We start from the raw sequence: 72,089 nt of genomic DNA on the forward strand, positions 1-72,089 counted from the left end.
GAGTTAGTCTTCAAGATTGTAAACTCTCTTGATGTAAACTCTTCAAGCTTGTGTACTCCTTTTTGCCTACGTAAATGACAGAGTGAGCTCAACTTCACTACTTAACAAACACTTAATGTAGCTTCTATTTGTGAACTAATTGAAACAATATAATTAAAAGACTACTAAGAAAGCATAATTCCCTTTCATCAAGTAAACCCTAATGCCTAAAGAAACCTACATCATACAAATAGAAAACCTATATACAATTATATAACCAATTAGAAGGGGGAAAATAAACATCCTCACAGATTCATCAAATAAACCCTAACAACCAAAATATACAAACAAATATACAATAAAGAGGAATTAATCGATTAAAATGAAATTTAAAGATCGTTCCTTGATTAGATCCACCTAACGATAGCAACACCGATATGATTCATCTACGTGTTGAGAATTAGCTATGTAGTTTGTCAAAAATTACTAAGTAGGGCAATTTATGTGTGGTACCTGGCTGGAGTGCGACATCTCGTTTTGTTGGCATGTTGTTGGGTCTTCTGCTGTGATCGTTGTGCTTGTGGGTGTCGCTTTCAATATTACGTCCATGACAAAATCTTTGGCGTGGTTTTTGAAAAGGGAACCGAAATGTGCTTTGTTCCTTCTAATGCCCTTATTTGTGTTGGTATATCTTTACGTTTGCGGGATGGATTTGTGATATTAGTGAGCTAGGCTCCCTGGTCTTCACAACACGCTATGAATATAAATCGGAAAAAGCAAATATGACGGAAGATAAGTAATCCAAAACAATAATAAGATCAAAATACGTTACCATAAAGAAGATGAAACAGGAAATTTAGATTTGAAATTCAAGTGTAACTTCGCATACAACCCACAAAAAAGGAAACAAAAAAATGGATTATAAGTATTTGTATAAATACAGTGACTTACATGTTCAAGTTTTAACAGTGTTCAAGTTTTAATGCTTAGTGTAAAATGTTTATAACTATAACAAAATATGTAACAATCAATCACAATAAAACAGGTAGCATCATGTGAACATTATTAAAGAAAACATTGCAATAACACTGATATATGTATAAAAATGAACCAAATAGACATCTGAAAACGCAGTGAAGCAGAATCAAACGTGTATGTAGGTAAAATGCCCAATACAAAACCACATTGACACTTCAAATTATGAATTTATTTAGACTAAAGCTGATAATAAAAGATTCTTAGCTGAAGCTATCCAAAACACATATCTAAAAAATATTTATAAACAGATATAAACCAAATAAGTCAGTTGATTGGTGAATCAAATATCAAAATTCAGGAAAAGCTTGTAATCTTATGTAGATTCACACATATACTAATGAGGCACTTAAGTTTCAGAAACACAAAAGAAATCCAAACAGCAGTATCACCATCAACATATTTAACGGGTAAACCAAACATCATTATAATGTCACCTAAATTCCATATTGAAATTCCATAAGCTAATATTTTAAAGCTAAGCACACTGACTAATCATCACTCAAATTCCACATTGAAATTTCATTGATTGTAATACATGTAATTCAGTTCCTAAATTTATATCATTTATATCATAGTTACCTTTATATCAGTCTCTGTATTTTTCAGATACAATCAAAACCCTAAAAAAAGATATGTTAAAATACAACCTCATAAACCAATCACATCTTTAAATTTTTATTCTCCTCCAAAGTGAAACACACACTGATGATGACAAAAAACAGAGATAGAAACAACCAAAGCAAAAATCAACAATAAAAAGAAAAGAACAAACCCAGAAACAAAGCTTAAGCGACAAAAACAGATTGACGGTGACGATGATACTATAAGCATGTGACGGTGAGATTTAGACAAAAAGTTGGTTGTGATATCACCAAAAGTAATGCCTGCATATAATGTGATGACCCGGAAATTTCTGACCAAATTTAAACTTAATCTTTAACGTTTCCGACACGATAAGCAAAGTCTGTAAAGTTGAATCTCAAAATTTTTGAACTATTCAATTACCTTTCGATTGTTCTCAACGATTCGCGAACAATTATATGTAAATAGATACATATATATACCATAAATTGAAAACATAACAAAGTGTTGAGTATATGATACTGTGCATTAAACTTATTAGTTTGATTATCTGATTGATATATTTAGATACAGAGTTAAAAGATTATGCCAAACGATTAAATTAAAAGATAATTATTGAATTCCTTAAGGATTATGATATTATTACGGGTCTCTGTTGTAAGGTCCACGTTGATTTGAGAAATCATTCATTCTTAACGGTATTCGGAATAAATGGTAAAGTGTTTGTTTAAATAACGTAATTTGGACACATACAATAATAAGGAATATCAACTGTTGGAATTAGATATATGAATAACTTGCGATATATATTTTAAAACGTGTTTATTAATATTGAAAATATATATTTAACAATACGATAAAATATAATATTAACTTGGTCATAAAAACGAATTGTTATTATATATATTAACAAATAGCGAGATGATGATTTATAGAAGTAAATGATCAAAATACTCGAAAGTTTAAGATATACTTTGAGTGGTATAGTTTAGGGATAATTTAAGGCTATATTTTGACAAAGGTACGTGACACGAAATGTAAAATAGAAGTTTTCTCAGCGTACGAAAGGACATTTGAAAAACCGGAACCGGGACATAAGTCGAGTGATGACGTACGACTTATCGGAACAAAAATTACAAGTCAACTATGCATGTGAATTTAATATAATATATAATTAATTATATAAATTAAATATATTATATATATTATATAAAATTATGTCGACAAACAAAAAGTTAAAAGTTTGTGAGCTGGATCAGAGGGTCATGCGATCGCATGACCTTGAAGCACAAATCCCATGCGATCGCATGGGGTACTTTTTCAGAAAAGGTTCTATAAATTGCACGATTTTTGGCTCAGAATCTATCTCTCTTTCTCTAGTATTATTACTCCGTAATATTTATTTAATTTATTTTATTATTATTATTATTATTATTATTATTATTATTATTATTATTATTATTATTATTTATATTATTAAGATTAATATTATTATTAATCTTATTATTATTAGTATTATTAATTATGTATTATACATAAAATACGACGACGAGGTCATGAGTGGGTTATTTTCAAAATGGTTTTCAAGCGGGATAGAGCTAAAAAAATTATGGGTTATTGCCAAGGAGGTTATGGGTAATGTTCGGGGGTATATTTGTGTAACAACCCTCACTTTTCGACTTCTAAATTACTGAATTAACCATAGGGTTATATGTCTGACTATATGTATTAAGGGTTGTTATATATAATTAAATATTGACCGAATAGTAATTTTTAGTCAACAATGTACGCTTAAATAAATAATATATTATTAATTTATATAATTTGACATAATTTAACTAAGTATATAAACTTTGTATCACTTTTATTATTTAGTTAATGTATTATATATTTAACTATATAATAAATCCAATTATATATAAATGTAATAATATTTACAAACTTACTAAAACTATAGTTTAATAATTAAAATCATAATTATTATTAAAAATACAAAATACCGAATTATTTATTATTTTTATGCAAAATTTGTATTTATTAATTAAATAAAAAAATAAAATAAAATATTATTGACAAATATTCTTGGAAAAGTATTAAATCAATTTATTTATTTATATAAAAAAAATCCTTAAAATAAATGAAAAAATAAATAAATAAATAAATAAATAAATAAATTACTTTTTAATTAAAAATTGTAATAGAAAAACTACTTTTATTATTTTATTTTGTGCATTATCCCATGACCTAATATTTAATACTTTTTAATTTTAAAATCCCATTAAGAATTAAAATATTTCTTTTTCTTTTAATTATTTTATTCTTTTTACCTAATTTTTTCAAGTATAAATACCCCTCATTTCTCATTCAAATTCACACCAAAATTTCTCTCATTCTCTCTTTGAAGAATTACTACTAGTAAGTATTCTTTTCTTACTTTTTATTTTTTTTATTTTTTACTTTTTACTTTTTACTTTTTACTTTTTACTTCGGTTATTATTTTTACCGAAATATGTAAATAATGTTATAAATTATATGCAATTAAAAATAAAATAAATAACATGTATACACTATTACTATTACTATTACTATTACTATTACTAGCACCTATAAACTACTACTTATATTGTAACATAAAAACATTTTGGGATATGTATTAGAGATGTATAGATCTTCGAACTTTCTTGACGAATGGTTTCTATGAGATTCTAGGCAGAGGGTTTGAATTTCCAATTTAAAGGGTCCTATGGCTCAAGCCCCTAGATCTAAATTAGTCATTCGAAGGGAAATGGGTGATTGGAAGCTTATCTAATACGGCAAGTATCCTAAAATGGAAAACACTGATAAAAGTAGAAACTCTCTAGTCATAGAAACTTAGTAAAATAAGAAACTTTCTAAAAATGGAAACTTTATAAAAATAGTAACTTACTAGGAATAGAAACTTAGTAAAACAAACTATACTTAAACACATACTTAAACTTAAACATGGGCAAAACACTTAACTACTCTTAAATGTCAATAGGTTGACATTCCTGCTCACTCGTTCAACTCTTTATTCCGAGGAATAACTCTCTCTCTACTTACTAAGGTGAATTCATAGCCCCTCTTTATTGCTAGCAAACTTACTTACTTTACTTGGGGTGAGACACATGCTGTTTTTACTTTTTACAATTTAGACACAAGTACCAAACTGTTAAACTATGCTATACCCGGCTATGTCCGACTAAGTCCCTACAGTGATATTTTTAATTGCTGCTGCATGCTTAATTATTGGGGGTAGGCCTATCGGGAGTAACGTCCCCGATACATTTGACTAAGTCTTTGTATTACTTGATAATGAAATTAAACCGACAAGGACAGACACAACTTGTCATGGGGCAAACTTGAACGTTTAGTCTAAATATAACGCTTTGGCATAACTTTTTGATCCTGCAGGAGATCAACTTTACAAACTAAATCTTGTGGTCTAAAACAACGACAAACTTTTTGTTAAACCTATGAACTTCACTCAACCTTTTTGGTTGACACTTTAGCATGTTTTGTCTCAGGTACTGTTTGATTCAAGCTCTTATACTTACTGCTTATGTGATGCTACTTGGACATAGGATCAAGAGATATCGCATTTATTACTTCTGCATGTGAACATTTATGATATTGTTATTCCTGTCATTGTAACGATATTTCATTTTCCGCTGCGTACTCATTAAAGTTAAATTCATCATTTAGTATTGTTCTCATTTATTATAATATGTTGGTATGTTTTGATATTAGTGACGTTCCTTCCAGACCCTATTGGGAGGACGTTACAGATTAGTATCAGAGCATAACCAGGCTGTTATAGAGAACCAGGATTGCATTTTTATGTGTGCCTTACTTGTTAGCTAGGGTGCCTTAGCAATCTAGGAAACTATAACCTTTCCTGCCTTAGAATTAAAGCACTTAGGATTGCCCCATAATCTTAACGATTATGCTTTAATAAACTTGACTTAAAGATTCTAATTAAAATATCCTTCCTAATGTTAGGATGTCTAATTATCATCAAACGACCAAAATGAATCTTTTCAAGCTAACCGAAAAAGATACTGAAAGGTCTTCCACAGAAAGACCAGTCCAAAGTCCACCTTATGGCTTTGGTGGTCCTCCCTCACCAAATTATAGCCCAAATACTACTCTAAAGTTACATGGGTCTACTGAATACTATCCAACCCCGAGGAATAAAGACAAGAGGAAATGTCTTGAAGAAACTGGGCCGTCAAAGAAAAGATCCCGATCTCCTTTCTACGATGAAGTTGATGCCAAGTACGAGCTCATGAATCTACGAAAAACTACCGATGACCTAATTCGCCATATTGCAAGGATCGATTTTCAAATGAAGGAAAAAGACCTAGCGATCAAGAAGCTCATGGAGGAAAATGCTGAACTAAAGAAAGAGATAAAGTTGGTGAAGTATGAGGAAGAACGTAACACCCGTTGGGGAAAGCAATCACTTGCTCATCTCAAGGAGAATGTTGATTTCTGGTTGGGTATGGAAAGAAATCGAGTCAATAAGTAGCTTACTCTAAAGGGGTACGATAACAACGCAGTCAACAGCCACGTTACCAACCTCTACGATAACCTCAAGTATCTTTATGAGAAGCAAAAGGCGAGGAACGAGAAAGTTGATGAGTTTATGTAAGAAAGTGGGACACGTTGCTAAGACGTGTAAAACTCCTCCAAAGGATAAGGCGATTGTTCTAGCCAAAGCTCCTCCTACATGCTATACTTGTGGGTAAAAGGGACACATTAGTCCAAATTGCCCTAAGAAGAAAGATACGCCCGCTACTGGAGCCAATACCATTGCTGCAAAGGGTCGTGCATTTGTTATTACTGATGCTGAAGCTCGAGATGAAGATGAGGTTATCACGGGTACGTATCTTGTCAATAATTTTTACGCAACTATTTTATTCGATGCTGGTGCAGACAGAAGTTATGTGTCTAGTGAATTTTGCACTTTATTCACTGAAAAGCCTCAACCCTTAGAAACTAAACGATTAGTAGAAGTAGCCAATGGAATGATCATGAAAGTCGATAAGATCTATAAAAACTGCAACCTAATCTTATCCAATAAAGAATTTAAGATAGACCTTTTGCCGGTCGAACTCATAAGTTTTGACGTCGTAGTTGGAATGGATTGGTTACATCCATTGAGAGCTGCCATCATGTGTTACGATAAAACCGTTCATGTTCCATTGGGAAATGGAGAGACTCTTATCATCCAAGGTGAAAAGAGTGGTTCCAATCTCAACATTATTTCCTTTATTAAAACCCGCAAACACCTTATGAAAGGTTATCCAGCTATTATAGCCCACGTTAAAATGATCGAATCGAAAGAAAAGTGTATTGAAGATGTACCAGTGGTTAAAGACTTTCCCGATGTGTTTCCCGAAGATCTTCCTGGTCTTCCACCTCCTCGACAAGTTGAATTTCAAATTGATTTAGCTCCCGGTGCTGCTCCTATTGCTAAAGCACCATACCGTTTAGCACCTTCCGAAATGAAGGAACTTTCCAACCAACTCCAAGAACTATTGGATAAAGGTTTCATTCGTCCAAGCTCATCCCCATGGGGAGCTCCTATTCTATTTGTTAAAAAGAAGGACTGTACGTTAAGGATGTGCATTGATTACCGCAAACTTAACAAGCTTATTATCAAGAACCGTTATCCGTTGCCACGTATTGATGATCTATTCGACCAACTTCAAGGGTCAAGTGTTTATTCAAAGATTGATTTGAGGTCCGGATATCACCAACTTAGAGTCAAGGAATCTGATATTCCTAAGACTGCTTTTCGCACTCGTTATGGGCACTATGAATTCTGTGTCACGCTTTTTGGTTTGACCAATGCTCCTGCCGTTTTCATGGATCTCATGAACCGTGTCTGCAAACCTTATCTCGATAAATTCGTCATTGTTTTCATTGATGACATTTTGATCTACTGCAAGAGTGAGAAGGAACATGAGCAACATCTGCGCGTGATTCTTGAACTCTTATGAAAGGAACAACTCTACGCTAAGTTTTCTAAGTGCGAGTTTTGGCTCAAAACGGTACAATTCCTCGGACACGTTGTTGATAGTAATAGAATACATGTCGATCCAGGTAAGATTACCGCTATCCAGAACTGGGAGATACCAAAGACTGCGAAGCATATTCGTCAATTTTTGGGACTTGCCGGTTATTATCGGAGATTCATAAAGGATTTTTCCCTTCTTGCCAAACCTCTTACGAAGCTAACTCAAAAAGGGAAGAAGTTTGAGTGGTCCGAAGAACAGGAATCTGCTTTCAAGATTCTGAAAGAGAAGTTGACCACATCCCCGATTCTATCTTTACCTGAAGGTACTGAAGATTTTGTTGTTTACTGCGATGCCTCAAAGCAAGGCTTTGGTTGTGTTTTAATGCAATGTGAAAAGGTTATTGCCTACGCATCTAGACAGTTGAAGAAACACGAGGAGAACTATACCACACACGACCTTGAGTTAGGTGCCGTGGTATTTGCATTAAAGATATGGAGACATTATCTATATGGTACCCAGTTTACGGTGTACACTGACCATAAAAGTCTTCGACACATCTTTGATCAAAAACAGCTGAATATGAGGCAAAGCCAATGGATCGAGTTATTGAACGATTATGACTGTAAGATGGAATATCATCCTGGCAAGGCAAACGTAGTTGCTGATGCCCTTAGTCGAAAAGACAATGTTAAACGTGTTCATGCCTTAAACCTGAAAATCAAATCAAATCTTATATAACGAATCTGCGAAGCTCAACTGGAAGCTATTAAACCAACACTTATCGAAGGTGAAGGACCTATCAGTTTCGAGAACCAACTCTAAGTGAAAGCTAATGGTACACGGTACTTTGGCAACAGAATTTGGGTTCCTCGCTTCGGTAATCTCCGTGAACTAGTCTTGGATGAAGCGCATAAGACTAGGTATTCTATTCATCCGGGTTCCAGTAAGATGTACCACGATGTGAAGGAATTCTACTGGTGGCCTAATATGAAAGCCGGCATTGCTACTTATGTTAGTAAGTGTCTCACTTGTTTGAAAGTCAAGGCTGAACATCAAAAGCCTTCTGGTCTGTTGACACAACCTGATATTCCGCAGTGGAAGTGGGAATGTATCGCTATGGACTTTATTACAAAATTGCTTAAGACTTCTAGTGGCAATGATACTATATGGGTCATAGTAGATCGTCTTACTAAATCTGCTCATTTCTTACCGATCAAGGAGACCGACAAGATGGAGAGATTGTCACAACTGTATATCAAAGAAATTGTCTCTCGTCATGGTGTTCCTATATCAATCATATCCGATCACGACAGTTGTAACATCCCGCGTTTTTCCGTTAAATTTATTTTTTTTACACTACCTTTTTTTTTAATAATACCTTTCGTGATTTAAATTCGTGGTTTCCATTGACTAACGTTCATAATATTCCCGTTATTTAATTATAACATCACTCGTTTACTCGAGCGTTTTTAAAATATTCGTTTGGTTAATTCCCGCACCCGCTTTGAAACTTGAGGGACCAAAGTTGGCTAGTGGGTAAACTAGTTGACTAGGTCAACTAGTCAACCCACCACTACCACCACACATTCAATCCCACCTCTCTTTCTCTTTTTCTCTCTACTTCCATTATTGGAACTCAAACACCAAATTCACAAATTCATCATCCAAATTCGATCTAGGAAGCTTACAACAAAACAAATTACATATTTGGAATCCTCTCTTCATCCTCTACAATTTGATACCAATTTCATCAAGTTTGGGTAACATTTCTAAAACTCTAGATTTTCTCTAAATTCGTGTTTTTATACTTGAAATGGTGTTAGTTAGTGTCTATGGCTCGTGTGTAACATGAATATATATTTTGTTTGCTCGATTTGTTGTTTTGAGTAACTAGTTTGAACATTTGAAATGGGTTTGCTTAATCTTGCATTTTGGAAGATTAAATGTTGTTTGATTGTTAAAGTTCATGTTTTAATTGTGTTACTAGTATCACTAGCTTCGTTTTGATGCGTAGGTTGATTAAGAAAACTTCAAACACATGATTATTGATTTTTGTGAATTTTAGTTAGGGTTTGATAGACTTTGAAATGAACTTTTGATGCGTTGAATGCTTGTTAATGTTGTTAGTAAGTGTTTAGATGCAATGTATGCTTAATTACCTTCGAAACGGCATATCGTATGTGTAAATTGGATTCCCGAATCATAAAATACGTTTTACGAACTTGAAACTTTGAAAATAAACCTTTCTTGATCAATTGACGAGTTTTCGGTTATTGTAAATGATGTTTTTGCTTGATGAAAAGTGGTTAGTTGTATCCCTTGTCAAAATACCTTTCCAACGATATAAGATACTTGTTTTGGATGTTTACGGTTTAGGATTTATGGGTATTTGAAGTTGGATTCGTGCTTGAGTGTGAAAACTGCCAGAATTTCTCTGCACAGGTAATGGCGCGGCGCGCCATACACCCGCGCGGCGCGCCAAAGTGGGCTGTCCAATTTTGTCAATTTTCGAATAATGTTTGCTATGCTACGCACCCCCGATTCACATGAGACTTGTTCTAACATGCTTATACATGAATAAAAAACCTCAGAAAAATAGTTCGGGACCGAACCCGAACGTGTTGACTTTTTCGTTGACTTTGACCGACCAAAGTTTGACTTTTTGTCAAACTTAACCAAATGATTATGCAATCTTTCTAACATGATTCTTTACTTGTATCTTGCATGAAACTTGATAATTTGATTTCACATGCTATATTTAATCGAGTCGTAACGAGCCATAGGACTAATTGAACACATTTCACCCGACCTTGTGTCGTAACCGGTTAATTGACACAACTTACTTTTTTAGGTCAAGGCTAAGCAACTTTCATGCATACGTTACTTTGTGAAGTACTTTTATACTCGTGCACTCGAGGTGAGATCATAGTCCCACCTTTTCAACAACTTTTATTCTTTTAAATCGTGGGCTGAGAAACATATACATTACATACTTATATACATTTCACATGTATATATACTTTTCATACTTTTATACTTTGAACACAAATACGAATACAAAGATACAGACGAGTTAGAACAAAAGTCCTCAATCCAATTATCATTAGTTCAACTTGCAGGGTGTAAGTGTAAGCGAGTGATTATGTTGTGTGGCCATACGGGTTTAACGAACCCTCATTCAGACGGTTCGCTACCGTTAGTGGATGAAATATAATTTCAACGTGCATAGTGTATGTTCTAACACTATATTCAAAATTCAGAGGGAAGATTCAGTTAAGCTTTGGTAATTGGGTGCTCGCAATACAAACTACATTCTTCGGAATAAATACGATTTGGATAATCATCTATACAAACTATTGTGGTTCAAAATATACTTTTACAAATACATTTATGATCTCACCAACGTTTTTCGTTGACAGTTTTCTACATGTTTTTCTCAGGTTCATACTTGGCTACTTGATACATGCTTCCGCACTCTTTGATTACTTGATTGGAGTCAACCATGCATGCATACGCTAGGGATAGCACTTTTGGATTCAAACTTTTGTTTACATACTTACGCTATTTATAGCAACTGTGTTTTTAAACTAATTATGTCGCAAGTTATTTCATTTATACTTTATGACTTTTGTAAACTTAGACTTGTTGTCGAACGGTTTTGTAAACTAAACTTGCAAGTCTTGTACCTTTCAAATGAATGCGACATAATTTTGGTCAAACGAGTCTCATATAGGGACTACGACCACGCAACGGGACCTAAGTTAACGGCGCCGTCAATAACGGTTTTGGTCGGGTCGCTACAAGTGGTATCAGAGCGTTGGTTGTAGGGAACTAGGATATGCATTAGTGTGTCTGACAGAGTCGTTAGGACGCATTAGTGAATCTAGACTACAACCGGATAGTTAGCCATTGCATTCTGACATACATTTGCTATAGATAGCACTTACTTGAATACTTGTGCATTATACTTGAATCATTCTTAGGCAAACTTTTTAATGGTACCCAACCTTCATCATACGAACTCGTATTCCGCCCCTTTTTGGTAATACACGTGAATTCAAGGTTTATACGCGTACGGATGACCACGACTTCGTTAGTCGCTCTAGTTCGGGAATTCTGACTCCTTGGTTGTTATCCACCCCGTCTCAGCTTACTATACACAAGTGTTGTAAAGTTACCACCACCACTCTAGATGAGTATCGTCATCACTATTTATCACTACGGTTGCGTACTACTCGTTATCATGACTCGTTACTCTTTTCGTACCTAAATACATTATTGTCTGACTCGAACCGCATTGACGTGAACAATCATTTATACACTTCCCTCGGGGAACGCTTCCTTAGAGTTGCAGAAATTCTTTCGATTTAATACGAGTCACGTTTGAGACGTCGTTACACTTTGTTCATTCTAGATCTTCACAGTTACACGAACTTGAATCTATGGAGTGATGTGGGAATGGAGGTATGAGTTAGCGTAATATAACTACACTCGATCAACGTAGTTATATTACGGTAAGACATACCAAAGTTCTAGTGACACGTGATGGTGGTTAGACTCGATCAACCTAAACACCACCATGTGCCATGTACATGACTTCATCTATTCATGTTTGGACATCTGAAAACTCCGAGAATATTGATAACAACCATACCGGGGACACACCTTCGATTTTTGTCGAACTATACTTATGCTTCCGAATGAATTACCGATTCTTTCAACTTCAAACATATGTTACACTTGTATACTATCTCGTTTTCTTATGATTTTATCGACAAACTACAATATGCTTGTTATGCTCACATCGAGGCGGAAACTTCTCTCGCCTTACACTCGTAATTCTGGTTCAGGAAATCTTTTATTTTAAATTCTCAATGGAGAGAGACTCTTCACGTTATGCTAGTATTCGCCTCGAGGGTGAATAGTCTCGACGAACGTATTTGGAAACCGATAAATCTTCCGCGACGCAAATTTTCTTGAGAAACTTGTCCTAACAAACTTGTTCAAATATACCTTACAGAATGTACTTTGTTTCGGATCGAGATCCTCGTTTCATTTCTAGACTTCGGAGTGCCTCACAAAAAGCCTCGGGACCACGTTTAGACATGAGTACCGCGTACCATCCAAAACCCGACGGACCGAACAAACATACGATTCAAACCTTGGAAACCGTAATACGAATTTGTGTTACCAACTTCAAACCACTTGAGAAAAGTCTTGCCTTTAACCAGAATCTCTTACCACGATAGTTATCATTCGATTCTTAACGTCACACCTTTTGAAACCACATGTGACCGGAAACGTCATTCTCTTTTGTCGAACAAAGTAAACGATGATCAATTCACCGGGGTCGAGTTTATTCATGAGCAACTGAGAAAATTTATTCATATTCAAGAAAGACCCAACACGACTCGTAGTCGCCCAGAGAGCTTGCCAATGTTAGACGTAAACCTTTCGAGTTCCATGTGGGAAACCGCGTCACGTTAGAAGTCGCACCTTGAGGAGGTGTAAACCGTTTCGGGAAACATAGGAATGCTAAACCCGCGATATACTAATCCTTTTTGAAACCATGGAGCGTATTGTACCCGTTGCTTGTCATCTAGATTTTCTGACTCATTTGAGTCTCCGTTCATCCTACATAGAACCTGAAGACGTAACTTTCTATTCCCTTCGATGAGCTTGCTATCGATGGTACACTCCACTTCCTAGGAGAACCGGTTGAAATTATGAATCGTGAAACCAAACTTCAATCCAACGTAAAAATCCCGACCGTCGAAGTTCGTTGAAATGCCCAAGGACGTACCTTCACTTATCCGTAGAATTTACAACGCAAGATCTCGAGGAAGATTCAACGACTACTACTTCCAACTAAATTTCGGGACGAAATTTTTTTTAAGGTGTAGGTAATGTAACATCCCGCGTTTTTCCGTTAAATTTATTTTTTTTTACACTACCTTTTTTTTTTAATAATACCTTTCGTGATTTAAATTCGTGGTTTCCATTGACTAACGTTCATAATATTCCCGTTATTTAATTATAACATCACTCGTTTACTCGAGCGTTTTTAAAATATTCGTTTGGTTAATTCCCGCACCCGCTTTGAAACTTGAGGGACCAAAGTTGGCTAGTGGGCAAACTAGTTGACTAGGTCAACTAGTCAACCCACCACTACCACCACACATTCAATCCCACCTCTCTTTCTCTTTTTCTCTCTACTTCCATTATTGGAACTCAAACACCAAATTCACAAATTCATCATCCAAATTCGATCTAGGAAGCTTACAACAAAACAAATTACATATTTGGAATCCTCTCTTCATCCTCTACAATTTGATACCAATTTCATCAAGTTTGGGTAACATTTCTAAAACTCTAGATTTTCTCTAAATTCGTGTTTTTATACTTGAAATGGTGTTAGTTAGTGTCTATGGCTCGTGTGTAACATGAATATATATTTTGTTTGCTCGATTTGTTGTTTTGAGTAACTAGTTTGAACATTTGAAATGGGTTTGCTTAATCTTGCATTTTGGAAGATTAAATGTTGTTTGATTGTTAAAGTTCATATTTTAATTGTGTTACTAGTATCACTAGCTTCGTTTTGATGCGTAGGTTGATTAAGAAAACTTCAAACACATGATTATTGATTTTTGTGAATTTTAGTTAGGGTTTGATAGACTTTGAAATGAACTTTTGATGCGTTGAATGCTTGTTAATGCTGTTAGTAAGTGTTTAGATGCAATGTATGCTTAATTACCTTCGAAACGGCATATCGTATGTGTAAATTGGATTCCCGAATCATAAAATACGTTTTACGAACTTGAAACTTTGAAAATAAACCTTTCTTGATCAATTGACGAGTTTTCGGTTATTGTAAATGATGTTTTTGCTTGATGAAAAGTGGTTAGTTGTATCCCTTGTCAAAATACCTTTCCAACGATATAAGATACTTGTTTTGGATGTTTACGGTTTAGGATTTATGGGTATTTGAAGTTGGATTCATGCTTGAGTGTGAAAACTGCCAGAATTTCTCTGCACAGGTAATGGCGCGGCGCGCCATACACCCGCGCGGCGCGCCAAAGTGGGCTGTCCAATTTTGTCAATTTTCGAATAATGTTTGCTATGCTACGCACCCCCGATTCACATGAGACTTGTTCTAACATGCTTATACATGAATAAAAAACCTCAGAAAAATAGTTCGGGACCGAACCCGAACGTGTTGACTTTTTCGTTGACTTTGACCGACCAAAGTTTGACTTTTTGTCAAACTTAACCAAATGATTATGCAATCTTTCTAACATGATTCTTTACTTGTATCTTGCATGAAACTTGATAATTTGATTTCACATGCTATATTTAATCGAGTCGTAACGAGCCATAGGACTAATTGAACACATTTCACCAGACCTTGTGTCGTAACCGGTTAATTGACACAACTTACTTGTTTAGGTCAAGGCTAAGCAACTTTCATGCATACGTTACTTTGTGAAGTACTTTTATACTCGTGCACTCGAGGTGAGATCATAGTCCCACCTTTTCAACAACTTTTATTCTTTTAAATCGTGGGCTGAGAAACATATACATTACATACTTATATACATTTCACATGTATATATACTTTTCATACTTTTATACTTTGAACACAAATACGAATACAAAGATACAGACGAGTTAGAACAAAAGTCCACAATCCAATTATCATTAGTTCCACTTGCAGGGTGTAAGTGTAAGCGAGTGATTATGTTGTGTGGCCATACGGGTTTAACGAACCCTCATTCAGACGGTTCGCTACCGTTAGTGGATGAAATATAATTTCAACGTGCATAGTGTATGTTCTAACACTATATTCAAAATTCAGAGGGAAGATTCAGTTAAGCTTTGGTAATTGGGTGCTCGCAATACAAACTACATTCTTCGGAATAAATACGATTTGGATAATCATCTATACAAACTATTGTGGTTCAAAATATACTTTTACAAATACATTTATGATCTCACCAACGTTTTTCGTTGACAGTTTTCTACATGTTTTTCTCAGGTTCATACTTGGCTACTTGATACATGCTTCCGCACTCTTTGATTACTTGATTGGAGTCAACCATGCATGCATACGCTAGGGATAGCACTTTTGGATTCAAACTTTTGTTTACATACTTACGCTATTTATAGCAACTGTGTTTTTAAACTAATTATGTCGCAAGTTATTTCATTTATACTTTATGACTTTTGTAAACTTAGACTTGTTGTCGAACGGTTTTGTAAACTAAACTTGCAAGTATTGTACCTTTCAAATGAATGCGACATAATTTTGGTCAAACGAGTCTCATATAGGGACTACGACCACGCAACGGGACCTAAGTTAACGGCGCCGTCAATAACGGTTTTGGTCGGGTCGCTACAACAGTATATTCACTTCCAGATTCTGGAAATCCTTACAAACTGCTCTTGGAACTCAACTCGACATGAGCACTGCTTATCATCCGCAAACCGATGGTCAAAGTGAACGAACCATTCAAACATTGGAAGATATGCTTCGCGCTTGTGTTATCGACTTCGGCAAAGGCTGGGATAGACATTTGCCTTTGGTTGAATTCTCTTACAATAATAGTTACCACTCAAGTATTAAGGCTGCACCTTTTGAGGCCTTATACGGACAAAAATGTAGATCCCCACTGTGCTGGGATGAATTAGAGGACAGACAGTTAACTGGTCCTGAAATCATACACGAGACAACCTAAAAGATAGTTCAGATTAAGAAACGAATAGAAACTGCCCGTAGCCGACAGAAGAGCTATGTTAATAAAGGTCGGAAAGATTTGGAATTCCAAGTTGGTGACAAAGTCATGTTGAAAGTATCCCCTTGGAAAGGCGTCATTCATTTTGGTAAACGAAGCAAACTAAGTCCGCGTTTTGTTGGACCCTTCAAGATTACTGAAAGGATCGGACCCGTGGCTTATCGATTAGAATTACCTGCTGAACTTAGCAGCGTACACAACGTATTTCATGTCTCGAATCTTAAAAAGTGTCTCACTGATGACACTCTCGTTATTCCTTTGGATGACATTCGCATTGATGATAAAATGCACTTCATAGAGGAACCCGTAGAAGTCATGGACCGATCTGCTAAACGCTTAAAACAAAGCACCATACCTATTGTTAAGATCCGTTGGAATTCACGACGTGGCCCCGAGTATACCTGGGAACGTGAAGACCAAATGAAACAGAAATATCCCCATCTCTTCTCAACCGCAGATGCATCCGAGAAGTCTACCTAAAACTTTGGGACAAAGTTGTTATTAACGGGGAGGTACTGTAACAACCCTCACTTTTCGACTTCTAAATTACTGAATTAACCCTAGGGTTATATGTCTGACTATATGTATTAAGGGTTGTTATATACAATTAAATATTGACCGAATAGTAATTTTTAGTCAACAATGTACGCTTAAATAAATAATATATTATTAATTTATATAATTTGACATAATTTAACTAAGTATATAAACTTTGTATCACTTTTATTATTTAGTTAATGTATTATATATTTAACTATATAATAAATCCAATTATATATAAATGTAATAATATTTACAAACTTACTAAAACTATAGTTTAATAATTAAAATCATAATTATTATTAAAAATACAAAATACCGAATTATTTATTATTTTTATGCAAAATTTGTATTTATTAATTAAATAAAAAAATAAAATAAAATATTATTGAAAAATATTCTTGGAAAAGCATTAAATCAATTTGTTTATTTATATAAAAAAAATCCTTAAAATAAATGAAAAAATAAATAAATAAATAAATTACTTTTTAATTAAAAATTGTAATGGAAAAACTACTTTTATTATTTTATTTTGTGCATTATCCCATGACCTAACATTTAATACTTTTTAATTTTAAAATCCCATTAAGAATTAAAATATTTCTTTTTCTTTTAATTATTTTATTCTTTTTACCTAATTTTTTCAAGTATAAATACCCCTCATTTCTCATTCAAACTCACACCAAAATTTCTCTCATTCTCTCTTTGAAGAATTACTACTAGTAAGTATTCTTTTCTTACTTTTTATTTTTTTTTACTTTTTACTTTTTACTTTTTTTACTTTTTACTTTTTACTTTTTACTTCAGTTATTATTTTTACCGAAACATGTAAATAATGTTATAAATTATATGCAATTAAAAATAAAATATATAACATGTATACACTATTACTATTACTATTACTATTACTATTACTATTACTAGCACCTATAACCTACTACTTATATTGTAACATAAAAACATTTTGAGATATGTATTAGAGATGTATAGATCTTCGAACTTTCTTGACGAATGGTTTCTATGAGATTCTAGGCAGAGGGTTTGGATTTCCAATTTAAAGGGTCCTATGGCTCAAGCCCCTAGATCTAAATTAGCCATTCGAAGGGAAAGGGGTGATTGGAAGCTTATCTAATATGGCAAGTATCCTAAAATGGAAAACACTGATAAAAGTAGAAACTCTCTAGTCATAGAAACTTAGTAAAATAAGAAACTTTCTAAAAATGGAAACTTTATAAAAATAGTAACTTACTAGGAATAGAAACTTAGTAAAACAAACTATACTTAAACACATACTTAAACTTAAACATGGGCAAAACACTTAACTACTCTTAAATGTCAATAGGTTGACATTCCTGCTCACTCGTTCAACTCTTTATTCCGAGGAATAACTCTCTCTCTACTTACTAAGGTGAATTCATAGCCCCTCTTTATTGCTAGCAAACTTACTTACTTTACTTGGGGTGAGACACATGCTGTTTTTACTTTTTACAATTTAGACACAAGTACCAAACTGTTAAACTATGCTATACCTGGCTATGTCCGACTAAGTCCCTACAGTGATATTTTTAATTGCTGCTGCATGCTTAATTATTGGGGGTAGGCCTATCGGGAGTAACGTCCCCGATACATTTGACTAAGTCTTTGTATTACTTGATAATGAAATTAAACCGACAAGGACAGACACAACTTGTCATGGGGCAAACTTGAACGTTTAGTCTAAATATCACGCTTTGGCATAACTTTTTGATCCTGCGGGAGATCAACTTTACAAACTAAATCTTGTGGTCTAAAACAACGACAAACTTTTTGTTAAACCTATGAACTTCACTCAACCTTTTTGGTTGACACTTTAGCATGTTTTGTCTCAGGTACTGTTTGATTCAAGCTCTTATACTTACTGCTTATGTGATGCTACTTGGACATAGGATCAAGAGATATCGCATTTATTACTTCTGCATGTGAACATTTACGATATTGTTATTCCTGTCATTGTAACGATATTTCATTTTCCGCTGCGTACTCATTAAAGTTAAATTCATCATTTAGTATTGTTCTCGTTTATTATAATATGTTGGTATGTTTTGATATTAGTGACGTTCCTTCCAGACCCTATTGGGAGGACGTTACAATTTGTGAATCAAACCTAGTGTTTATCATCTCCGTTACGTCTACGTACTTTCCTACAATATTGAATCTCAATACTGATACGTAAGCACTCATATCTTATCTTTTATATATTAATTATGTATCCATGTCTAGTGCTCGAGTATATACATTTATATATGCTTGTATGCTAAATTTCGTCGTTAAACAGTTTATAATGAATCACTAATTAAATACATATATTACTAGTAAAAGGTATATGATATACATGTTTTTGGAAAGCTGGGGAAAAATCAATAACTTTTCATTTAGATATCGAATAGTTTCGATGAACGGATTAAAAGATATGATCAACTGAATTATGATTGACGTTAATTGAAATTGCTTTTGAATCTGCAATTAAGATTTAAACAACTTGTTTACGAGATTGATAAAGTGAACTTTTAAATATTACCAACCGAGTAAATGAATCCTTATATAAGGCACGTCTCGTTTTGTTGAACTATTGTCAAAATTGACTTTTTGAAACGACTTTGGATAACTATTATATGTCGATCTCGAGCATTAGGATTGTGATACACTATGACCTGACCTAGCTTGATAGACATTTATTGACCAACATATGTTCTCTAGGTTGAGATCTACCGGTATTTGGTAATCCGAGGTTCGATCACATTTTGGTGAACTACTTTATATGCTGCTAAGGTGAGTTTCATTTGCTCCCTTTTTAATTGCTTTTACAATATATATTTTTGGCCTGAGAATACATGCACTTTATTTTAAACACAATGGATACAAGTACATACTAAATTCTACACTGAGTTTGAACCGAAAATCCCTTAGCTTTGGTAACTAGTAACTGCCAGTTATAAGAACTGGTGGGCGCGAGTAGTAGTATATGGATCCATAGGGCTTGACATCCCCGTCTGTTCCAGGTTTAGAAACCCTAGCCTGAACTATAAAACAGACGTATGCTATTTGAGGTTAGTACATGTAGTGACCCGTCCAAATCCATCTGGACGAACACTTCATTCATTGATTTCATCGCGAGATTTTGACATCTATGTGATACGTTTTGTAACATTGCATTCGTTTGAAAAGGTATTTCATAAATGAATATATAAATTCCAGGTTTTTAACATTTGATAATTCCTACGTATAGACAATCACCATTTAAATGGTTTACAATAATACATCTGTTGACAATACAGTCAAAATAAGGTACATGGTAATGGTTTGGTGAATGCAAGTTTCTTGTATATAGCATGTATAACTCCCAGCACATAACTTGTATCACGTATAAGCAAACAGCGGAAGACTTCTAGAAACCTGAGAATAAACATGCTAACAAGTGTCAATACAAAGGTTGGTGAGTTCATAGTTTTAATATTACACATAATCCGTATATCAATGTGGATTACAAAAGTTCAGTTGTTTTATCCAAAACGTTTATCAGGTTTGTGAGTTAATGTTTCACATCATCTGTATATAAAAGTAAACCATAATGTTCCAGTTGTTTCATCCGAAACGTTTATTAATAGGTTTTACATAAAAGGTGGACCACAAGATTTCAGTTGTTTCATCCAGAAACGTTTATCAATCAGTTCTACAAAGTTGAGCACCCTGATAACCAAGCCTTAACGTTTATAATAAGTACCCCTCGTTTAACATGCAATCAATATGTACAATACACGCAATCCAACATGTACTAACTTCAAATAGCATACGTCTGTTTTATAGTTCAGGCTAGAGTTTCTTTCTATACCTGGAACAGACAGGGATGTCAAGCCCTATGGATCCATATACTACTACTCACGTCCACCAGTTCTTATAACTGGCAGTTACTAGTTACCAAAGCTAAGGGATTTTCGGTTCAAACTCGGTGTAGAATTTAGTATGTACTTGTATCCATTGCGTTTAAAATAAAGTGCATGTATTCTCAGCCCAAAAATGTAATGGGTAAAAAGGGAGCAAATGAACTCATGCATATAAATCTAGTATTTTCAGTATTTATAAACAGTCGCATGTATTCTCAGCCCAAAAATATATTGAGTAAAAGGGATCATATGAAACTCACTGTTTAATATTGATATACAATATTGTAGGAAAGCACGTAGACGCATCGGAGATGATAAACACGAGGTTTGCTTCACAAAAATATCCCCGAACATTACCCATAACCTCCTTGGTAATAACCCATATTTTCCTTAGCTCTAGCTCGCTTGGAAACTCGTTTTGAAAATTACTTGGACAGCACTTCGTCTTAATATTTTATGTACATTATTATTTTTGTATTGCAAAAATAATAACACTAATAATAAAAATAATAAGATTAATAATAATCTTATTAATAATAATAATAATAATAATAATAATAATAATAATAATAATAATAATAATAATAATAATAATAATAATAATAAATATTATACGGAGTAATATATATTTGAGTATGTGTGTGTGATTTTTCATTCGAGCAAAACACCTGAATTTATAGTACCTGGCCTGGAATTCCCCTCCATGCGATCGCATGATTTTGTAGAAGGATTCCCATGCGATCGCATGGGCTCCTTTTCCAGCTCACAAAACTTTTGTATTTTTGTTTGTCGACATAATAAATAAATATATAATATATATAATTTAAATAATTAATTATATATTATATTAAATTCACATGCATAGTTGATTTGTAATTTTAGTTCCGATAAGTCGTACGTCATCACTCGACTTATGTCCCGGTTCTGGTTTTTCGAACGTATTTTCGTACGTTTAGAAAACTTGCATTTTACGTTTCGTGACACGTACCTTTGTCAAAATATAGACTTAAACTATCCATAAACTATGTCACTCAAAGTGTATCTTATACGTTTGAGTGCTTTGGTCATTTACTTCTATAAATCATCGTCTCACTATTTGTTAAAATACATTTTTAAAATAGTGTTTTACTGTAGCAAAGTTACTGTAGCAAATAGTGATTTTCGAAAACACTGTAGCATTTTGGTTACTGTAGAAATTTGAAAATACTTTAGCAAATTAGTGTTTTACTGGTTCATCTTAAACGTTTTAGTTAACTTATCTAAATATCAATTGAATCAATAATCGAATGTTATTATCATTTACTAAATAACTTGAGATCATATATATTCAAATAGATATATAAACCAATAAGTTTAATGTACGGTATCATTTTCATAACACTTTGTTACGTTTTCAAGTTATAGCATATGTATCTATTTACATATAATTGTTCGCGAATCATTGAGAACAACCGAAGGGTATTTGAATAGTTCAAAATTTTGAGATTCAACTTCATAGGCTTTGCTTATTGTGTCGAAATCATTAATCATTTAAGATTAAGTTTAAATTTAGTCAATATTTTTCGGGTCATCACAGTACACGTTAGTTTGTGTGTATTGTACATGTTGGTTGCATGTATGTTAAAACAGGGGTACTTATTAAAACGTTAAAGTTTAGTTACCAGGGTGCTCAATCTTGTAGAATCTTTTGATAAACGTTTCTGGATGAAACAACTGAAATCTTGTGATCCACTTTTATATACAGATTATACGAAACACTAAAACTATGAACTCACCAACCTTTGTGTTGACACTTGTTAGCATGTTTATTCAAAGGTTTCCTAGAAGTCTTCCGCTGTTTGCTTATATGATAGACAAGCTATGTGCATGGAGTCTTACATGGCATATTTTTCAAGAAAACGTTGCATTCACCAAATCATCACCATGTATCTTATTTTGACTGCATTGTCAACAGAAGTACTATTGTAAACTATTATTTACGGTGATTGTCTATATGTAGAAATCATCAGATGTCGAAAACCTTTGATTTAAATATTCATATATGGTTTGCCTTTTCAAAAGAATGCAATGTTTGTAAAACGTATCATATAGAGGTCAAATACCTCGCAATGAAATCGATGAATGACGTGTTCGTCCATATGGATTTGGAGCGATCGTCACAGTTGGTATCAGAGCATTAGTCCTAGTGAACCAGGTCTTGCATGAGTGTGTCTAACTGATAGTTGTTTAGATGCATTAGTGACTCTGGACTTCGACCGTGTCTGCATGTCAAAAGTTTTGCTTATCATTTCTTGTCGAAAATTACATGCTTGTCATTCTTAAATCTAGATACGTTTTCCTGCATTTATTACATAAATAGTGTATAGACAAAAATTCATATCTTAGCGTATCTGTTACTGTAAACTTTTCCTGACATCTTCCGAAATTTTTTCCGTGATTTATGGAATTTGGTATTATATATACATATGTAAATTATGTATTGAAGAATAGCAAACTAAATTCTATAATCTAATTCATATCAAAAATCATCTCCCTAATTATACAAGATGGATCACGTATCTAGTTTAAATTCCTTAAACTCCGACAGCTATTCCGATATGGATATTCACCTGAATTCCGAAGACAGTGTAACCGGAATGGATCAACCAATTAGCCATCATCTATTCTGGATGAATTGGGGATGGGTTCGTAGTCTACTTAATTATTGGATACAAGAAGAAGGTGATCCATTCCATCCACCACATTGCCCTCTTGGCGAAGAACCTGAAGCACTTACCGGCGAACCTGTTCGTAATACCATTTTCTCTCTCATCTCCAAAATATCTCGTCATGATCATATACTCTCTCAAATTCTGGATCTTATTCATCCGCTCGTTCGAACCACCAATCATCCCGGTGTAGTAGAAGAAGTCAACGAGCTTCGCGCTCGGGTAGTGGCTTTGGAGAATACGGTGCAAAGGTTACAAGCACCAGCAGCATCACCGGCATCAACAGTACCATCGACAACAACACCAACAGTACCATTACCACCACCAACAGCATCCGCATCGCAAACCTCAACTTCACAATCTGTTCCACGAGCATCAACGTCATACGCACCGTAGTTTCCAAGAAATACCAGCAACAATAACCGATGAAGTATTAACTCATTTCCCCTGAAGAAATTTTATGTATATTTAATATATATATGAATTTTGAAATCAAAATAAATCTTTTCGTACTAAGCTATTACGTGTGAATCTTAACTGGTAGGTACTACTCAGTTAGTTCATATTACTAATATGCAATAATGTACATTCTTTCTTAACAACTTAACCATTGTTAACTACAATCTCTGTTTCAACCCAATGAATTCCATTTCATAATAAACCAAGTGTATTAATCAATTACATAATTGATTTTACATTTTCATTTTCGATGTACTCGAAACTTTTCAGAAAACATCATCTGTGCCTTGTAAGGTTCACAAAGATTCCACAAGCATCAACATCCTTCACCGAGAAATAAGAATAAATAATGAAGTATCGATTACATTAGCGAAATACTCCGCAAAGATTATGTAATCTTTAATGTTTTAGAGATTAATCATTTCTAAGTCAAGCCGAAAATCAAATGAGCTTAATATGATATTAACTCATTAAATCTGTATTAGATCTGAAGAAAATATACATACATATATTTTCATAATTTTCATAAAGACGGTAATAAATATTCTTTTGTACAAAGTGTTAATTGTGAAATCTTTAACGGGTAGGTACTACTCGAGAAATATTTAAGTTCACAATTAATATGTTACACTGTACATTCTTCAACTTTGATTCAAAAATTATTAACAATACTCACAACGATATTGTAGTGACCCGAACTTTTCCATATTTATATATATATTAAATGAAATTGTTATTTACATGATTAAGTGTTTCTAACATGTTAAGTAATCAAACTTGTTAAGACTTGATTAATTGAAATAGGTTTCATATAGACAATTGACCACCCAAGTTGACCGGTAATTCACGAACGTTAAAACTTGTAAAAACTATACGATGACATATATATGGTTATATATATATAGTTAATATGATTTTATTATAAGTATGTATCTCATTAGGTATTTTAACAATGAGTTATATACATAAAAATGAGACTATTAATTTAAGAAACTCGAAAACGATATATATAACGATTATCGTTATAACAACGTCTTACTAGGTACATATGAATCATATTAAGATATTGATACACTTGGTTAATTATGTTAAATAATAAAGTAAATATATTATTAAGTGTATTAATAATGAAATACATATGTAAAAATAAGACTACTAACTTAATGATTTCGAAACGAGACATATATGTAACGATTATCGTTGTAATGACATTTAACTGTATATATATCATACTAAGATATATTATATATCATAATATCATGATAATATAACAATTTAACATCTCATTTGTTATAATAAACAATGAGTTAACAACATTCAACAAGATCGTTAACCTAAAGGTTTCAAAACAACATTTACATGTAACGACTAACGATGACTTAACGACTCAGTTAAAATGTATATACATGTAGTGTTTTTATATGTATTCATACACTTTTGAAAGACTTCAAGACACTTATCAAAATACTTCTACTTAACAAAAATGCTTACAATTACATCCTCGTTCAGTTTCATCAACAATTCTACTCGTATGCACCCGTATTCGTACTCGTACAATACACAGCTTTTAGATGTATGTTCTATTGGTATATAAACTCCAATGATCAGCTCTTAGCAGCCCATGTGAGTCATCTAACACATGTGGGAACCATTATTTGGCAACTAGCATGAAATATCTCATAAAATTACAAAAATATGAGTAATCATTCATGACTTATTTACTTGAAAACAAAATTACATATCCTTTATATCTAATCCATACACCAACGACCAAAAACACCTACAAACACTTTCATTCTTCAATTTTCTTCATCTAATTAATCTCTCTCAAGTTCTATCTTCAAGTTCTAAGTGTTCTTCATAAATTCCAAAAGTTCTAGTTTCATAAAATCAAGAATACTTCCAAGATTGCAAGTTTACTTCCAAGTTTTCTAAATCCATTCCAAGTAATCATCCAAGATCAAGAAACCTTTGTTACTTACAGTAGGTTATCTTTCTAATACAAGGTAATAATCATATTCAAACTTTAATTCAATTTCTATAACTATAACAATCTTATTTCGAGTGGAAATCTTACTTGAAATTGTTTTCGTGTCATGATTCTGCTTCAAGAACTTTCAAGCCATCCAAGGATCCTTTAAAGCTAGATCTATTTTTCTCATTTCCAGTAGGTTTATCCAAGGAACTTGAGGTAGTAATTATGTTCATAACATCATTCGATTCATACATATAAAGCTATCTTATTTGAAGGTTTAAACTTGTAATCACTAGAACATAGTTTAGTTAATTCTAAACTTGTTCGCAAATAAAAGTTAATCCTTTTAACTTGACTTTTAAAATCAACTAAACATATGTTCTATATCTATATGATATGTAAACTTAATGATTTAAAACCTGAAAACATGAAAAACACCGTAAAACCGGATTTACGCCGTCGTAGTAACACCGCGGGCTGTTTTGGGTTAGTTAATTAAAAACTATGATAAACTTTGATTTAAAAGTTGTTATTCTGGGAAAATGATTTTTATTATGAACATGAAACTATATCCAAAAATTACGGTTAAACTCAAAGTGGAAGTATGTTTTCTAAAATGGTCATCTAGACGTCGTTCTTTCGACTGAAATGACTACCTTTACAAAAATAACTTGTAACTTATTTTTCTGACTATAAACCTATACTTTTTCTATTTATATTCATAAAATAGAGTTCAATATGAAACCATAGCAATTTGATTCACTCAAAACGGATTTAAAATGAAGAAGTTATGCGTAAAACAAGATTGGATAATTTTTCTCATTTTAGCTACGTGAAAATTGGTAACAAATCTATTCCAACCATAACTTAATCAACTTGTATTGTATATTATGTAATCTTGAGATACCATAGACACGTATACAATGTTTCGACCTATCATGTCGACACATCTATATATATTTCAGAACAATCATAGACACTCTATATGTGAATGTTGGAGTTAGCTATACAGGGCTGAGGTTGATTCCAATATATATATATATAGTTTGAGTTGTGATTAATACTGAGATACGTATACACTGGGTCGTGGATTGATTCAAGATAATATTTATCGATTTATTTCTGTACATCTAACTGTGGACAACTAGTTGTAGGTTACCAACGAGGACAGCTGACTTAATAAACTTAAAACATCAAAATATATTAAAAGTGTTGTAAATATATTTTGAACATACTTTGATATATATGTATATATTGTTATAGGTTCGTGAATCAACTAGTGGCCAAGTCTTACTTCCCGACGAAGTAAAAATCTGTGAAAGTGAGTTATAGTCCCACTTTTAAAATCTAATATTTTTGGGATGAGAATACATGCAGGTTTTATAAATGATTTACGAAATAGACACAAGTACGTGAAACTACATTCTATGGTTGAATTATCGAAATCGAATATGCCCATTTTTATTAAGTCTGGTAATCTAAGAATTAGGGAATAGACACCCTAATTGACGCGAATCCTAAAGATAGATCTATTGGGCCTAACAAACCCCATCCAAAGTACCGGATGCTTTAGTACTTCGAAATTTATATCATATCCGAAGGGTGTCCCGGAATGATGGGGATATTTTTATATATGCATCTTGTTAATGTCGGTTACCAGGTGTTCACCATATGAATGATTTTTATCTCTATGTATGGGATGTGTATTGAAATATGAAATCTTGTGGTCTATTGTTACGATTTGATATATATAGGTTAAACCTATAACTCACCAACATTTTTGTTGACGTTTAAAGCATGTTTATTCTCAGGTGAATACTAAGAGCTTCCGCTGTTGCATACTAAAATAAGGACAAGAATTGGAGTCCATGTTTGTATGATATTGTGTAAAAACTGCATTCAAGAAACTGATTTCGATGTAACATATTTGTATTGTAAACTATTATGTAATGGTCGTGTGTAAACAGGATATTTTAGATTATCATTATTTGATAATCTACGTAAAGCTTTTTAAACCTTTATTTATGAAATAAAGGTTATGGTTTGTTTTAAAAATGAATGCAGTCTTTAAAAAACGTCTCATATAGAGGTTAAAACCTCGCAACGAAATCAATTAATATGGAACATTTTTAATCAATAAGAACGGGACATTTCAGTTGGTATCAGAGCGTTGGTCTTAGAGAACCAGAAAATTTGCATTAGTGTATCTTATCGAGTTTGTTAGGATGCATTAGTGAGTCTGGACTTCGACCGTGTTTTCTTTAAAAATGATTGCTTAACATTTTTGTTGGAAACTATAAATTATTAACATGTATATATTATGTGATATATTAATCTCTTAACATGTTTGATATTGTGTGATAGATGTCTACCTCTAGCACAAATCCCATTGACTCACCTAATAATAACGAAGAGTCGAATATATATTGGACTGATTCACAAGTTCCCGAAGAAGAACCGGAAGAAGAATCAGAACCGAAAGAAGAATCAGAACCGGAAGAGGAGGAACCGGAGGAAGAAATAGAACCGGTGGGGAAAATAATAAAACGGCTAAGTAAAAGAAAATCCTCAACCAACCGACCAAGGTTAATTATGGTCAATGGTGTTTTCGCCAAGGAAGCAAAATATTGGGAGGATTACCAATTCTCCGATGAATCGGATTCCGACGAGAATTCCGATGATGTTATAGAAATTACCCCAACAGAATTTAAAAAGACAAAAGAAAATAATAAGGGAAAGGGCATAAAAATAGAGAAATCTAATTCCAACCCCGATGAACTTTATATGTATCGTCAACCCCCGAAGCCCTTAAGTTGTAACAATGACCCGGGAACCTCTAAACCACCAGGTTTTTCTAAACCGTTGTGGAAAACGACAGCTCGTATTAGGGGAACATCATATATCCCTAGAAACTTGGCAAAACGAACCCAAACCGAAGAGGAAGAAACGAGCGAGTCGGAATAAGATAGTTGTATTCGTGTGGTGTAATATAGTGTGCTTATGCTTTATGATATATGTAAAAATTGCTTGTATTAATAAGTAATTTTTTTTATGAATCTAACTCTTGTCTATTTTACAGTATAAAAACACAAAATGGATAGACAACCCAATATTTTAAGAGACCTACCCGGAGACATGATTGATGAAATCTTGTCTAGAGTCGGTCAGAATTCTTCGGCACAACTATTTACGGCGAAATCAGTTTGTAAGACATTCAAAGAACGTTCCAAGAATGTCTTGGTTTATAAGAGACTTTCGTTTGAAAGATGGGGGATATCACATTAGGAATTCTATAAGTTACGATGTGTTTACTTTGACGCATATATTGCGGGGAACCCAAATGCTATTTTACGCAACGGGTTAAGAAATTATTTTGACTCAATGTATCCGAATATAGGACTTCATAATTTAGAAAAAGCGGCTAACATGCAACATAAAGAAGCATGCTATGCTTAAGGGTTAGTAATGTTCGCTTCTCACCAAAGTGAGAAAAAGAACATCGGGCTACAACTATTAAACAAAACGTTCCCACAAGTGACGAAGTCGGTAATTGGGGTAATAAATGAGGTTTTTAGGTTATTACGAGACTGTTGGTCATTACGTAACCTTCGTCCCTTTGACGACGTTACAACACGCTGTCTTATCAACGGCCATAACGGTTATGTTCCACAAGACCATGGAAGGGGAAGTAGTCCTAGTAAAACCAGAATGCATGACTTGTTTCTGGACGTATGAATTACGTGTCTTTATTGCGTTTGCTGAACGACTTGTGTACTAGCTAGAATTATCTTCACAACTATCTTGTATCAAAGTTATTGTGTGCTATATTTCATGCTTTATGTAAAATAAGCGGTATTGTAAGTTTGTAAAATATTGTATAAAAGTTTGAACGCGAAATATTATTATAATCAGTTTTTCATATAGAATTGTAGTAGTTGAATTGTATATTAGCTACTAAGTATGAACTTAACGGGTAGGTACTACCCGAATTTAAACTTATAAAACGCTAATATGAAGAAAAAGCTTTTATAAATGAGTTCATGTTATGCTACGAAATACTATTAACTACTCTTAATATTCTGTATGATTAACTTGTTCCATTTGACTATTTTGAAGGAAATGGCACCGACTACTCGACACACCATGAATATGAATGAAGAGGAATTCCGTACTTTTCTAGCTTCAAACATAGCCGCAGTACAGGCTGCGCTACATACCAACAATAACCTTGGATCTAGCAGTACAGGAAATCGTGTAGGATGCACCTACAAAGAATTCACTGCCTGCAAACCTTTGGAATTTGATGGAACCGAATGACCGATCGGAATGAAACGGTGGACCGAGAAGGTCGAATCGGTGTTTGCCATAAGTAAGTGTACTGAAGAGGACAAAGTGAAGTACGCTACGTATACCTTCACAGGTTCTGTGTAAACATGGTGGAATACCTATCTAGAGCAAGTGGGACAAGATGATGCGTACGCACTACCATGGTCAGCATTCAAGCACTTGATGAACAAGAAGTACCGTCCCAGAACCGAGGTCAATAAGCTCAAGACAGAACTTAGAGGGTTACCAACCCAAGGATTTGATATTACCACGTACGAAAGACGATTCACAGAATTGTGCCTATTGTGTCCGGGAGCGTTCGAAGATGAGGAAGAGAAGATCGACGCGTTTGTGAAAGGATTACCGGAAAGAATCCAAGAAGATATAAGTTCACACGAGCCCGCCTCCATACAACAGGCATGTAGAATGGCTCACAAACTAGTGAACCAGATTGAGGAAAGAATTAAAGAACAGACGGCTGAAGAGGCCAATGTGAAGCAAGTCAAAAGAAAGTGGGAGGAAAATGGTGATAAGAATCACCAATACAACAACAACAGCCATTACAATAATAATCGCAACAATTATCCCAACAATCGCAACATCAATCGCAACTACAACAAACGGCCCAACAACAATAACAACAACAACAACAACAACAACAACAACAACAACAACAACAACAACAACAACAACAACAACAACAACTACAACTACAACAATCATCCCAACAACAATAACAACCGCAACAACAACAACAATCAGAAGCAGCTATGCCAAAGGTGTGAAAAGTATCACTCGGGGTTCTGCACCAAATTTTGCAACAAGTGTAAAAGAAATGGTCATAGTGCGGCGAAGTGTGAGGTCTACGGACCAGGGGTTAACAGAACGTAAGGAACAAATGGTGTCGGAACGAGTAATGGCGGAGCAAGTAGTGTCGGAGCAAGTTATGCCAATGTAGTTTGTTATAAATGTGAAAAACTGGGCCACATTATTAGAAATTGCCCGAACCAGGAGAACACGAATGGACAAGGCCGCGAAAAAGTTTTCAATATTAATGCGGCAGAGGCACAGGAAGACCCGGAGCTTGTTACGGGTACGTTTCTTATTGACAATAAATCTGCTTACGTTTTATTTGATTCGGGTGCGGATAGAAGCTATATGAGTAGAGATTTTTGTGCTAAATTAAGTTGTCCATTGACGCCGTTGGATAGTAAATTTTTACTCGAATTAGCAAACGGTAAATTAATTTCAGCAGATAATATATGCCGGAATCGAGAAATTAAACTGGGTAGCGAAATATTTAAGATTGATTTGATACCAGTAGAGTTAGGGAGTTTTGATGTAATAGTTGGCATGGACTGGCTGAAGAAGGTGAAAGCAGAGATCGTATGTTATAAAAATGCAATTCGCATTGTACGAGAAGAAGGAGAACCCTTAATGGTGTACGGAGAAAAGGGCAACATGAAGCTACATCTTATTAGTAATTTGAAGGCACAAAAACTAATAAGAAAAGGTTGCTATGCTGTTCTAGCACACGTCGAGAAAGTACAAACTGAAGAAAAGAGCATCAATGATGTTCCCGTCGCAAAAGAATTTCCCGATGTATTTCCGAAAGAATTACCGGGACTACCTCCACATCGATCTGTTGAATTTCAAATAGATCTTGTACCAGGAGCTGCACCAATAGCTCGTGCTCCTTATAGACTCGCACCCAGCGAGATGAAAGAACTGCAAAGCCAACTGCAAGAACTATTAGAACGTGGTTTCATTCGACCAAGCATATCACCATGGGGAGCTCCTGTTTTGTTTGTCAAGAAGAAGGATGGTACATTTAGGTTGTGTATTGACTATAGAGAGTTGAACAAACTTACCATCAAAAACCGTTATCCACTGCCGAGAATTGACGACTTATTTGATCAACTACAAGGCTCGTTGGTTTATTCGAAGATCGATTTACGTTCTGGATATCATCAAATGCGAGTAAAGGAGGATGATATTCCAAAAACTGCTTTTAGGACGCGTTATGGTCATTACGAGTTTATGGTTATGCCGTTTGGATTGACTAACGCACCAGCTGTGTTCATGGACCTTATGAACCGAGTGTGTGGGCCATATCTTGACAAGTTTGTCATTGTTTTCATCGATGACATACTTATTTACTCAAGAAATGATCAAGAGCACGAAGAACATTTGAGAAAAGTGCTAGAAGTATTGAGGAAAGAAAAACTGTACGCTAAGTTTTCAAAGTGTGCATTTTGGTTGGAAAAAGTTCAATTCCTCGGTCACATAGTGAACAAAGAAGGTATCCAGGTGGACCCGGCAAAGATCGAAACCGTTGAAAAGTGGGAAACCCCAAAAACTCCGAAGCATATACGTCAATTTTTAGGATTGGCTGGTTACTACAGAAGATTCATCAAAGATTTCTCCAAAATAGCAAAACCCTTGACTGCATTAATGCATAAAGGGAAGAAATTTGAATGGAAGGATGAACAAGAGAAGGCGTTTCAATTATTGAAGAAAAAGCTAACTACGACACCTATATTGTCATTGCCTGAAGGGAATGATGATTTTGTGATTTATTGTGACGCATCAAAGCAAGGTCTCGGTTGTGTATTAATGCAACGGACGAAGGTGATTGCTTATGCGTCTAGACAATTGAAGATTCACGAGCAAAATTATACGACACATGAATTAGAATTAGGCGCGGTTGTTTTTGCATTAAAGACTTGGAGGCACTACTTATATGGGGTCAAAAGTATTATATATGCCGACCACAAAAGTCTTCAACACATATTTAATCAGAAACAACTGAATATGAGGCAGCGTAGGTGGATTGAATTGTTGAATGATTACGACCTTGAGATTCGTTACCACCCGGGGAAGGCAAATGTGGTAGCCGACGCCTTGAGCAGAAAGGACAGAGAACCCATTCGAGTAAAATCTATGAATATAATGATTCACACTAACCTTACTACTCAAATAAAGGAGGCGCAACAAAGAGTTTTAAAAGAGAGAAATATAAAGGATGAAATACCCAAAGGATCGGAGAAGCATCTTAATATTCGGGAAGACGGAACCCGGTATAGGGCTGAAAGAATTTGGGTACCAAAATTTGGAGATATGAGAGAAATGGTACTTAGAGAAGCTCATAAAACCAGATACTCAATACATCCTGGAACGGGGAAGATGTACAAGGATCTTAAGAAACATTTTTGGTGGCCAGGTATGAAAGCCGATATTGCTAAATATGTAGGAGAATGTTTGACGTGTTCTAAGGTCAAAGCTGAACATCAGAAACCATCAGGTCTACTACAACAACCTGAAATCCCAGAATGGAAATGGGAAAACATTACCATGGATTTCATTACTAAATGACTGCAAGTGGATATGATACTATTTGGGTAATAGTTGATCATCTCACCAAGTCAGCACACTTCCTGCCAATAAGAGAAGATGATAAGATGGAGAAGTTAGTACGACTGTATTTGAAGGAAGTCGTCTCCAGACATGGAATACCAATCTCTATTATCTCTGATAGGGATAGCAGATTTATTTCAAGATTCTGGCAGACATTACAGCAAGCATTGGGAACTCGTCTAGACATGAGTACTGCCTATCATCCACAAACTGATGGGCAGAGCGAAAGGACGATACAAACGCTTGAAGACATGCTACGAGCTTGTGTTATTGATTTCGGAAACAGTTGGGATCGACATCTACCGTTAGCAGAATTTTCCTACAACAACAGCTACCATTCAAGCATTGAGATGGCGCCGTTTGAAGCACTTTATGGTAGAAAGTGCAGGTCTCCGATTTGTTGGAGTGAAGTGGGGGATAGACAGATTACGGGTCCGGAGATAATAAAAGAAACTACCGAGAAAATCATCCAAATTCAACAAAGATTGAAAACCGCCCAGAGTCGACAAAAGAGCTACGCGGACAGTAAAAGAAAAGATATAGAGCTTGAAATTGGAGAAATGGTCATGCTTAAGGTTTCACCTTGGAAAGGCGTTGTTCGATTTGGTAAACGGGGGAAACTAAATCCAAGGTACATTGGACCATTCAAGATTATAGATCGTGTCGGACCAGTAGCTTACCAACTGGAGCTACCTCAACAACTCGCGGCTGTACATAACACTTTCCACGTCTCAAATTTGAAGAAATGTTTTGCTAAAGAAGATCTCACTATTCCGTTGTACGAAATCCAAATCAATGAAAAACTTTAATTCATTGAAGAACCCGTCGAAATAATGGATCGTGAGGTTAAGAGACTTAAACAAAACAAGATACCGATTGTTAAGGTTCGATGAAATGCTCGTAGAGGACCCGAGTTCACCTGGGAGCGTGAAGATCAGATGAAGAAGAAATACCCGCATTTATTTCTAGAAGATACGTCATCACCTCCAACTGCTTAAAATTTCGGGACGAAATTTATTTAACGGGTAGGTACTGTAGTGACCCGAACTTTTCCATATTTATATATATATTAAATGAAATTGTTATTTACATGATTAAGTGTTTGCAACATGTTAAGCAATCAAACTTGTTAAGACTTGATTAATTGAAATAGGTTTCATATAGACAATTGACCACCCAAGTGGACCGGTGATTCACGAACGTTAAAACTTGTAAAAACTATACGATGACATATATATGGTTATATATATAGTTAATATGATTTTATTATAAGTATGTATCTCATTAGGTATTTTAACAATGAGTTATATACATAAAAATGAGACTATTAATTTAAGAAACTCGAAAACGATATATATAACGATTATCGTTATAACAACGTCTTACTAGGTACATATGAATCATATTAAGATATTGATACACTTGGTTAATTATGTTAAATGATAAAGTAAATATATTATTAAGTGTATTAACAATGAAATACATATGTAAAAATAAGACTACTAACTTAATGATTTCGAAACGAGACATATATGTAACGATTATCGTTGTAACGACATTTAACTGTATATATATATCATACTAAGATATATTATATATCATAATATCATGATAATATAACAATTTAACATCTCATTTGTTATAATAAACAATGGGTTAACAACATTCAACAAGATTGTTAACCTAAAGGTTTCAAAACAACATTTACATGTAACGACTAACGATGACTTAACGACTCAGTTAAAATGTATATACATGTAGTGTTTTTATATGTATTAATACACTTTTGAAAGACTTCAAGACACTTATCAAAATACTTCTACTTAACAAAAATGCTTACAATTATATCCTCGTTCAGTTTCATCAACAATTCTACTAGTATGCACCCGTATTCGTACTCGTACAATACACAGCTTTTAGATGTATGTACTATTGGTATATACACTTCAATGATCAGCTCTTAGCAGCCCATGTGAGTCACCTAACACATGTGGGAACCATCATTTGGAAACTAGCATGAAATATCTCATAAAATTACAAAAATATGAGTAATCATTCATGACTTATTTACATGAAAACAAAATTACATATCCTTTATATCTAATCCATACACCAATGACCAAAAACACCTACAAACACTTTCATTCTTCAATTTTCTTTATCTAATTGATCTCTCTCAAGTTCTATCTTCAAGTTCTAAGTGTTCTTCATAAATTCTAAAAGTTCTAGTTTCATAAAATCAAGAATACTTTCAAGATTGCAAGTTTACTTCCAAGTTTTCTAAATCCATTCCAAGTAATCATCCAAGATCAAGAAACCTTTGTTACTTACAGTAGTTTATCTTTCTAATACAAGGTAATAATCATATTCAAACTTTAATTCAATTTCTATAACTATAACAATCTTATTTCGAGTGGAAATCTTACTTGAAATTGTTTTCGTGTCATGATTCTGCTTCAAGAACTTTCAAGCCATCCAAGGATCCTTTGAAGCTAGATCTATTTTTCTCATTTCCAGTAGGTTTATCCAAGGAACTTGAGGTAGTAATGATGTTCATAACATCATTTGATTCATACATATAAAGCTATCTTATTCGAAGGTTTAAACTTGTAATCACTAGAACATAGTTTAGTTAATTCTAAACTTGTTCGCAAATAAAAGTTAATCCTTCTAACTTGACTTTTAAAATCAACTAAACACATGATCTATATCTATATGATATGCTAACTTAATGATTTAAAACCTGGAAACACGAAAAACACCGTAAAACCGGATTTACACTGTCGTAGTAACACCGCGGGCTGTTTTGAGTTAGTTAATTAAAAACTATGATAAACTTTGATTTAAAAGTTGTTATTCTGGGAAAATGATTTTTATTATGAACATGAAACTATATCCAAAAATTATGGTTAAACTCAAAGTGGAAGTATGTTTTCTAAAATGGTCATCTAGACGTCGTTCTTTCGACTGAAATGACTACCTTTACAAAAATGACTTGTAACTTATTTTTCTGACTATAAACCTATAATTTTTATGTTTATATTCATAAAATAGAGTTCAATATGAAACCATAGCAATTTGATTCACTCAAAACGGATTTAAAATGAAGAAGTTATGGGTAAAAACAAGATTGGATAATTTTTCTCATTTTAGCTACGTGAAAATTGGTAACAAATCTATTCCAACCATAACTTAATCAACTTGTATTGTATATTATGTAATCTTGAGATACCATAGACATGTATACAATATTTCGACCTATCATGTCGACACATCTATATATATTTCGGAACAACCATAGACACTCTATATGTGAATGTTGGAGTTAGCTATACAGGGTTGAGGTTGATTCCAAAATATATATAGTTTGAGTTGTGATCAATACTGAGATACGTATACACTGGGTCGTGGATTGATTCAAGATAATATTTATCGATTTATTTCTGTACATCTAACTGTGGACAACTAGTTGTAGGTTACTAACGAGGACAGCTGACTTAATAAACTTAAAACATCAAAATATATTAAAAGTGTTGTAAATATATTTTGAACATACTTTGATATATATGTATATATTGTTATAGGTTCGTGAATTAACCAGTGGCCAAGTCTTACTTCCCGACGAAGTAAAAATCTGTGAAAGTGAGTTATAGTCCCACTTTTAAAATCTAATATTTTTGGGATGAGAATACATGCAGGTTTTATAAATGATTTACAAAATAGACACAAGTACGTGAAACTACATTCTATGGTTGAATTATCGAAATCGAATATGCCCCTTTTTATTAAGTCTGGTAATCTAAGAATTAGGAAACAGACACCCTAATTGACGCGAATCCTAAAGATAGATCTATTGGGCCTAACAAACCCCATCCAAAGTACCGGATGCTTTAGTACTTCGAAATTTATATCATATTCGAAGGGTGTCCCGGAATGATGGGGATATTCTTATATATGCATCTTGTTAATGTCGGTTACCAGGTGTTCACCATATGGATGATTTTTATCTCTATGTATGGGATGTGTATTGAAATATGAAATCTTGTGGTCTATTGTTACGATTTGATATATATAGGTTAAACCTATAACTCACCAACATTTTTGTTGACGTTTAAAGCATGTTTATTCTCAGGTGAATACTAAGAGCTTCTGCTATTGCATACTAAAATAAGGACAAGATTTGGAGTCCATGTTTGTATGATATTGTGTAAAAACTGCATTCAAGAAACTGATTTCGATGTAACATATTTGTATTGTAAACTATTATGTAATGGTCGTGTGTAAACATGATATTTTATATTATCATTATTTGATAATCTATGTAAAGCTTTTTAAACCTTTATTTATGAAATAAAGGTTATGGTTTGTTTTAAAAATGAATGCAGTCTTTGAAAAACGTCTCATATAGAGGTCAAAACCTCGCAACGAAATCAATTAATATGGAACGTTTTTAATCAATAAGAACGGGACATTTCAGATATACAATCATTCTCATACAAATTCGATTACATATTCTGATATTGACAGATCAGAATCCAAGTCATAACTCTGAACCAGTAACATCATTCTTAGATCTCTACATCTTTCAAAGCTATACTTTGACTTCAAAATTGTGCAAGATCCTTTAGCATTGTTAATATCGAAAATAATCTTGCCATCCTTTTCAAAGTATCCAGTTTTATCACACTTCCAACCAGTCAACTTCGACTTTTTAGATTAGCCTTATTATAACCTTGACATATACATTTTTGTTACTGGGGAACCTTTTATGTTCCACCACATTAGCAGTAAATTTACCAAACAACTTTATTAATTCTTGACCTTTTCGAAAAATCCTTATATTCATTGAAACCCTATCATGCACTCATCCACATCTTGTAACAATAATTTCCATACCAACCACCAGGAATTAGCAATCAGTATTTTGAATCTCGCAGCATTTTCTACGACAACAGTTATATATATATATATATATATATATATATATATATATATATATATATATATATATATATATATATATATATATATATATATATATATATATATATATATATATATATATATATATATATATATATATATATATATATATATATAACATCTATCTTCTAGACTTACATAATTCGAATGTGAAGTTTCTGAAAAACACCCCAAACTACGAAACTAGTTCTACGAATTTTGGAAAAATGCTGATGAAGCAGCAAAAACTGTAAACGACTTTAACAGTCGAAAGTTTAATGATAAAGAGTATTGTGTTGGAAAAGCACAGAAAAAGAGAAGGTTTGGAACTGGAAAACGGGTTGAGCAAAGTATGAAGGAAGCTGTAGACAAATCACAAGGACGAAATCTACCTTCAAAGAATCCAAATGATTCAGTGTCTGCTGAAACCATTAGTAAGAATCTTACTTTTTATTCAAAACCTTCACAGACAGATTTTCCGCATCATCCTCTGATATTAGAAATTCTAAGATATCATCGTATCTTCCATTAATAAATATCCTCCATATTTCTGAAGATATTTTCATAACTATTCTTATCTGAAATCATTTATCTCTTCACGCTATCTGTGTTAAATCATAAAAGAAACTATTTTAGTTTCTAATATCTGAAAATTTCGAAAAATGGATGTTTTTGAAGTAGTGTTGGGAATTGAAGCATGAGTTAGTATAATATAATGACACTTGATTAACGTGATTATATTACAGTAAGTCATGTTGAGTTTCTAATGAAACGTGATAAAGGTTCACAGATCATACCCTCATCATGAACCATGTTACATAACTCTTTCATTCTATTTAACCTCTAAACATATCAAGAAAATATTTTTCTTGATGATTCGGTCTTTTTCGAGGTATTCTGGTAATTTGACAAGTCAGATTGTGCCATTACCGTTTCTTTCTTAGAACATTAATTATGTTCATTTCAAAATCCATACCTACGAATTTTGGACCATTATTCGCTTGACTTAAAGTCGGGAAGAGAAAACGAAAGCATGAAGCTCTGAAATATAATGGAAAATATAAAGCCCGAAAACAACCCCGAAATTACAAACCGTGTATATCAATGCGTATAGCAATATAAAGACACGGGAGAATAACAAACAATATAACCCCAAGGTAATAGTAGAAGAAAATAACCTCCTCTGGTGGCAGATGAAAAAGAAGAATGAATGATATGATAGCCAATAAAATATCAAGAATCAGAACTGGATGAAGCATTTTCACAAATCTTTTGTAAGTATGAAATAAGAAAGAAGATTATAGGAGTGGTGAAAATAAATGAAACGGAAGAGGTTAATTTATAGCAAAATATCAGACATAGCAATCGAGGCAGATTACGCATTTAATCAAAGGAAATCCTAATTTCCTTAAATTCCGAAGAATCAAATCTTATTTAAATTATAAAGATTTTCTATTCCTTAAATTCCGGAAATCAATCGTTACTACATCAAGAGATAAGACGAATCACTATTCTCCATTTCACTCTATTACGATAACTTCTTTCATACGCTTCGAGTAATCGGATTGTTTTATCCGTATTATTCAATGGTGATAAAATTATATTTACCAACTCATATTCGTCTTGAAAACATTTTTATTGTCAGCCATGACGACCTCACTCAAATTTCGGGACGAAATTTCTTTAACGGGTAGGTACTGTGATGACCCGGAAATTTCTGACCAAATTTAAACTCAATCTTTAACGTTTCCGACACGATAAGCAAAGTCTGTAAAGTTGAATCTCAAAATTTTTGAACTATTCAATTACCTTTCGATTGTTCTCAACGATTCGCGAACAATTATATGTAAATAGATACATATATATACCATAAATTGAAAACATAACAAAGTGTTGAGTATATGATACTGTGCATTAAACTTATTGGTTTGATTATCTGATTGATATATTTAGATACAGAGTTAAAAGATTATGCCAAACGATTGAATTAAAAGATAATTATTGAATTCCTTAAGGATTATGATATTATTACGGGTCTCTGTTGTAAGGTCCACGTTGATTTGGGAAATCATTCATTCTTAACGGTATTCGGAATAAATGGTAAAGTGTTTGTTTAAATAACGTAATTTGGACACATACAATAATAAGGAATATCAACTGTTGGAATTAGATATATGAATAACTTGCGATATGTATTTTAAAACGTGTTTATTAATATTGAAAATATATATTTAACAATACGATAAAATATAATATTAACTTGGTCATAAAAACGAATTGTTATTATATATATATTAACAAATAGCGAGACGATGATTTATAGAAGTAAATGATCAAAATACTCGAAAGTTTAAGATATACTTTGAGTGGTATAGTTTAGGGATAATTTAAGGCTATATTTTGACAAAGGTACGTGACACGAAATGTAAAATACAAGTTTTCTCAGCGTACGAAAGGACATTTGAAAAATCGGAACCGGGACATAAGTCGAGTGATGACGTACGACTTATCGGAACAAAAATTACAAGTCAACTATGCATGTGAATTTAATATAATATATAATTAATTATATAAATTAAATATATTATATATATTATATAAAATTATGTCGACAAACAAAAATTTAAAAGTTTGTGAGCTGGATCAGAGGGTCATGCGATCGCATGGCCTTGAAGCACAAATCCCATGCGATCGCATGGGGTACTTTTTCAGAAAATGTTCTATAAATTGCACGATTTTTGGCTCAGAATCTATCTCTCTTTCTCTAGTATTATTACTCCGTAATATTTATTTAATTTATTTTATTATTATTATTATTATTATTATTATTATTATTATTATTATTATTATTATTATTATTATTATTATTATTATTATTATTATTATTATTATTATTATTATTATTATTATTATTATTATTATTATTATTATTATTATTATTATTAAGATTAATATTATTATTAATCTTATTATTATTAGTATTATTAATTATGTATTATATATAAAATACTACGACGAGGTCATGAGTGGGTTATTTTCAAAATGGTTTTCAAGCGGGATAGAGCTAAGGAAATTATGGGTTATTGCCAAGGAGGTTATGGGTAATGTTCGGGGGTATATTTGTGAATCAAACCTAGTGTTTATCATCTCCGTTACGTCTACATACTTTCCTACAATATTGAATCTCAATACTGATACGTAAGCACTCATATCTTATCTTTTATATATTAATTATGTATCCATGTCTAGTGCTCGAGTATATACATTTATATATGCTTGTATGCTAAATTTCGTCGTTAAACAGTTTATAATGAATCACTAATTAAATATATATATTACTAGTAAAAGGTATATGATATACATGTTTTTGGAAAGCTGGCGAAAAATCAATAACTTTTCATTTAGATATCGAATAGTTTCGATGAACGGATTAAAAGATATGATCAACTGAATTATGATTGACGTTAATTGAAATTGCTTTTGAATCTGCAATTAAGATTTAAACAACTTGTTTACGAGATTGATAAAGTGAACTTTTAAATATTACCAACCGAGTAAATGAATCCTTATATAAGGCACGTCCCGTTTTGTTGAACTATTGTCCAAATTGACTTTTTGAAACGACTTTGGATAACTAATATATGTCGATCTCGAGCATTAGGATTGTGATACACTATGACCTGACCTAGCTTGATAGACATTTATTGACCAACATATGTTCTCTAGGTTGAGATCTACGGGTATTTGGTAATCCGAGTTTCGATCACATTTTGGTGAACGACTTTATATGCTGCTAAGGTGAGTTTCATTTGCTCCCTTTTTAATTGCTTTTACAATATATATTTTTGGGCTGAGAATACATGCACTTTATTATAACGCAATGGATACAAGTACATACTAAATTCTACACTGAGTTTGAACCGAAAATCCCTTAGCTTTAGTAACTAGTAACTGCCAGTTATAAGAACTGGTGGGCGCGAGTAGTAGTATATGGATCCATAGGACTTGACATCCCCGTCTGTTCCAGGTATAGAAACCCTAGCCTGAACTATAAAACAGACGTATGCTATTTGAGGTTAGTACACGTTAGTTTGTGTGTATTGTACATGTTGGTTGCATGTATGTTAAAACATGGGTACTTATTAAAACGTTAAAGTTTAGTTACCAGGGTGCCCAATCTTGTAGAATCTTTTGATAAACGTTTCTGGATGAAACAACTGAAATCTTGTGATCCACTTTTATATACAGATTATACGAAACACTAAAACTATGAACTCACCAACCTTTGTGTTGACACTTGTTAGCATGTTTATTCTCAGGTTTCCTAGAAGTCTTCCGCTGTTTGCTTATATGATAGACAAGCTATGTGCATGGAGTCTTACATGGCATATTTTTCAAGAAAACGTTGCATTCACCAAATCATCACCATGTATCTTATTTTGACTGCATTGTCAACAGAAGTACTGTTGTAAACTATTATTTACGGTGATTGTCTATATGTAGAAATCATCAGATGTCGAAAACCTTTGATTTAAATATTCATATATGGTTTGCCTTTTCAAAAGAATGCAATGTTTATAAAACGTATCATATAGAGGTCAAATACCTTGCAACGAAATCGATGAATGACGTGTTCGTCCATATGAATTTGGAGCGATCGTCACATATAACATATAACACCGATTGAAAAACAAATATATTCCAATCCAATTAAGATGAAGATCGATAATATAATTAGCAATAGTTACTCACTAAAACGAAATAGTCGCTGAAGAAGACAGAGGACGGTGGATGCGATGGTGACGTGACGACGGTAAGGAGAGGACGGAGCAGTTAAAGCCGCCAGTGACCGTCGGTTTTTTGGCAACCGATTGTGCCAATGGTGCAACCGATTGTGCCGATTGTTCAACCAAATCAAAAATTTGGGGTTTATTTTGATTAGGCGATGGTGATAGAGTTGCAGATAATGAAGATTTGGTGAATTTTGAATTTGAATTCTAGATTAGAGGAGAAAGCGTGCATAAGAAAGCCTCAATCTTGAAAAGAGAGAGCCTTGAAAAGAGAGAGCGTGTATACAGAGAAATCAATTTTAAGGTGTCAGTATACTCCGTATTTTTTTTAACCCTTATTAGTTTTTTATTCTTTCTATTTTTGTTTTCTATTACACCTTTTTTTTTTTAAGTTCCTTTAAAAAAAAAAAAATTAAAAAGTTTATGTAATGGATGATGTAAGCAAGGTGTTTTAGATTAGTGACATGTGACCCTTATATTTTTTAAGCTAAGGTAAATATTACACAATGATGTCACTTCAATAACATTTTCATAGCATGTAATAGATAATATTACGGATAGGGAGTATATAATATAATATAATAATAATGTAATTATAAATTATAATTATAACTATAATTATTAATTATTATTATTATAATAAAATTATAATAATTACCAAAAAAGAATGTAAATGTTGCCCACATATATATTAGTTGAAGCCATTATTGTGTTTGATGTATGCTACGCCGTGGTTTTCTGTGTTCTTTTAGAGTATGTCTTAATTTTATTTATTCTATATTTTAATATACTTATATTCGAAAATCTTAAGGTGTCGTTTAGTTCGGTATTTGAAATTTTTATGTCTAGGATTTCAAAGAATTTCTACTATAGTGATTAAATTACCATTTATTAATAAATAAAAAAACTACAAATAACGATACAAAGGAATAAATATATACAATCATAACATGTTTCATTTGTTGATCACACTTTCTAGCTCTATTTAAATATCACAATTTAACTTTCACATACAAAATACATCATCCTACCAAAATATAGTCGCTTACATACACGTTAGTATACATTATTAAGGAGTGTTTGTTATTGCGTTTTGAAGTTGATTTTTTGATTATTGCGTTTTGAAATAGGGTGTTTGTTATTACGTTTTGAAGTTGATTTTTTGATTATTGCGTTTTGAAATAGTAAATAAGTGTTTTGTAGTGTTTGTCAAATAATGAAATAAAATTGATTAATCGTGTTTGTCATTAGGGTTTTTTTATTTGGACCTGTAAATTACTCATCGAACACTGTGAACTCAGAAAACAAAAAATGATTAATTAAAAAGAATTGTCCTATAAATAAAATGATAATCCGTACTTATTCTTTTTCTCCCTCTCTCTTCTCATCAGTCATGCCCATCTTCTTCTCCATTTCCCTCTCTCTTCCATAACCAAATTTCTAACATATTCAAATTCACCACCCCATTTCCCTCCGTACTTATGTTAGTTATTAAGGTGCTTAAATGGTGTACAACTTTAGTAGCACAAAGTATGACTTTTTAACACAATGTACAACTTTATATGCAAAATGTACAACCTGCTAAACATAATGTACAACAGGAAGAGATGTTGCAAGTTGCAACAATCCTTCCATGCACTACTCGAGATGACGTGTATGTAATATGTTTGTGTGAAAAATTAAAATGGAAATATACGTGTATGTAATACGGAGTATATGTGAGAATGAAAAATTAAAATTAAATTTAAATTAAAATTTAAAAGTAAAATAAATGTTAAAACTTGTGTCGTAGAATTGCTCATATAAAAAACTGATGTTTATGTAAATTAGAAACGGATAAAAAAATAAATAAAAGAAATGGGTGGATTTGATGTGTTGTACCGTGTGAGACCCACAACTTTTTTTACTGTCATTTTTCGCATGGTTCGATGTGAAAAACCCGGTCTAAATTGTAGGACTCATTCATTACTACTGCTGTATTACTCTCTCCGTCCCACCACAAGTGTCCACATTTCTATTTTGGGATGTCCCATTTCAAGTGTCCACTTTGTGTTTTAACCAATGAGAAGAGGTTATTCTGGAGAGAGAAGATTTTTGATTGGTGGAGAATGGAGTTAGTGGGATTTCCTAAAACTGTGTGCAAAAAGTAAGTGGACACTTATAATGGACGGAGGTAGTACTATCTTTTATACTAGATATGCTACTGTTTGTTCTGCAACTATACCTACTCTGACCTTCTACTCCTAGTCTTTCCTGGTGTAAGCAAATACTCCATGATTCTTCACTTTATTGGTACGGAATAATTTTTAAAAGGCTTTGAAATTGCATAAAGGTGAATTAAATCAATACTGTACAAAGAAAGAGTACTCACTTTATTGGTACTCATGAAATTGCCCGGTATATTATAATCTCTAAGATTTCAATTACATATCTCTTTCTAAAAACCTTGAATCAAACATATCATTTCATGAGATTTCAAATACAAATCATGAAATCTCGTTTAATCCCTCCAACCAAACACTCCCTAATATTTTTATGTCATTCTTTAGTGAGTCAGTGATTACAAACGTGTTGTTCTATCGATGATACTGGTTTTCATTTCTTCTGAGATTGATTTGAACCGCTCGTCGCGGTTGACAGGTTATGGTATCTTTGTTTTTGTTTAACGAGTTTCAGTTGTCAAATATTTTGAAAGGTTAGAGTTTTCTTTTTGATTCTAAAGGTTAGGATTCATTATTATTCTTTGATTATAAAAAAAAAAGAAAAAAAAAAAAGAAAAAATAACGTGTTTGATGATATGTTCAGTGTATGATGAATGATTTTTTTTCGTTTGAAGGAGTCTCTGGAGTTGAAAGGTTAGAGTTAATTTAAGTTTTATCTATTTTTCGTTTCTTGTGATTTACCACTTAAAATTGTTTTAATCGTTTGATACATCTTTTAGATTGTGTTGTTTTTAAATTTTTGTTAGGGTTTAGGAAATTGTGTTGCTCTTGATTAAGAAATTTTTCCCTCTTATCAAATATGTTTATTTTCTTGAATACATATAAATCTTTTGTGACTTTCTAGAGTTGACATATGGAAATTTCTTAATTTATGTAATTGTTGTTGTTTGGAATTTCTGCATAAACAGTTGACCATTTTAGTGATGTACATGTACCACTCTTGTCAAGGGTTTTGCTTTTTATATCTGTGTTTTTTATTGTTATAAGATTGAGATTGAGATGGTTATCCTTGAAATGGGACCATCCAGTGGTATTGTAAACACATACGGCGTAGTTTTTAATTTTCGGTTTTGATGTAGTGAGTAAGGTTTTTATACCAGTGCTATATATATGAGTGTTGTATAAAAAATAAATTCGAGACATACCCGAATGCTAGAAGCGGAAGCGAATAAGATCGAGGTTTAGATCAGCGGTCGAGAAAGTAATCACGAACGGAAGACTTTCAAGTCTCACAGCCTAAGATTACTTCTATGGTTTACCACGTACCAACAAGAACACTAAGTTTGCCTCTCAACTCAATTGTGTGATTTTGTTCTCTCTTTTCTTGTGTGTTTAACAACAAGAATGTGCTCTCTTTATATAGGCACAAGAATTGAATTCCTAAAGTTCCATTAATCATGACCATTTAATCAAATGTAAGTAACACATACTAAAAGCCATCATTAATAATTGGCTTAATGGTCATTATTTGATTACTCATCAACTTTCAAGTTAATGTGATATTTAAATAGTTTGTGGGTGTAATTCTAACATCTCCTACTCGCAAACAAACGATTTTGATATACTCATTATATCTCGAGAAAACTATCTTGTGGTAATAAACAAAAAAAAAAAAAAAAACCATTCATACTAGTAAACTAGGCCGTGCGACCGGCATACTTTGAGAGCTCATTTGCTATACATCTGTTAGGAATATATAGCATCTCAATAAATTTGGAAAGAGTAGATTTAGTATGCAATATCCTAGACCATTAATCACATTAGTAACTCGCGTGATCCCAGTTTTACTTATAAAACCCTTTTGTATTCACAATTATCATTTATCACTAAGACTTGTCACTAAGACAAAAGATAATTGGTCGACCGGTGAATACAAGTTAATGTGAACTTCAAATGATCATCCCTTCTCTTAGAATCCATTGGTTTTAGCTCAACTTGCTTTTCTAAGAACGTCCGTCCAGGTTGAATCACTCATAACCCTTAAGCAACGCCTTAAGATAGCAAACATTAAATTAAATTTCAAGAGACAAGAAAAGGTCATAAGGATATTAATTGAGGTTACTAATATCTCAAGGGACTCACATAACATAGAAGTAGAGATCGTTTCTTCTATTTCTCTTATTGGTCATCTTGATCGCATGTGTATGAATCACATGCTGCAACATTTCTCATTCACAATGGAGGTATGTCTTCAAATCAATGTTGCACAGATGATAGTTCAAACATACTCAATGTTCAAAACTCGAGTTCACTTATCTACTCATAAAACTCTTAAGAACTCACATCTGGATACTCATGACAGATGAGGTGAATTGTCGTGACCCATCCAAATCCACCTGGACGAATACAATAACATATGATTCCATTGCGAGGTTCTAACCTCTATATGATACATTTTACAAACATTGCATTCGTTTTTAAAAGACAAACTTTCATTTATATCGAATAAAGACAGCATCAAACAGTAGCTGTAGGAGCAAGGTTGGGTTCGTGTAATTAACTTGGCGAAATAGAAAAATAGAAATGAGTAGTCATAGTAGCGAAATATAATTAGTGTTTGATTGTTGTTAAAACAGGTGGGTAATCGAATACATGGTTGATGTTGTGGTGGTAGTGAAGTGATGGAGGATGGTGGCGGATTGGAGTGGTGGATGGTTGTGGTAGTTAAACGAAGATGGTGATCGAAATAAAAATGAACAAGATGGTGAGTTGTCTTGGTGATCATCATCTTTGTTTATCATCATGATTCCTCATCGTCGAATAACAACAAATTACAGAAGTAGCAGTAGTATCCTTAGTGGGTTTTCAATGGTGGTGATGACGGGTTTATGAAGATGGTGTTCTTCGTTTGGTGCAACACGAGAAGATTATGTTTGAAACATTTATGTATAGGATTGAAGGGTTTTTCATGAAGAAGGTGATTGAGTAAATCTAGGTGATTTGTGGGTGGTTTAGAATATGAATTAAACAAAGATCATAAGTACTAGTATGTAGGTTTACTCTTAAATAAAAGTAGAACAATCAAACAATAATTGAATTGAGGTGGGGTTCGGCAAAATAAAGAAAGATGTAATGAAAGTCTATAATGCATGAATCTATCTCCCTCTCTCCGAAAGCACACATACAGATATATTACTATAGATTGAAAGAAACTGAATAACATTAAATAATATTAATAATAATATAATAATAATTATAAATTAAAACGTGCAGAGATTAAGCCGTCATCAATTATTCTACCGACAGTTTTAATTTGAATATAATATCGTACTCCGTTGTTAATTAGTGGTGGATAAAAGTTCACAGAAAAATCCCATATTTTTAAATTAACTATATTTATTTATTTTGGTCATTATGGTATAAAATTCGATAATTAACTGTTAAATAAAAATTACATTAATTATTCACTCCCAACCCCAAGTAAAATATAAAAAGTTTTAAAATTCAACAAATAGTTCCTAAATACATTTTTAATAAGTCTAAAATTTATAGAACTCATTTTCGTATCACCGTTTATTTTAAAATTACATAAGTTTGAATTTAACTTGCTTAATATCAATCGAAACATCAAACGAGTATTACAATCATTTAATATTTATTTTTAATATATTTTATTTATATATAGAGATATATTTTAAATAATAATTATTATAATATCGTATTTTTTATTTTATTAACTTTTAATAACAACAACATATAATACTTCAAATTATATTTCGAATTATTATTTATATATACATACACACATATCTATTTACAATTAATTGTTCGTGAATCGTCGAGAGCAGCCAAAGGTCAATTGAATATACGAAACAGTTCAAACTTTTAAGATTCAACTTTACAGACTTTGCTTATCGTATCAAAATCATATCAAGATTAGGTTTAAATTTGGTCGGAAATTTCCGGGTCGTCACAGTACCTACCCGTTAAAGAAATTTCATCCCGAAATTTGAGTAGAGTTGTCATGGTTAACAATAAAAATGTTTTCATGACGAATATGAGTTGATAACTAGAGTTTTATCAACGTTGAGTAATATGAATAAACAATTCGATTATTTGAAGAGTACGAATGAAACTATCACAAAAGAACGAAATGAGGTAAATAAAGATTGGTCTTAACTTTTGACGTAGTCATGGTTGCTTTTCGGAATTCAAGGAATTTAAGGAAATCTCCTAATCAGAAAAAAAATGTAATAGCACAATTTATTAGCAACTATTGGAATTACGGAAGAACAGAAATATCAAGGAAATATTTCTGGATTATGCTTAGAGATTATGTAGAATGAAAGAGTCGTGTAACATGGCACATGATGATGTTATGGTCTGTGAATCACCATGTTCCATTAGAAACTCAGCATGACTTACTGTAATATAATCACGTTGATCAAGTGTCATTATATTATACTAACTCATGCTTCAGTTCCCAACACTACTTCAATAACATTCATAATTTAAATTCGAAGGTTTACAGAATATAGAAACTAAAACAGTTTCCTTTTATGATATAACACAGATAACGCAAAGAGATAATTAATATCGGACGAAAATATTTATGAAGATATCTTCAGAAATATTGAGGATATTTATAATGAAAGATACGATAATATCTTATAGTTCTACAATCAAAATGTGATGAAGAAATTCATTCACGATGATTTAGAGCGATTAAGGAGCATGGTATTCGCTAAAGATTTCATCAGAATCAGAATCATCAGGATTCTTTAAAGGCAGGTTTAGACTTTGTGATTTGTCCATAGCCTCCTTCATGGTTTGCTCAATTCGTTTTTCAGTATCAAAACTTTTGAGCTTTTTCAACACTCCATTCTTTATCATCAAACTTTTGACTGTTAAGGCAGTCTTCAGTTTTCGCTGCTTCATCAGCTTTTTCAAAATTCGGAGATCTGATTCGTAAGCTAGAGTGCTTTTCAGGAATTCAGAGATTCCGAATTGAAATTCATCAGTCCAGAAGATATACGTTATATATAGATGTATAACTATTGACGTAGGAAAGCTGCGAGATTCGAGAATTAATGATTAATGCTTCTCGGTATTTGGTATGACAACTATCGTTACAAGATGCAGATGAGTAGGTGATAGGGTCTTAATGAATATAATAACTTTTCAGAAAGTCAAAGATCAATGAAGTTGCTGGTAAGTTTACTGCTAATGTGGTGAAATATAAACGGTTCTTCGGTAACGATGATGAAGAGGTAATCTTTATAATAAGGTTTATTCAAATGAAAAATTGAAGCTGATTTGTTGGAGTTGTGACAAAATTGGCTAATTTGAAAAAGAATTTCAATGTTATTTTCGGTAATAACAATGCCAAAGGAGCTAGTATATATACGTGTTAAACGTTTACTCAGATTCCGAGTGTTTTCAGGTGCATAACTATATGCATCAATCTTTTCTTCCGTAGATGAAGTGCGGTTAGTTCATCTTCTCGATTGAGGTGTTTTCAAGAATCATGAAAGGTTTGAACGCAGATTGTAATCGTCAAGATATAAATGAGATTTAAGATGAAATCAAGTGGCAAACTTGAAGAATTGTTTAGTTTCATATGTTATAATCAATATTTTAATTCATTTTTAATTGTCCAATGTTGATAGTCTACAGTTAGTAATTCAATAACTCATATGCAGTTTAATATATAATATTCGAATTAATTAATACGTATCATGACCCATTGTATACATGTCTCAGACTCGATCACAACTCAAAGTATATATATTATTTAAGAATCAACATCAACCCTATATAGCGAACTCGAGCATTACAACATATAGAGTGTCTATGGTTATTCCAAATAATATATATAGATGACGTCAATATGATATGTTAAAACATTTTATATGTGTCCCGATTTATACGACGATATTTAAAGTGCGTAAAATAAATAACAGAAATTAAATGACAATAAATAAAATTGTGATAATTAAAATTGCGATAAATAAAGTTGCGATAAATAAATGTAATAAGGAATTAACAGTTAGCTAGGAACAGTTAGCTATGATTTTTGTTAGCGTGGATTCTTAACATATTTCTCATAGTTAATTTGTTTGTTTCCAACAAATTTTATGTTGTCCAATGTTTTCTTCATTATGCCACTTGTTGGACTCTGATAGGTCAAAATCCAAATATGAAATTGAAAGAAATGGTTATTCTGTGGTGAACGGATACGTATATCTGTGGATGTAAGTAGGACAGTAAATGACTGTTGAATCAAATTGGAAGAACGTACAGTGTAACTACTTAATGTGAAACCTAAATATTTCTAGGGTATTACCTACCCGTTAAAATATTTTCACCATTAATCAGTTTGTACAAAAGAATTTTAATTACAATCTTTATGAAAACATATATACATATATACTATTTTAATAAATGTACTTACAAACTTAAATTTGTAAGTACATTTATTAAAATAGTACATTCATCAAAATCTGCGCAATCCTTGAGACCTAACATGCTTAACAAATGCACCTCTAGGTATGGGTTTTGTCAAAGGATCTGCTACCATATCATGCGTAGATATGTATTACATACTTACTTTCTTTCTTGCAACCTTGTCCTTCACAAAATTGTACTTTATATCAATGTGCTTTATTTTATAATGGAACTTGGGGTCTTTTGAATATGAAATGGCAGCCTCATTATCGGAGTATATCAATGCTCGATCAATGGTATTGCCAACAACCCCCAAACTACTCAAAAAACGATTAAGCCACACAGCTTCTTGTACAACAGCTGAAAAAGCCACAAATTCAGCTTCCATTGTAGACAATGCTATACATGATTGTTTCTTGCTACTCTAAGATATAGTGAAATGTCACGTTCATATTGATTATAAACGTTCCCTATTAATTGATTTCATCGCGAGGTTTTGACCTCTATATGAGACGTTTTTCAAAGACTGCATTCATTTTTAAAACAACCATAACCTTTATTTTATCTATAAAGGTTTGAAAAGCATTACGTAGATTATCAAATAATGATAATCTAAAATATACCGTTTATACACGACCATTACATAATGGTTTACAATAAGAATATATTACATCAAAAATAAGTTTCTTGAATGCAGTTTTTACATAATATCATACAAGCATGGACTCCAAATCTTGTCCTTATTTTAGTATGCAACAGCGGAAGCTCTTAATAATCACCTGAGAATAAACATGCTTAAAACGTCAACAAAAATGTTGGTGAGTTATAGGTTTAACCTATATATTATCAAATAATAATAATAGACCACAAGATTTCATATTTCAATATACATCCCATACATAGAGATAAAAATCATTCATATGGTGAACACCTGGTAATCGACATTAACAAGATGCATATAAAATATCCCCTATCATTCCGGGAAATCCTTCGCACATGATAAAACAACATCGAAGTACTAAAGCATCCGGTACTTTGGATGGGGTTCGTTAGGCCCAATAGATCTATCTTTAGGATTTACGTCAATTAGTTGATCGGTTTACTAATTCTTAGGTTACCAAGCAAAAGGGGCATATTCGGCTTCGATCATTCACCCATATAATGTAGTTTCAATTACTTGTGTCTATTTCGTAAAACATTTATAAAGATTGCATGTATTCTCATCCCAAAATATTAGATTTTAAAAGTGGGACTATAACTCACTTTCACAGATTTACTTTGTCGGGAAGTAAGACTTGGCCACAGGTCGATTCACGAACCTATAACAAATATGTACATATATATCAAAGTATGTTCAAAATATATTTACAATATTTTTAATACGTTTTAATGTTTTAAGTTTATTAAGTCAGCTGTCCTCGTTAGTAACCTACAACTAGTTGTCCACAATTAGATGTACAGAAATAAATTGATATATTATCTTAAATCAATCCACGACCCAGTGTATACACGTCTCATGCTAGATCACAACTCAAACTATATATATTTTTGGAATCAACCTCGACCCTGTATAGCTAACTCCAACATTACTGCATATAGAGTGTCTATGGTTGTTCCAAATAATATATATAGATGGGTCGATTTGATATGTCAAAACATTTACATACGTGTCTATGGTATCCCAAGATTACATAATATATTAGAATACATGTATAATACAATATAAGTTAGCTAGGATATGATTTGTATAGAATTGTTACAATATTTCCCGTAGCTACAACAATCAAAAAATATCCAATCTTGTTTTACCCATAACTTCTTCGTTTTAAATCCGTTTTGAGTGAATCAAATTGCTATGGTTTCATATTGAAATCTATTTTATGAATCTAAATAGAAAAAGTATAGGTTTATAGTCAGAAATATAAGTTACAATTCGTTTTTATAAGAGGTAGTCATTTCAGTCGAAAGAACGACGTCTTGATGACCATTTTGAAAAACATACTTCCACTTTGAGTTTAACCATGATTTTTGGATATAGTTTCATGTTCATAAGAAAAATTATTTTCCCAGAAGAATAACTTTTAAATCAAAGTTTATCATAGTTTTTAATTAACTAACCCAAAACAGCCCGCAGTGTTACTACGACGGCGTATATCCGGTTTTACGGTGTTTTTCGTGTTTTCAGGTTTTAAATCATTAAGTTAGCATATCATATAGATATAGAACATGTGTCTAGTTGATTTTAAAAGTCAAGTTAGAAGAATTAACTTTTGTTTGCGAACAAGTTTAGAATTAACTAAACTATGTTCTAGTGATTTCAAGTTTAAACCTTCGAATAAGGTAGTTTTATATATATGAATCGAATGATGTTATGAACATCATTACTACCTCAAGTTTTATGGATAAACCTACTGGAAATGAGAAACAATAGATCTAGCTTCAAAGGATCCTTGGATGGCTTGAAAGTTCTTGAAGCAGAATCATGACATGAAAACAAGTTCAAGTAAGATTTCCACTCGAAATAAGATTGTTATAGTTATAGAAATTGAATCAAAATTTAAATATGAGTATTACCTTATATTAGAAAGATATCTTACTGTAAATAAGAAAGATTTCTTGAGGTTGGATGATCACTTTACAAGATTGGAAGTAAGCTAGCAAACTTGGAAGTATTCTTGATTTTATGAAACTAAAACTTATAGAATTTATGAAGAACACTTAGAACTTGAAGATAGAACTTGAGAGAGATCACTTAGATGAAGAAAATTGAAGAATGAAAGTGTTTGTAGGTGTTTTTGGTCGTTGATATATGGATTAGATATAAAGGATGTGTAATTTTGTTTTCATGTAAATAAGTCATGAATGATTACTCATATTTTTGTAATTTTATGAGATATTTCATGCTAGTTGCCAAATGATGGTTCCCACATGTGTTAGGTGACTCACATGGGCTGCTAAGAGCTGATCATTGAAGTGTATATACCAATAGTACATACATCTAAAGTTGTGTATTGTACGAGTACGAATACGGGTGCATACGAGTAGAATTGTTGATGAAACTGAACGAGGATGTAATTGTAAGCATTTTTGTTAAGTAGAAGTATTTTGATAAGTGTCTTGAAGTCTTTCAAAAGTGTATGAATACATATTAAAACACTACATGTATATACATTTTAACTGAGTCGTTAAGTCATCGTTAGTCGTTACATGTAAATGTTGATTTGAAACCTTTAAGTTAACGATCTTGTTAAATGTTGTTAACCTAATGTTTATTATATCTAATGAGATGTTAAATTATTATATTATCACGATATTATGATATATTACTATATCTTAATATGATATATATACATTTAAATGTCGTTACAACGATAATCGTTACATATATGTCTCTTTTCGAAATCCTTAAGTTAGTAGTCTTGTTTTTACATATGTAGTTCATTGTTAATATACATAATGACATGTTTACTTATCATTTATCATTATTAAATATAGTGTATCAATATCTTAATATGCTTCATATGTATTTAGTAAGACGTTGTTATAACAATAATCGTTACATATATCGTTTCGAGTTTCTTAATTCAATAAACTCAATTTTATATATATAACTCATTGTTAAAATACCTAATGAGATACTTACTTATCATAATATCATGTTAACTATATATATAATCATATATATGTCATCATATAGTTTTTACAAGTTTTAACGTTCGTGAATCACCGGTCAACTTGGGTGGTCAATTGTCTATATGAAACCTATTTAAATTAATCAAGTCTTAACTAGTTTGATTGCTTAACATGTTGGAAACACTTAATCATGTAAATAACAATTTCATTTAATATATATAAACATGGAAAAGTTTGGGTCACTACATGTAACGACCCAGATTTTTCCGATCATTTTATACTTATGAGATTAATATTTACATAAATTAAACCTTACCAATATGATAAGCAATCCAAATTGTTGAGATTTATGTTTTTAAAAAAAGTTTTACACAACGTTTGACCGTCCAATTTTACCGATGATATCACGAACTATATAATAAACGATAATTATACGTTTGTGTATATATATGTATTTATATATATTTAACATGATCTAAGAATGGTTTAACGTCTTATTGTGTACTAATAACAATAAGTTATAAGTATACTTTGAGACTACTAACTTAAGTTTTCAAAATGATAACTATACGTAACGTTATTTGACATATATACCTTTAACCTATAATACTTATACAAGTATCGTATAAATATGTATTTAATCACTTTTAAAGGGCTTATATACATAAAACAATATAAGTATATTTACAAAAGATAGCTATATTTGAATTCTCGTTCCGTTTCCTCAACATTTCTACATGTATACCTAGAGTATATGTACTCGTATCATACCCAGCTCCTATACGTATTTACTATTAGTATATACACATCACAATCACTTTATTAGCAGCCATGAGTCAGCCAATTTTGGATCTTAGCATGCATGATTAATCAATTTGGCATATTACAAGACTTTTGCACAATATTACAAATTTATACATCTTTTCACCACCATTTATACTCCATTCCATTTTAATTTTTACTACACATTTTCTCTAACCAAAAACACACTCTTAGGAACCTTAAGTGTTCTTCACAATCTCAGCAAATAACCATGAAGATCTAGCTTCAAAAACAACCCTTAATCATCATAAGAAAATCCATTCAAGAACACTTCAAAAATCCTTCCACGTAAACAAGTTTACTTCCAACCTTTCAATCCAACTCCACCACTCTTTTGATTCTAGGATTTTTCTCATCTCTTACAGTAACTTTGTCCAAGTAACTTGAGGTAGTAACCTTATTCATAATCTTATTCAATTCATATTCATATAGCTATCTTATTTTGTGGTATAAAATTTTAACAACAAGAACATAGTTTGAATGATTTCAAACTTGTTCGCAAACTAAATAGATCCTTCTAACTTGACTTTTAAAACACTTCAATACCTGTAATATATCATAATGATATGCTAACTTAACAAGATATAACTTGGTTTTACAAAGAACACCTTAAAAACTGAATCTACGTCGTCGGAGTGCAACAGGGGGCTGTTTTGGGTTGGATAATTAAAAACCATCTTAAGCTTTGAATTGGAAGTTCATATTCTAGAAAAATGATATTTCTTATGAATATGTTAACACATAAAAATTTCATGGTTTAACTCAAAGTGTAAGTATTTTTAGAAAAATGATCATTAAATGTTGTTTTTATGATGGAAAATGATCACTTTCATAAGTTTCACCAAAGTTTGACCTATAACCTATGATTTTGAATACAAACTAAGATATTATCAGTTCATATTCTTAAAATTTGACTCGATCCAAGGAAGTGGCAAGTTGAACCAACAAAAACGGAGTTGTAATGAAGAAACTACGACTAAAACAAGATCGGGTATCCGAAGCTAGTTTAGCTACGAAAATATTTGGAGAAAATTAAATTAATCATATATTTTCTAATTAATATGATATTTCATATATATTTACTTATGATTTGATTTTATATATTTCAGGACCACCCGTAAACAACACGAGAAGATTAATCATAAGACCTCATGATTGTACGCAACACATCATTTGACAACACGATACTTTATGTACGCAACACGTCACTTGACAACATGGTACCGTGGGTCGAGATTAATTCTGATCAATACGAATACGATGGGGTCTTTATTTATTTTATTTAAGCAACTAATTGTGGACCACTAACATCGGACTGCTAACTACGGACTAAGAAAATATTAAAAGTATTAAAAGTATATATATATATATATATATATATATATATATATATATATATATATATATATATATATATATATATAACGATTACTTGAAAAGAAAATATGTTGATATATTATATATATGGTTAGGTTTGTGATATCTATCGGAGACCAAGTCGTGATAAATACCTTCAAGGCAAAAGTGAGTATATAGTCCCACTTTTAAACTCTAAATATTTCGGGATGAGAATACATGCATTTTATGATTTACGTTATGGACACAAGTGATTAAAAATATATATTCTACGTTGAGTTGTACCACTGGCATACTTCCCTGTAACTTGGTAACTATTATTTACATGAGGTATTGTAAACGCGAATTCTGTTGATAGATCTATCGGGCCTGACAACCCCAACCGGACTGGACGACCAGTATTCAACGGTTGCACAGTACTTCGTTTAGGTGACTAAACTTGGTACGGTGTAGTAAGATTTCATAATAAAGGGAATATGCGACGTTGATTAAATATTAAGTATGGTTATCAAGTGCTCAACAACTTAGAATATTTTTATTAAAACGTTTATATATGAAATCTTGTGGTCTATATTTATAACGCTGCCGGCATTAAACCTATATCTCACCAACTTTATGTTGACGTTTTAAGCATGTTTATTCTCAGGTGATAACTAAAAGCTTTCGCTGCAACATGTTGAATTTAAGCAAGATCTTGAGTATGCATATTTGTGTCAAAAATAAAACTGCATATCGGAGGATTTGTAATGTAAAATATGTTGGAGGTCGTATTGTTATTATCACATGTAAAGTTTGTAAGTCTAAGATTATCGCTAAACGATAATCATTATTAAGTTGTTTAAACCTTGTATTTTTAATAAAAGCTATGGTTTGTATTGTAAAAATGAATGCAGTTTTTGAAAAATGTCGCATATAGAGGTCAATACCTCGCGATGAAATCATATGTTATTGTATTCGTCCTTATGGTTAAGGTCGGGTTATGACATGTGGTATCAGAGCGTTGGTCTTAGAGAACCAGAAAATTTGCATTAGTGTGTCTTATCGAGTTTGTTAGGATGCATTAGTGAGTCTGGACTTTGACCGTGTTTGATTTCGAAAACTATTGCTTATCCTTGTTGGTTAAAAAAAAATTAATATGTAAATATTATGTGGTACTAACGTGCTAGTTGTTAAGTGATAGATATCTGGCTTAGAACTTGTTATCACATTCAGCGACTCCGAACCAGAATCTTCAGATGGTGTTCCAGTCATTAACCTGTCCGATGATGAAAACGATACCTTTGGGGAAGACTCACAATTTTCGGATGAATCAATTGAAGAGGAACCGGAAAGTGATCCTGAGGAGGAAGAAATACAGGAAATTACGAAAGACAAGTTTGAAAGAGGAAAGAAACGAAAGGCTACTGAATTGGAAAATCCAAATCCCAAGTTTAGTGAGGATGTTGTGGCACCAACTCCACCAGACACTTCCACCCCTATTCCCGTTATTTCTATTAGTTCTATCCCAGCATCCAGTTCTTCAGCCCCTCCGCCAAAACGCAGGGAGACAGTCAAGATAACCTATAAGCGATTTCTTTGAACACAAACGTTTTGGGTTAAATGATGCGCTGTTGTTTTAAACCATGGGATCATATAACGTTTTGTATAATATTACTAGTGTGGTTTGCTTAATGTTTGATGTAAGATAAGCATATGTAAAATAGTGAAGTGTGAAATGCAATAATTTTCCATGGTTGAGTATTATTTGGGTGATAGTAATTGATTTCTGTACTAAGCTATTAAGTATGAACTTTAACGGGTAGGTACTACCCTAGATATAATTATAAAACGCTAATAAGAAGAAAAGGCTTTTATAATAATAACTGGTTCATATTATTAATAAGCTACAATGTACTGTAAATACATACTACATCTATAATATTCCATGTGAATAATTATTTTTTTTCATTCTTATTGAAGATTATGGCGCGATTGAACCGAATGAAGGAACAAGAAATCGAGGAACTCATCAATCAGCGAGTGGACGACAGAATGTTATGGGTCGAGGCTGCGAGAGGTGCTGCAGTTAACCCAAATCCTCGTGTGGGATGTACTTACAAAACTTTTCAAGGTTGCAAGCCCTCATCATTCAGTGGAACAGAAGGACCAGTCGGTTTAACCCGGTGGATCGAAAAGATTGAGTCTGTGTTTAAAATCAGTGGTTGTATTGAGAAGGACATGACCAAGTATGCATCGTGCACCTTACAAGATAGTGCACTCACATGGTGGAAAAACTATGTGAAGGCCGTAGGAGGAGATGTAGCTTATGATACTCCCTGGGAAGAATTCAAAACAATGCTAATCAACGAGTATTGTCCAAGGAACGAGGTTAGGAAGTTGGAAGCTGAATTACGAAGCCTGAAAGTTGTTGGTACTGAACTCACCAACTACAATCAGCGATTCATGGAATTAGCTTTGCTATGTCCCGAATTGGTACCAACCGAAGAACGAAAGATAGAACTGTACAAAGATGGTTTGCCTAAAAATGTCAAAGCAAATGTTACAGCATCGAAACCCAAGACTATTCACGAAGCCATCACCATGGCGAACGAGTTGATGGACCAGATTATTTTGGATAAGAACACCGATGTCAAGACATCGGGAAACAAAAGAAAGTGGGAAGGTAATCATCAACAATCCAACAAGAAACAAGAAACCAAGCAAGGTGCGGGTAGCGGTTCGAACTCAGGTTACAAAGGACGAAATCCTTTATGTAACAGATGCCACAAACATCACTCTGGTTATTGTAATGTGGTGTGCGAAAATTGTAATCGAAGGGGTCATCTTGCTGAAGATTGTCGGATTCCTGTTACAAATACAAATGGCACCAAGACTCCTGCCACTAATGCAAATAGAACTGTCTTGGCCACTGTTACCTGTTATGGGTGTGGGAAACAGGGTCATTATAAAGCCAGTGTCCGAATCCAGAGAAGAATAATGGATCTGCACGTGGAAGAGCATTTGTTATTAATGCTAGAGAGGCGTGTGAAGACCCGGAGCTTGTTACGGGTACGTTTACCATTAATAACTTATCCGCATCTATTATATTTGATACTGGTGCTGATAGAAGTTACGTGAGTAGAGACTTTTACGCTAAATTGAATTGTTCATCATTACCTCTAGATGCTAAGTACATGATTGAGTTAGCTAATGGTAAACTAATTAAATCCGATAAAATTTGCCGTGATTGTAAAATAAATTTAGCCGGAGAAATATTTAAGATTGATTTGATACCCGTAGAATTAGGAAGTTTTGATGTAATAGTCGGCATGGACTGGATGTCCAAAATAGGAGCTGAAGTTGTGTGTGCCAAGAAGGCAATTCGCATTCCTCGTAAGGATAAAATGCCAGTAATGATTTATGGAGAGAAGGGTAACTCAAAGCTAAAACTCATTAGTTGTTTGAAAGCTCAAAAGTGGTTGAAGAAAGGGTGTTATGCTATCTTAGCACATGTTAATAAAGTCGAAACGAAGGAAAAAGTGAAGAGCATCAATGGCGTGCCTGTGGCAAGAGATTTTCCTGAAGTCTTTCCGGAAGAGTTGCCGGGATTACTTCCATTTAGATCTGTAGAATTTCAAATAGATCTAGTACCAGGAGCTGCACCAGTGGCCCGTGCTCCATATAGACTTGCACCGTCTGAGTTAAAAGAACTTCAGAGTCAGTTAAAAGAATTACTGGACCGTGGATTCATACGACCAAGTACTTCACCGTGGGGAGCTCCGATTTTATTCGTCAAGAAGAAAGACGGATCTTTCCGAATGTGTATAGATTATCGTGAATTAAATAAGTTAACTATCAAGAATCGGTATCCACTACCGAGAATTGATGACTTATTTGATCAATTGCAAGGATCATGTGTTTACTCGAAAATCGATCTAAGGTCGAGCTATCATCAACTACGTGTTAAGGAAGAAGACATTCCAAAAACTGCTTTTCGGACATGCTACGGTCATTACGAATTTTTGGTTATGCCGTTTGGGTTGACTAATGCGCCAGCTGTATTCATGGACCTCATGAATCGAGTTTGTAGTCCGTATTTAGATAAGTTTGTTATCGTTTTCATTGACGATATTCTTATCTATTCCAAGAGTGAGCAAGAGCATGAGCAGTATTTAAGGTTGGTATTAGAATTGTTAATAAAAGAACAGTTATACGCCAAATTTTCTAAGTGTGCGTTTTGGTTGAAAGAAGTGCAATTTCTTGGCCATGTTGTTAGTAGCAAAGGAATTCAGGTTGACCCAGCTAAAATTGAGGCCATTGAAAAATGGGAGACTCCTAAGACACCAACGCAGATACGCTAATTTTTGGGTTTAGCCGGTTATTATAGAAGGTTTATTCAAGATTTTTCCCGAATAGCTAAACCATTGACAACGTTAACACAAAAAGGGAAGAAGTACGAATGGACCTTTGAGCAGGAGAGTGCATTTCAATTACTCAAGAAGAAGTTGACCACGGCACCTATTTTGTCGTTACCTGAAGGGAAAGATGATTTTGAGATATATTGTGACGCTTCGCGACAAGGTTTTGGTTGCGTCCTTATGCAACGGAAGAAAGTTATAGCATACGCATCCCGACAATTAAAGATTCATGAGCAGAATTATACGACGTATGATTTAGAATTAGGAGCAGCAGTGTTTGCATTGAAGATATGGAGACACTACTTATATGGGGTTAAATGCACTGTGTTTACCGATCATAAAAGCCTTCAACATATCTTCGATCAGAAATAGCTGAACATGAGGCAATGTAGGTGGGTCGAGCTGATAAACGACTATGATTGTGAGATTCGCTATCATCCCGGGAAAGCGAATGTAGTGGCCGACGCTCTAAGCAGAAAGGAACGGGAACCAATTCGAGTACGAGCAATGAACATAAAAATTCGCATGAATCTCAACTCACAAATCAAAGAGGCTCAACGAGAAGCTCTTACTAAAGAAAACATAGGAAATGAAATAATGAAGAAGTATGAGAAGCAACTCGTTATGCGGGAAGACGGAATTCGATATTTTGCAAACCGTATTTGGGTACCGAAGTTGGGTGGATTAAGGAAGTTGATATTGAATGAGGCACATAAGACAAGATACTCGATACATCCTGGAGTTGGAAAGATGTATCAAGATCTTAAGACGCATTATTGGTGGCCTAATTTGAAGACAGACGTTGCAACATATGTTGGGGAATGTTTAACTTGTTCCAAAGTCAAAGCAGAACACCAGAAGCCGTCAGGGTTACTTCAACAACCAGAAATCCCATAATGGAAATGGGATGGTATTACCATGGATTTCATCACAAAGTTACCTAAGACTGCCTGGGGTTATGACACCATTTGGGTAATAGTTGATCGACTCACCAAATCTGCACATTTCTTGTCTATAAAGGAAACGGATAGAATGGAGAAACTATTACGACTGTACATAAAGGAAATTGTTTCAAGGCATGGAATACCTATTTCCATTATATCCGATCATGATAGTAGATTTACATCAAAGTTCTGGCAATCACTACAGGAGGCCCTAGGAACTCGTTTGGATATGAGTACCGCATATCATCCACAAACTGACGGGCAGAGTGAAAGAACAATTCAGACTCTTGAAGACATGCTCAGGGCATGTGTGATCGATTTTGGAAACGGATGGGATAAATATCTACCATTAGCAGAATTCTCGTATAATAACAGTTATCATGCGAGCATTAAAGCTGCACCATTCGAAGCACTGTATGGAAGGAAGTGTAGATCCCCTATCTGTTGGAATGAAGTAGGAGATCGATAATTAACTGGTCTCGAGATCATACACGAAACGACTGAGAAGATAGTACAAATCAAGGAGAGATTGAAAACAGCCCGTAGTCGCCAAAAGAGCTACGCCGAAGTCCGAAGGAAACCATTAGAGTTTCAGATCGGTGACATGGTTATGTTAAAGGTGTCACCTTGGAAAGGTGTAATACGTTTCGGTAAAAGGGGTAAACTGAACCTAAGGTATGTAGGCCCGTTCAAGATCATCGAACGCATTGGACCGGTAGCTTATCGACTCGAGTTACCGCAATAACTCGCTGGAGTACATAATACATTTCACGTATCAAACCTTAAGAAGTGTCTTGCAAAGGAAGACCTCACCATTCCTCTTGAAGAAATCCAAGTCGACGAGAAATTACAATTCATAGAAGAACCAATCGAAATCATGGACCGTGAAATTAAACAACTCAAGCAGAGCAACATACCAATCGTTAAGGTTCGTTGGAATGCTTGAAGAGGTCCCGAGTTTACTTGGGAACGAGAGGATCAGATGAAACAAAAGTACCCGCATTTGTTTCCCGAGAACGCAAAATAGGTACAACTTTAAAATTTCGGGACGAAATTTATTTAACGGGTAGGTACTGTAACGACCCGGATTTTTCCGATCATTTTATACTTATGAGATTAATATTTACATAAATTAAACCTTACCAACATGATAAGCAATCCAAATTGTTGAGATTTATGTTTTTAAAAAAAGTTTTACACAACGTTTGACCGTCCAATTTGACCGATGATATCACGAACTATATAATAAACGATAATTATACGTTTGTGTATATATATGTATTTATATATATTTAACATGATCTAAGAATGGTTTAACATCTTATTGTGTACTAATAATAATAAGTTATAAGTATACTTTGAGACTACTAACTTAAATTTTCAAAATGATAACTATACGTAACGTTATTTGACATATATACCTTTAACCTATAATACTTATACAAGTATCGTATAAATATTTATTTAATCACTTTTAAAGGGCTTATATACAAAAAACAATATAAGTATATTTACAAAAGATAGCTATATTTGAATTCTTGTTCCGTTTCCTCAAAATTTCTACATGTATACCTAGAGTATATGTACTCGTATCATACCCAGCTCCTATACGTATTTACTATTAGTATATACACATCACAATCACTTTATTAGCAGCCATGAGTCAGCCAATTTTGGATCTTAGCATGCATGATTAATCAATTTGGCATATTACAAGACTTTTGCACAATATTACAAATTTATACATCTTTTCACCACCATTTATACTCCATTCCATTTTAATTTTTACTACACATTTTATCTAACCAAAAACACACTCTTAGGAACCTTAAGTGTTCTTCACAATCTCAGCAAATAACCATGAAGATCTAGCTTCAAAAACAACCCTTAATCATCATAAGAAAATCCATTCAAGAACACTTCAAAAATCCTTCCAAGTAAACAAGTTTACTTCCAACCTTTCAATCCAACTCCACCACTCTTTTGATTCTAGGATTATTCTCATCTCTTACAGTAACTTTATCCAAGTAACTTGAGGTAGTAACCTTATTCATAATCTTATTCAATTCATATTCATATAGCTATCTTATTTTGTGGTATAACATTTTAACAACAAGAACATAGTTTGAATGATTTCAAACTTGTTCGCAAACTAAATAGATCCTTCTAACTTGACTTTTAAAACACTTAAAGACCTGTAATATATCATAATGATATGCTAACTTAACAAGATATAACTTGGTTTTACAAAGAACACCTTAAAAACTGAATCTACGTCGTCGGAGTGCAACCGGGGGCTGTTTTGGGTTGGATAATTAAAAACCATCTTAAGCTTTGAATTGGAAGTTCATATTCTGGAAAAATGATATTTCTTATGAATATGTTAACACATAAATATTTCATGGTTTAACTCAAAGTGTAAGTATTTTTAGAAAAATGATCATTAAATGTTGTTTTTATGATGGAAAATGATCACTTTCATAAGTTTCACCAAAGTTTGACCTATAACCTCTGATTTTGAATACAAAATAAGGTATTATCAGTTCATATTCTTAAAATTTGACTCGATCCAAGGAAGTGGCAAGTTGAACCAACAAAAACGGAGTTGTAATGAAGAAACTACGACTAAAACAAAATTGGGTATCCGAAGCTAGTTTAGCTACGAAAATATTTGGAGAAAAATTAAATTAATCATATATTTTCTAATTAATATGATATTTCATATATATTTACTTATGATTTGATTTTATATATTTCAGGACCATCCGTAAACAACACGAGAAGATTAATCATAAGACCTCATGATTGTACGCAACACGTCATTTGACAACACGGTACTTTTTGTACGCAACACGTCATTTGACAACACGGTCGAGATTAATTCCGATCAATACGAATATGATGGGGTCTTTATTTATTTTATTTAAGTAACTAATTGTGGACCACTAACATCGGACTGCTAACTACGGACTAAGAAAATATTAAAAGTATTAAAAGTATATATATATATATATATATATATATGTAACGATTACTTGAAAAGAAAATATGTTGATATATTATATATATGGTTAGGTTTGTGATATATATCGGAGACCAAGTCATGATAAATACCTTCAAGGCAAAAGTGAGTATATAGTCCCACTTTTAAACTCTAAATATTTCGGGATGAGAATACATGCATTTTATGATTTACGTTATGGACACAAGTGATTAAAAATATATATTCTACGTTGAGTTGTACCACTGGCATACTTCCCAGTAACTTGGTAACTATTATTTACATGAGGTATTGTAAACGCGAATTTTGTTGATAGATCTATCGGGCCTGACAACCCCAACCGGACTGGACGACCAGTATTCAACGGTTGCACAGTACTTCGTTTCAGTGACTACACTTGGTACGGTGTAGTAAGATTTCATAATAAAGGGAATATGCGACGTTGATTAAATGTTAAGTATGGTTATCAAGTGCTCAACAACTTAGAATATTTTTATTAAAACGTTTATATATGAAATCTTGTGGTCTATATTTATAACGCTGTCGGCATTAAACCTATATCTCACCAACTTTATGTTGACGTTTTAAGGATGTTTATTCTCAGGTGATAACTAAAAGCTTCCGCTGCAACATGTTGAATTTAAGCATGATCTTGAGTATGCATATTTGTGTCAAAAATAAAACTGCGTATCGGAGGATTTGTAATGTAAAATATGTTGGAGGTCGTATTGTTATTATCACATGTAAAGTTTGTAAGTCTAAGATTATCGCTAAACGATAATCATTATTAAGTTGTTTAAACCTTGTATTTGTAATAAAAGTTATGGTTTGTATTGTAAAAATGAATGCAGTTTTTGAAAAATGTCGCATATAGAGGTCAATACCTCGCGATGAAATCATATGTTATTGTATTCGTCCTTATGGTTAAGGTCAGGTTATGACACTACAATACCTACCCGTTAAATAAATTTCGTCCCGAAATTTTAAGCAGTTGGAGGTGTTGACGTATCTTCTGGAAATAAGTGCGGGTATTTTTTCTTCATCTGATCTTCTCGTTCCCAAGTGAACTCAGGTCCTCTACGAGCATTCCATTGAACCTTAACAATTGGTATCTTGTTTTGTTTAAGTCTTTTAACCTCACGATCCATTATTTCGACGGGTTCTTCGATGAATTGAAGTTTTTCGTTGATTTGGATTTCGTCTAACGGAATAGTGAGATCTTCTTTAGCAAAATATTTCTTCAAATTCGAGACGTGGAAAATGTTATGTACAGCCACGAGTTGTTGAGGTAACTCAAGTCGGTAAGCTACTGGTCCGACACGATCAATAATCTTGAATGGTCCAATATACCTTGGATTTAATTTCCCTCGTTTACCAAATCGAACAACGCCTTTCCAAGGTGCAACCTTAAGCATGACCATCTCTCCAATTTCAAATTCTATATCTTTTCTTTTAATGTCGGCGTAGCTCTTTTGTCGACTTTGGGCGGTTTTCAACCGTTATTGAATTTGGATGATCTTCTCGGTAGTTTCTTGTATTATCTCCGGACCCGTAATCTGTCTATCCCCCACTTCACTCCAACAAATCAGAGACCTGCACTTTCTACCATAAAGTGCTTCAAACGGCGCCATCTCAATGCTTGAATGGTAGCTGTTGTTGTAGGAAAATTCTGCTAACGGTAGATGTCGATTCCAACTGTTTCCGAAATCAATAACACATGCTCGTAGCATGTCTTCAAGCGTTTGTATCGTCCTTTCACTCTGCCCATCAGTTTGTGGATGATAGGCAGTACTCATATCTAGACGAGTTCCTAATGCTTGCTGTAATGTCTGCCAGAATCTTGAAATAAATCTGCCATCCCTATCAGAGATAATAGAGATTGGTATTCCATGTCTGGAGACGACTTCCTTCAAATACAGTCGTGCTAACTTCTCCATCTTGTCATCTTCTCTTATTGGCCGGAAGTGTGCTGATTTGGTGAGACGATCAACTATTACCCAAATAGTATCAAAACCACTTGCAGTCCTTGGCAATTTAGTGATGAAATCCATGGTAATGTTTTTCCATTTCCATTTCAGGATTTCGAGTTGTTGAAGTAGACCTGATGGTTTCTGATGCTCAGCTTTGACCTTAGAACACATCAAACATTCCCCTACGTATTTAGCAACATCGGCTTTCATACCTGGCCACCAAAAATGTTTCTTGAGATCCTTGTACATCTTCCCCGTTTCAGGATGTATTGAGTATCTGGTTTTATGGGCTTATCTAAGTACCATTTCTCTCATATCTCCAAATTTTGGTACCCAAATTCTTTCAGCCCTATACCGGGTTCCATCTTCCCGAATATTTAGATGCTTCTCCGATCCTTTGGGTATTTCATCCTTTAAATTTCCCTCTTTTAAAACTCCTTGTTGCGCCTCCTTTATTTGAGTAGTAAGGTTAGTGTGAATCATTATATTCATAGATTTTACATGAATAGGTTCGCTGTCCTTTCTGCTCAAGGCGTCGGCTACCACATTTGCCTTTTCCGGGTGATAATGAATCTCAAAGTCGTAATCATTCAACAATTCAATCCATCTGTGCTGCCTCATGTTCAGTTGTTTCTGATTAAATATGTGTTAAAGACTTTTGTGGTCGGTATATATAATACTTTTGACCCCATATAAGTAGTGCCTCCAAGTCTTTAATGCAAAAACAACCGCGCCTAATTCCAAATCATGCGTCGTATAATTCTGCTCGTGAATCTTCAATTGTCTAGACGCATAAGCAATTACTTTTATTCGTTGCATTAATACACAACCGAGACCTTGCTTTGAGGCGTCACAATATATCCCAAAATCATCATTCCCTTCAGGTAATGACAATATAGGTGCCGTAGTTAACTTTTTCTTTAACAATTGAAACACTTTCTCTTATTCATCTTTCCATTCAAATTTCTTCCCTTTATGCGTTAATGCAGTCAAGGGTTTTGCTATTCTGAAAAAATCTTGGATGAACCTTATGTAGTAACCAGCTAGTCCTAAAAACTGGCGTATGTGTTTCGGAGTTTTCAGGGTTACCCACTTTTCAACGATTTCAATCTTTGCTGGATCCACATGAATACCTTCTTTGTTCACTATGTGACAGAGGAATTGAACTTCTTCCAACCAAAATGCACACTTTGAAAACTTAGCGTACAGTTTTTCTTTTCTCAGCAACTCTAGCACTTTTCTCAAATGTTCTTCTTGCTCTTGATCATTCTTCGAGTAAATAAGTATGTCATCGATGAAAACAATGAAAAACTTGTCAAGATATGGCCCACACACTCGGTTCATGAGGTCCATTAACACATCTGGTGCGTTAGTCAATCCAAACGGCATAACCATAAACTCGTAATGACCGTAACGCGTCCTAAAAGCAGTCTTCGGAATGTCATCCTCTTTCACCCGCATTTGGTGATATCTAGAACGTAAATCGATCTTCGAATAAATAGACGAGCCTTGTTGTTGATCAAATAAGTCGTCGATTCTCGGTAATGGGTAACGGTTCTTGATGGTAAGTTTGTTCAACTCTCGGTAGTCGATACACAACCTGAATGTACCATCTGTTCTTCTTGACAAACAGAACAGGAGCTCCCCATGGTGATGTACTTGGTCGAATGAAACCACGCTCTAAAAGTTCCTGTAACTGACTTTGTTATTCTTTCATTTCGCTGGGTGCGAGTCTGTATGGAGCACGAGCTATTGGTGCAGCTCCTGGTACAAGGTCTATTTGAAATTCAACGGATCGATGTGGGGGTAATCCCGGTAATTCTTTCGGAAATACATCGGAAAATTCTTTTGCGACGGGAACATCACTGATATTCTTTTCTTCAGGTTTAACTTCCTCGATGTGTGCTAGAATGACGTAACAACCTTTTCTTATTAGTTTTTGCACCTTCAAACTACTAATAAGATTTAACTTCGCGTTGTTCTTTTCTCCGTACACCATTAAAGGTTTTCCATTTTCACGCATAATGCGAATCGCATTTTTGTAACAAACAACCTCTGCACTCACCTTTTTCAACCAGTCCATGCCAATTATTACGTTAAAACTCCCTAACTCGACTGGTATTAAATCAATTTTAAACGTTTCATCCCCTAGTTTAATTTCTCTCTCCCGACATATATTATTTGCTGAAATTAATTTACCGTTTGCTAATTCGAGTAAAAATTTACAATCCAAAGGTGTCAATGGGCAACTTAATTTAGCACAAAATTCTCTACTCATATAGTTTCTATCCGCACCCGAATCAAATAAAACATAAGCAGATTTATCGTCAATAAGAAACGTACCCGTAACAAGCTCCGGGTCTTCCTGTGCTTCTGTCGCATTAATATTGAAAACTCTTCCACGGCCCTGCCCATTAGTATTCCCCTGATTCGGGCAATTTCTAATAATGTGGCCCGGTTTTCTACATTTATAACAAACAGCGTTGGTATTACTCGCTCCGACACTATTCGTTTCGGCATTACTTGTTCCGACATTATTTGTTCCTTTAGTTCTGTTAAACTTTGGTCCATAGACCTCACACTTTGTCGCGCTATGACCATTTCTTTTACACCTGTTGCAAAATGTCGTGCAAAACCCCTGATGATTTTCTTCACACCTATGACATGGCTGTTTTTGGTTTTGGTTGCCGTTGTTGTTATTGAGGTTGTTGTTGGGATTGTTATTGTTGTTGAAACGGTTGTTGTAGTTGGGATGTTTGTTGTAGTTATTGTTAGGATTGCGGTTATTATTGCGATTGTTGTTGCGGTTGTTGGGATAGTTGTTGCGATTGTGATTGTAATTGTTGTTGTTGTTGTACTGGTGACTCTTGTCACCGTTTTCCTCCCACTTCCTCTTGATTTATTTCGTGTTGGCTTCTTCGGCCACCTGCTCTTTAATTCTTCCCTCAATCTGATTTATGAGTTTATGAGCCATTCGACTTGCCTTCTGTATAGAAGCGGGCTCGTGTGAACTCACATCTTCTTGAATTCTTACTGGTAACCCTTTTACAAATGCGTCGATCTTCTCTTCTTCATCTTCGAATGCTCCCGAACACAATAGGCACAACTCTGTGAATCGTCGTTCATATGTGGTAACATCGAACCCTTGTGTTCGTAACTCTGTAAGTTCTACCTTGAGTTTATTGACTTCGTTTCTAGGACGGTACTGCTCGTTCATCAATTGCTTGAATGCCGACCACGGTAGTGCGTAAGCAGCATTTTGTCCTACCTGTTCAAGATAGGTGTTCCACCACATTAACGCAGTACCTGTGAAGGTATGTGTAGCGTACTTAACTTTGTCCTCTTCAGTACACTTACTTATGGTAAACACCGATTCGACTTTCTCGGTCCACCGTTTCAATCTAATTGGTCCTTCGAATTCATCAAATTCCAAAGGTTTGCAGGCAGTGAATTCTTTGTAGGTGCATCCTACACGATTTCTTGCACCGTTAGCTGCATTACTAGATTCAGAATTATTGTTGGTATGTAGCGCAACCTGTACTGCAGCTATGTTTGCAGCAAGAAAAGTATGAAATTCCTCTTCGCTCATATTCATGGTGTGTCGAGTAGTCAGTGCCATTTCCTTCAAAATAGCCAACTGAATCGAGTTAATCATACAGAATATTAAGAGTAGTCAATAGTATTTCGTAGCATAATATGAACTCATTTATAAAAGCTTTTTCTTCATATTAACGTTTTATAAGTTTAAATTCGGGTACTACCTACCCGTTAAGTTCATACTTAGTAGCTAATATACAATTCAACTACTAAATTTCCATATGAAAA

Source organism: Rutidosis leptorrhynchoides, chromosome 7 (assembly GCF_046630445.1).
Source record: "Rutidosis leptorrhynchoides isolate AG116_Rl617_1_P2 chromosome 7, CSIRO_AGI_Rlap_v1, whole genome shotgun sequence".
In the NCBI taxonomy this organism is placed as follows: Eukaryota; Viridiplantae; Streptophyta; class Magnoliopsida; order Asterales; family Asteraceae; genus Rutidosis; species Rutidosis leptorrhynchoides.